This window comes from Miscanthus floridulus, chromosome 10, assembly GCF_019320115.1.
Source record: "Miscanthus floridulus cultivar M001 chromosome 10, ASM1932011v1, whole genome shotgun sequence".
NCBI classification, from domain to species: Eukaryota; Viridiplantae; Streptophyta; class Magnoliopsida; order Poales; family Poaceae; genus Miscanthus; species Miscanthus floridulus.
The window spans coordinates 22291259-22363347 of NC_089589.1; the positions used below are offsets into that span (position 1 = coordinate 22291259).

General features: G+C 43.0%; 2 protein-coding genes and 1 pseudogene across 4 annotated transcripts; 1 reads left to right on the top strand and 2 right to left on the bottom strand.

The window, feature by feature from the left end:
- Positions 1-1891: 1891 nt before the first annotated feature.
- Positions 1892-11733, bottom strand: LOC136487825 (disease resistance protein RGA2-like). 3 transcript variants are annotated; one of them, XM_066484938.1, is made up of 7 exons: positions 11511-11733; positions 11100-11333; positions 10885-10933; positions 9693-10750; positions 3607-5527; positions 3422-3508; positions 1892-3333 (listed from the first exon to the last, which is right to left on the bottom strand). In XM_066484938.1, exons 4-6 carry the CDS (start codon positions 10731-10733, stop codon positions 3462-3464), a joined length of 3009 nt encoding a protein of 1002 aa, XP_066341035.1. In that variant the 5' UTR covers positions 10734-10750; positions 10885-10933; positions 11100-11333; positions 11511-11733; the 3' UTR covers positions 1892-3333; positions 3422-3461. The 3 variants fall into 3 exon arrangements, with proteins under 3 accessions (XP_066341035.1, XP_066341034.1, XP_066341033.1); XM_066484937.1 differs by having other exon boundaries at positions 1892-3346; XM_066484936.1 differs by having other exon boundaries at positions 1892-3508.
- Positions 11734-36018: 24285 nt separating this feature from the next.
- On the top strand, positions 36019-38605 carry LOC136484944 (uncharacterized). The gene is made up of 3 exons (XM_066481909.1): positions 36019-37010; positions 37806-37907; positions 37999-38605. The coding sequence occupies exons 1-3, from the start codon at positions 37002-37004 to the stop codon at positions 38380-38382; spliced, it is 495 nt and encodes a 164-aa protein (XP_066338006.1). The 5' UTR covers positions 36019-37001; the 3' UTR covers positions 38383-38605.
- Positions 38606-63894: 25289 nt separating this feature from the next.
- LOC136488186 (putative disease resistance protein RGA4) overlaps positions 63895-72089 on the bottom strand; it is a 9309-nt pseudogene continuing 1114 nt past the window's right edge.

Below are 72089 nucleotides of genomic sequence, written 5' to 3' on the forward strand. Positions count from 1 at the left end.
CGCTTGATCCGACGACCAATGGCGCCCTAGCCTCGCCGGCTGACCTAGGGCAACCTGGCGACGTCCTTACCCTGATGAGGTCCCTCCCGGGCGAGAGCTTCAACTCGTTCCTTTGCTAATTTGCCTAGAAACTTGTCGTTCTTCGTCATGCAAGTCTGATTGGCTATCCTTTGGTGGTTTGCTCATAAACTTCACTGCTCTTCGCCATAAAAGAGTGTTGGTTATCATTTGCTGGTTTGCTTGTATACTCGCCGCTCCTCACAATGTAAGTATGATCCTCACTGCATTATTTGGTCCGTGGCGACCCGGACGATCTAGCCCTAGCTAGTGTGTGATCCGTTTCGGCGTCCATAGCATCTTTTACCTTTCGGATGCGTGATGTGTCACATCTGATCGTGTTGCATGTTTTCCTTTGACCGACAAGGTAAAATTTTTATTTTTATCCATTTGTTCTCAAAATTATTTTTCATGTTTTCATTCGAGTTTGACGTAAGCCCTAGCACAGAAAGCCATTTTTTTGCCTTCTAAGATTAATTTTTTGCTATTTTTTAATCCAGACTTGTATTTTTTGGAAAAACGGATTTGTAGGAACGCATTTATATCCTGTCACCCCTACAAAACGATTTATAGGGGCGGCTGGCGAACTGCCCCTACAAATCGGCGGTTTGTAGAGTCGGGGCCATAGGGGTGGCTGGCCAAACCACTGCTACAAATAGTGTGGAGCTGCCCCTACAAAGTCTTTCTTTAGTAGTGCATCTAGCTCTGGCGAGAGTGTTGCCTGGACTAATTACCATGATTAGTTGATTCACTTTTTTTTGGATGATGGATTAGTTGATTCACTAGTTCCTATTTTTCCTCTTTAATATAAGCATTCAGGTGGACGCCCTATTATCGACCTCCGTGTGAAATGAGTTATAAACATATCAACAAAATAGAAGTATTTCTTCAATCCTGTATAAACAATATATAAGTGATTTTGTTTTTTTTCTCGTATAAGCATTATAAGTTCGGGCTTCCAACGAAATGTAGTTCCTTTCGCCTTGCCACGTTAGGCAAAAACTCTTCAACTTTCTAGGCAGATCCAAGGCGAAAACTTTTTAGTAGGCAAACAGTACTCCCCATAATTCGGCATTATTCTGTGAACACAAGGTTAATATGTGCCTTTGTGGTTTGAATTTGTGATGAGTGATTGTCAACGTGATTCACGTCTTGGGTTGAGTTTGTGAACTAACCATGGCATAAGTTGGGTTGTGCAACATGTCTCTTCGCTTGTGGTGCGCAGGTGTGGAGCTCGGAGGCGGTGGTCGAGGGCGAGGTGAAGGTCAAGTAGGGACATGCCGTGCCAATGGACTAGAAGCGGTGAAGGACGGACGTGAGGCTTGGACTAAGGGACCAGGAGGTCGGTTGACCAGCCGCGTTGGCTGACATCTGGGGATATCAACAAGCACAAGTGTGCATGGAGGAGTGACCGTGTTGACCGAGTCAAGACGGCGCACGTGCAAGTCGAGCGGAGGCTCTGGAAGGCTTGGCGCCCGGGCGGTCGAGGACGGAGGTGACATGCGTCGAGTTACGGGGGACGCGTATGGAGTATGCTACTCGCGGACGGTTTGGTGGTTTGGGCCTTAAACCATCGGGCGGACGGTTTCCGGGTTTGGGCCTCAAAACCCGGGCAGAGGTTCCGAGGAACGGGGTGGCACGTGGCGGAATTACAGAGGTTACATCGAGGCAAAGCAAATCTGTGCAGGAAGCAAGGCTGTCCGATCGATAGAAATCGGGTTGTACCATAATTTCGCCCTAAAATATTAGGGGCACAAGTGGAATTGTGTAATAAGCCTATAAATAAGATGGGGCTGCCGCCACTCAGTGTCACCTCTTGGACTTTTTCATTTCCTCATTCTAGTCCCCCTCCTAGAGTTTGTTCTTGAGGTCCACAAATTCGAAATTTGTGTAAGCAGAGATTTTAAGTTGGGAATGGAGGCCCGAATCCTCCAGTTGTCCTCCGGAATTCATCACTTGTGCCTGTGATTTTCATTTTGTTGCGTTGTTCGTTTTTCTCCATTTTCGTTCTTGGCTACAATCTGAATTTCTCAGAGTTTCGGTCGATCCCAGGCGATGATTTCTTGTGGATAGATTCGTAGCAAGTTGAATTCCATCTTTGTAAACTTTTGGAACGAATGATGGAGATTTGGGTCGTTTTTCTTTTGATTTTCTGGTGGCTCTTTCTCCCTGTTAGTGCCTAGCAGAGGCACTGCTTTTCCTGTTCGTCTTTTGCGTGTGGGGAGACGAGCAACTGAGCACCAGCACCGTGCTCCCAGAGCCCGAGTGGCGCTCGCCCAGGTGGCCATCCTCTCGTCGGTCTCCTCCCTGTCTCTACTTCCTTCGGTGCTTGCTCTCTGTCTGTCTCAGATTGGCAGCGCAGCATCTGGCCGGCGGCGAGCAGACCCACCGCTGGTTGTTCCTCTCTCCATCTCCGCTCGGTACGTGCAACCCAGTGCCGTGCGGTAGCTGTTTCCCTCCGTTCGTGCGGTTTTTCTCTCGGTTCTGTTCGGCTGTCACCGCTCGGCAGTGTCTGGTGCCCTTCGGTGGTGTCCGGTGCCTGTCAAAAGTGCCGGCCCAATTTCCAGTCTGGCAGGTTCGAATTTCCAGCAATGTTTTTTTTTGTTTCATCCGTGGTTTGCGCGTTTGTGCTCGGATTTAAGTTCCTTCTTTTGCGTTGGTTTTCCATCGATTCAAGGAACTTATCTAAGTATTCTCGTCACCAGTTGGCATGGATATTTTAGATTTGGGAACTTCTTTTGGTTTCCTTGTTTGGCGGTGATTTGGGGACAGCGGCCAAATATTTCGAGAGAAATTTTACGGCTCCCATTCACCCCCCTCTAGTCATCTTTTTCGGTCCTTTATATTGCTACTAATTTAAATATCTGAAAATAAAAGGAGCCTCGTTAGGAAGCTGCATTCTCATGGCACTGGCAGCATATATATGAACATTTAGTTGGCAACCTACGTACATTTTCAGATTCACTATGAATCCGCAAGCCGGAATAAGCTGTATCATAACATTTGTTTTGTAACATGACGACTCACAACTTAATTATATGTACAAGGCTCTGTATTCTCAGGTGGTAACCTGCATCCACAGTAACACAGATTCGAATAAAAAAACTAATTCACATCACATCGCATTCTAGTCACCATGAATTTATTTGCAGTGTCCAACATCTGACTGCCTCACGACGACCCGCAGCTTAGTAATCGGCTCCATTGATTCTTCTTCGGCTGAAGCGATGATAGCTCCAGCCTCCAAGGCTGCTTTTTGTCCATGCGGCACTCCACCTGCCGGCGAGGTCTTTTATGCATTCTATAATCGATAGTGCTAGAGACGTATGTAGTAATAATAATAGTCTTGGAGTAGCATGCATACTTTATTGTTACTCCCTCTGTTGTTCCACGATGAATTCCCTTCAAACTTGCTCCACTTTGTCCAATAACACCTCCTCTGTTTCATCCCCTGAAACGTACCGTCTAGTCAAGTAACCAGATATTCCAATAGCAAGAAAGGTGCTCAGTATATGCAACATATAAAGCAGCAGTGTTGTGTTAATTTACCTGAAGCGTCAGCAGAGGGGCTGATGTTTGTCTTGAAGCTGAATGGATCTCTCGTGTACTTCACGTACCACTTCCTTCGAATGTTGTTGTCGTCATCATTTGCATATGCCCTGACCTGCCTGATATGGCTGAACTTGTCCCACTCAGGGCTAGATTTTCCTTTAGCTATGGAAGCGAGCAGTGAGACATCACAGTCTAGAAGTAAATCCCTTGGGTTTACGTCCTTCAAGTATCCAGGGAGTGTTTTCATGTCGTAGTCCTCCAGTCCGAGTTTCTGAAGTGCAGGCAAACCCTCTAGCACCTTCAACTTTGGGCACGAGCTGATATCAAGGTTCTGCAAATTTGGTAGGTTACTGATCCTCTCCAGGCTAGGACATCCAAGCTGAATTGTCAAACCAGAACCAAAGTTCTCCACAGCGCTTGGGTGCTCATGATGGTGTGGTAGTAACTCTGGCCCAACACGCTTGATGCCTGGGGCGCTTTTAATCTGTAGGAACTCCAAGCTGGGGAGCTGCCACAAGCCATCAGGTAGCTCTGTGCAATAAGGCAAGTCATCCATCACTAGATTCCTCAAGCATCCAAGGGACACAATTGCTGTCGACGTCATCCACTTCGGAAGTCGTTGACTAAAGTACCCTTCGATTGTAAGATTTTCTAAGCAAGGCGGAGGGCAGAGCTCGTCAAACACCTTCTCGATGTGTTGCTGCTCTTCCAGTTTCACCAACCGGTGAGCACCTCCACTACTACTAGTGCACTGTAAGTACAGATAGCTGAGGCACACCTTTTCACCAAGCCTGGCTTTTATAGCAAATGAGGAAGAAGATACATTCTCCAGGCCATGTATACGAAGACGCATGAGCCGGTTAAGAGGTCCTAATTCTTCCAAACTACACCAATCACCCTCCACATGGGCTGGAAACCCCTTTAATATCCTCAAATTAGTTAGGCTGCCCAAACCCCTGGGTATATTGTTTATACCTGAGCCAAGAAGGCTTAGATACCTCAGCTGACGTAACTTTCCAATGCCCACAGGAAGCTTCGTCAGACTTCCACAGTAAGAAAGGTCAATGCACTGCAAGAATTTCATCTTGGCTATTTTTTTTGGCAGCCTAGATGTGTTAGTGCCATCTAGGCACAAATACCTCAAGTGTTTGAGTTGGACCAAAGATTCAGACAATGCATCAAAATTTCCATCTTCTATATGTAGGGTCCGCAAACAAGGAAAAGATGACAGTGAATCACCTGGGTTGATCTTTGTTTCCCCAACTAAAATAAGTGTTCGCAGTGATATATGTGCTTGTAGAGAACTCCACTCTAGCTCATTTGACTCTGATTCTTTGGATTTTAGTGATAACCGAATAACATTTTGTGGGTTAATGTTATTGGTATGGCCAGCCTCAGTTTTGTGAGCTATCAATGCTTCATCTCTAGTCAAATACTGAGCGAACGAGCGAACAACATCATGCATATTGCAAACTGTCTGGTCTATGTACCCTTGAACAGGCTCTAGAAGGTTCCTAGCTATTAACTCGTCATAGTACTCTTTTCCTAACACTTCCAAATCCTGTGAGTTTCCATGAACAAATCCTTCACTAATCCACATGGCAACAATACGGTCATACCTGAACACCGTGTTCTTTGGGAGGAGGGCGTAGTGCAGAAAGCAAGACTTCAACTCAGGGTTCAGATCTTGATAGCTCAGGTATACTGCATAGTTTAGCTCTTCGGGCATTTGAGATACTGACCATGTAGAATCATTAAGGACCTTTGTCCAATCGCTTCGCCTTGTCCTTTTCTGGCGGAGGAGGCCTCCTATTACTTTGACTGCGAGAGGCAAACCATCACATTCTGCTATAATCGACATTCCAATGTCCTTCAATGCATCAACCTTTGGTTCATCATTATTTTCATTTCCGACCACCTGCAAACCAACTTAAGCTTGTTAATTGAATGGAATATGTAGATATAAATACACTTGGTCATAATCGGAAGCAAAATCAAGTGCTAGAAACGATACTGTGTGCAGAGGCAAAATTCACATGCGACGTTCCAAGCGTATGACCGATGTACCAGTCCACTAAAATAGATGAAAAAATCATCGTATATGTATATCACTACGGCGCAATTAGGTGACGTCTGTGACTGTGTACAAGAATAGTGTTCTCATCAGTCACTATCATTACCAACTCTCGTCTACCTGATGTTTATAGTCACTCCAGTATTTATCGTATCTTTTATTTATTTATTTATTTCTTATTTTATTAAAAAAGGTTGTACAGTACGCCAGACTACTTCTCACTGCCAAGTACTGACAGTGATAAGTCATAAAAAAGCACAAAATATACGCCAGATTACTGCATCTTCACTGCCAGTAACCGACAATAACAGTATTTTAACTCAAGATCTCAACATTCTCCTGAGCATCTATACCAGCAGAGCTATACAACACTTGTGACTATACAACTGATGCTATTCTTTTAATTACACAATTTTGAATCTTATATTGCATATTTGATACTCTAAATGCTCTCAAATGAAAAGGTTGTTAACTGCAAAGTTGTAGATCGATCTCATCGACTACTAACTCTACTATTGACTTTGTCTCCATTCGACATCATTAACCATCTCAAATCCCATTGGTGAACTTACATAGAATATTTTGATACGTAAACCATCTTAAATTAAAAAGTTGTTAACTACAAAGTTTTAAATCTTTTTGAACGTATAAAGCTTATCTTATCAAACATCATATGAAAAAGTTATTACTTTTTCGTAAAATAGCCTATCAATGTTGGTTGTAGCCACAAACCGGCCACGACGGGTGGTCCTCACTGCATGTTCGTGGCTATAACCAGCAGTGATAGTACACTGCCTGTCACTATCACTTGTAGCCATGATTCGTTCGTGAAAGTTTGATTCGTTCGTGAAAGTTCATCTATCACTGTCAGTTGTACTATCACTACCGGTTCCAAAGCAACCAGCAATGATGGTCTGACAATGATGGCCTGTGTTTGTGGTAGTGCTAGGTTCTATATATGCTACCCACTTGCCTATTAATAATGGTATGAACTATCATGTCAGCCTGCACTATGGCACTTAAGGCCACGTTTGGATGTTGTAGTACTAAGAGACGTAGTATTAAGAAACAACGATTTTAGAACCTATAGATGTGGTAAACCATGATTTAGCAACAATGAGGTCTAGATATGAGTTTATAAAACTCTAAAGAGACTACAAATTTAGCAAAACTCTGGTTTTCAAAACCATAAAATTTGTTGCATCAAAACACTTCGTACAACTCTAATAAAATCAAAGTATTTCATAAAAGCATGGAATTTTTCTAAAACTCCAAAAATACATCTGCATCCAAACAGGGCCTAAGATTTTGAACTTGCTACATTCAAAAATTGTATATGTAGTAGAAGTATTATTTTTATAAAAATATAGAATAATCAAAATTAAATTACTAGTGTTGATATGACATAGTATTTGAGTCAAATTTTATAAAATTATTTGAAATAAAAACTTATAAACTTTTTTGTCATGCCATAGTAATGTAATTTAAAATAAATTATCAGTGTCATTTTATATGTGGTTTGTTAAGTAACAGTTTAGCACTTGATGATCTATTAACTAAAAATATCTTAATGTATGTATGTTTGATTGGTCGATATATTAACCCATCTTTATGTTAATAACCGAAATGTATAGCATGGATCACGGAGGATGCAAACTATACAGCCATGGTGTGCCAAAGGATGACTAGTCCAGTTGGTACTGAGATATGCTAGTCACTCCGGCGGCACCCTCCAGGTCCTAAGTTTGACTCCAAGTGGGAGCGAATTTCAGGCTGGGGGTTAAAAAAATCCCCTCGCCGGTCCCGCGTGCCAAAGCACTGGTTTAAGGAGACGGCCCATCTCACGGGTACGCCTCCCAGTGTCTGGATGGGGCCGGGGTTTGGGGGTTTTCTCGGCCTGTGTGAGAAGACCTTCTTCTTACGTATAATGCCCGGGGGGCGGCTTGCCCCCCGTAGGTCGAGTTTTTTTTTATACAGCCACGGTGTTGTCAGAAATTGGTCCTGCTATCGGCCAGGTTGAAGGTGAAAGAAGGAACCAGAGAAACCAGAGGATTTATTTTAACGAACATCTGTCCCTGCTGATGGTTCAGTAATTAACTAATCGGTCCCAATACAAGCCAACAAGAAGCTAGTCCTCGTTTGAAACCCAAAGATTGGGTATATGATCCTAGAAAATAAATTCGTCCCTTTGTGACATTTGTTTATTTTTTTATTCCAGTTTGACACTATATGTTCAATTTCGTTGCAACTTATCATGAGATTATTCATAAAAGGACCAAACACCCCTGGTAGAAAAACGAATGGACGGAAGTCAATTATTAGGATCCAAATGGAAAGGTTATTAGAGTCTGCACATCTTGACCTGAAGAAGCTACGTTTTTCTCCCTTATTCATACTCTCTTGGATGCAGGTAAGCCTAATGTGATATCCCTTGTATCCTTAGCTTTTTAACCATTCTAGAGATGAGACAAGTGAGGCAAGTTACGTGGACAATTACTCAAGTGTCTATGGTAAAACCTGTCAATCAGGATATATGCCAAAGGGCCCGTGAGTACTTTTCCTAACTTTTTACGCCATGTTCATAATAGAACTTTAAATCATTGATTTTATTTTAACATGTTTACAGGATCTAGTAAAATTATAATAGTTTGAAAAGGTTGTTAGAGAAAAGGATAAAAGTTACATATGTTATATGTTATTTTAATGTCTAACTCGATGAGATATTTAAAAAGTTCACTCCTATCACCTAATAATAGGACTTCTGAAAATTTAGAACAAAATAAACTAGGCAACAAGAGAAAGCCTAACATTCCCATCATTAAACAGTAATGTCCAGTCCTGATTGGCTTTAAATTGCTGATACAGTAGAGTAAAAGTTTAGAAATCTTAATTTCATGACCATCTAAAGAGTTGAGGCTCTCAAAAAAATCTATAGAGTTGCGACCACAAGTATTAGTAACAATGTAATAATGCTTGTACATGAGCTCTTATGAAACTTCACAAGCACCTACAGTCATTTGTGTAATGTAAGAATTTTTTTTTTAAAAAAATATTACTACATGTTACTAACTTTATTATTGTTTGTAGTTTACGCTTATTCCTTTTAGGCTTTTATTTCGCCTGTTCTTTATCATGCTCTGTGTTCATGATTCTTTAATGACATTTCACTACTATAGAAATGGATTTCGCCAACACTATTTTGATTCTATTAGAAACATCCGTAAAAATATATCACCTCCGGTAATTGAACCGTTGATAAAAATGGCTTTCACCACCATTTGTGGCAGTGAAACCCGGTTTTGAGTATATAGCCGGTCAGAAACCCTAGCCCATTCTCACTCCCTCACCGACACCCCACCTACTGATCACCTCTTTCTCCCTTACTCGAGCACTTCCTTCCGCCCCCTCTCTCCCTCACCGACACCCCACCTACTGATCACCTCTCTCTCCCTTACTCGAGCACTTCCTTCCGCCCCCTCTCTCTCCCTTACTCGAGCCACACATGGCACGTGTATTTTTAATTATTTTTATTCAACTTTCAATATTGGTTTCAATGTGGCGGTGATGAAGGTGAGCATCACCGCCGAATCGCAAAACCGGTGGTGATGGTGGTTTTCAAGCAAGCGGTGATAATGTTTGTGTAGTAGTGTTTTGAAAGTGGTTTATAGACCCTAGATTTCTAATATTAATGCTAAAACAAATAACTATTTTGTACAACCATGCGCATAAGGGCATCTTCAGTGTAGATTTTCTTTATGTGGTTTCTAAGAGTGCGACCTCATTTTATAGGTTTAGGTTGATGAATGAAATGATTCCTCTCAAGACACAATTTTATAAATAGATAGTAAAGCAATGTGAAGAAAATGCGCAAGATTACCGACATCTGAATAGATAGTGTAGCAAATGTGCATGCATGAATGTGTAACAAAATAAAGCTAGATAGATTGTGAAGCAAATGTGCACACATGAATACAAAACATATTAAATCCTTAAATTAACTTATACAAACCTGCTTCTTGAGCAAAGACCAGGCATCTTCTTCTTCTAGTTTGTCGACATGGTGGTAGGGCACCTCCGCTATCATGCCTCGAGCGACCGTGTCATGTCTCGTTGTTACGAGAACACGACTTCCACGAGCAAGTGAGTTTATTAATGGAGGCTCAAGCACCTTCTCCCATGCATGGTGGTCCCAAACATCATCCATAACCAATAAGGTCTTGCACCCCTCCACGGCTTCCTTCAGGGTTTGCTCTAGTGTGTCCTTTGTGTTTCTTAGTGCTTGATGGTTTCCTTCTGCTCCAGTGATTGCTCTCTCTAATAGATCAACATCGCTAAATTCTTGATTGACACTCAACCATATTCTCTTTTGAAACTCTTGTTTGATGGAGTCATGATTAAAGATCTTCTTGGCAAGGGTGGTTTTGCCAATCCCTCCTACTCCCACAATAGCATAAACCATAACATTTTTGTGTTCATGTACATTTTTGTCCTTCTTCATGAGCAAATCCACAAGATTTCTTGTGTCCTCCTCAATCTTCTCACCAACCACACCTAACTCATCCCCCCCTGTTGTCTCACGCCTAGTGCGAAGGGAGGATTCTACCTTTTTTGTGTTGTCCTTATAAGATGCAAGGTTAATGAAGTTGAAGGTTTTGCTACGCTTCTCAATGTCATCTAGCCTCTCATTAAGACTTTTTATGCGATTACCGATGTCATGAGCATGGAGAGGATTCCTCATACAAAAGAGCAAGGGATTGAAGCAGCCCATATCACAGCTTCGACCCCGTTCCATCGCCTTGAGCTGGCACAAATCAAGGATGTTGGTAGCATCATACATGGCATTCCTAAGCTCTCTCACCCATGATTTCACACTCTGGTCGCTGATGTTCCTCTTGTCAGCATCGGCAAGGAACCTCTTAAGGTCCCCAAGCTTCATCCCCATCTTTTTTATCTCATCAGGAACACCTAAGAGCAGATGCACCTCTTCTTTTGCCATCTCCAACAACATGTCTTGGAGGTAGGATGCTAAAGCATCCAGTACCACCGCCATTTTTGCTGCTTCGATATCTACAAAATCGAAATTAGATAAAAAAAATTACGTGTTTCATTTTAAAGGAAAGGTAATCTTGGTGGTAAAAATAATTAAGAAAGAGGATGGAAAGAAAAAACATAGAGAGCTGGGAGAGACTAGGCATATGCACCTTGATTTGCAGCGGCGAGAGAGAATGCTGTGTCCTACAGTTCCTTGATCTGTTGTGGGGTACATTTGTCACAGAGATGCCAAATTGTTAGATTTGTGGTTGATGTATAATAGTGTATATAAACGAGTACACAAGTTTGAAAGTAGATCTTGGACGCAGAGCTAGCTACGCATGAAAAATTGGATGCAGAGAAATAAGGCGTCGAGGAAACGGACCTGTTGAGCGATGGCTGGAACTGGAAGTACGTTGGACCAAGTGCAGGCGTGGTTTGTGGAACGGCACCTGCTGCCTAGCAGTTGCAAAGGTTGGAGATTGGCCGGATCCGCGACTAGGCGTGGAACGGCACCTGCTGCCTAGGCGTGGTTTGCAGCCGGTAGAGGGAGGATAATATGTGTGCTTCAGTTCCTTGGTCTGTTGTAGAGTAACGCAAGAGGACTGGCCAGGCCGCGCTGGGGTTTACAGTCGTCGATCACCATAGAGATGCCGAATTGTTAGATTTGTGGTTGGTGTATATATATAATAGTATATATAAACGAGTACACAAGTTTGTAGTAGATCTCGGACGCAGAGCTAGCTACGCATAAAAAAAAATAATTGCAGAGAAATACAACGTCAAGGAAACGAACCTGTTGAGCGATGCCTGGAAGCCTGGAACAGGAACGAATCCCGGCGTGGTTTGTGGCAACTGCTCTGCTTGACGGACGCTGGCGGAGGTGGTGGCGAATGGGCTGATGGCCAGGGTTGCTGCTAGCCGGCGCCGGAGGGGGCGGACAAGCTGAAATGGACTTAAGCGAAGAACAGAGGAGATGTGAGGTGGTTAGCGACGACTAGAGCTGCGGTTGCTTCTCTCGGCAGCTTGAGATGAGGAACGAAGGCAACTTTATAGTTGGCCATGGTCGCCCAGTTAACTGAGCTGGGCTGGTAGTGGCAGGCAGAGTCTGAACATCTTCAAATACTTCAAATAAGTTATAGTCTTACGGATGGTATCAGGGTCAATAATTTTGATATAAATTTATCTTCATGCAAATTCGTATAAAAAATTATGAATTATTTTTTTGACCACACTTCTTTTCAGAAACGGGCTTGCCACCTCTGTTAATTGTTATGTCTAGATCCTAGTTTTCTCTTTAACCATTCGTATGAACGCCTTCTTTTATTTGTTCATGTTACTAAAAAAGAGTTTAGGTCCTAGTAGTATTGCTTTCCACATGTTGATTAAGTTGAAACACAGCTTGCACGCCAACGCTCAATACGTTGAATTTATTATAACACAGGATTATATTTGTAGTAGTGTTGTTTTATATAACGTAGGATGGTAAAAAATAAGTTACTAATATTGATATTACATAATTTTTTTATTCAAAATGTATAAACTTATTCAGAATTCCAAATTATGAAATCTATTATCATGGAGTGTTAATATAAATTAAAATTAATAATTGGTGATATTGCTATTGATTTGGTAGGTGAACATTTTTCCATGTTTCATAATCTATTAAAATAAATATTTATCCTATGTATACATGCGAAAGATAATATTATGCTTAATTTTAACTTCATGGTTGTTGAATGTTAAATTTTTTTTTGTAATAGCATATATTAGTATTTAATGTAGATTTGAGAATTTTTATTTGTTTCTTTATAATAGCCGTGGTAGAAAAAATATAGAGGTGTTACATTATATGCTGTTTCATAATAGCGTATATGGGTATGTTGAATGCAAACTTAGAGGTTACTTTGCATTATCCTTCATATTGATAGAGGTGGTTAATTTATAAAATTATCAGGGAGTATTTTAAATTATCTTTCATAATGGCAGGTGTAGGTAATTTAGATACAATGTTAGAGAATTATTTCGAATTGTCTTGATAACGACAAAGGTGGATAATTCAGATGTAATGTTAGGGGGTTATTTTGAATTATCTTTAACAATGACAAATGCGGTTTATTTAGATGCAAGTTTAGGGGTTAGCTTGAATTATTTTTTCAAAATAACAGAGGTGGGTAATTTATATACAAGTTTAGGGGGTTATTTTGAATTATCTTTCATAATGGTATATGTGGATAATTTAGGTGCAAGATTCAAAGGTTACTTTATGTATTTTTCATAATAGCAAAGGTAGGTATTTTTATAAATGATAACATATCCAATGGCTATTATCAACGATGACGATTAAAGTTTATCAAATTAATGGTTAGATGTTTCTTATTATTGTGAGAGTTTCTAGGATCTATTTTTTGACTAGCACGTCAAGTGAGAATTAACGTGGTGCCTTTAATTACTTAATAGTAGAATTAGGTCTTGAGTTGGTTTTTGATAAATATTTTTTTACCAAGAGACGTTTGAGGTCATAATAATACACTACTAGAGAACAGACTTTAGAACGATGTCCCAAATTAGCATTAGCCTTGGCATTTTTTGCCCCCGGGACTAAAGAACCCTTTAGTCCCGGTTGGTAATACCAACCGGGACTAAAGGTCCCTGCCCAACGGTCGTCCGCGGGACAGAGATCTTTAGTCCCGGCTGGTATTACCAGCCAGGACTAAAGCTTTTAGTCCCGGTTTGGGTGATGCCCCGGGAATAAAGATTAATCTTTAGTCCCGGTTTGGACCCCTAACCGGGACTAATAATCCCGGCCTATAATTCAGCTCATTTCTTTCTCCCCGAGCCCGAGCCATTCCATTCAAACTCACTGCCTCTGTTCTTCAGCTTGCTGTTGTTCTTACTCTCTCCCCCTCCATTGGTGTTGCTCTTCGATTTTGGAGGTAACAAACTTAATCCTCTTATGTTTTATCAGTAGCTTATCTCATTTTGCGATGTAGATGCATGTGTAACTTTATATGTTGGACTTTATTATGATTGTATATGTCATTTTTAGCTCAAAATCACATGATAATTTGCATATATGTTTGGATAAACAAAAGTTAAATTAGTTCATCAAAATCACGCCTCGCTCGTCCTCGCTGGAGCACGCGCCATCCTCGTCCCCGGTGGCTTACGTGATCTTAGAATTAATTTTTCCATGAAATGAAAAACTTAGAAAATTGTTAGAAAATTGTAGAAAATCCGTACTAGTTGAACTTGCGGACCGTGTTCAGCTCGGCAAGCATGTTCTCTGCCGAGCGGTAACGGACGTCAAGGAGGAGCTTTGATTCTACGAGGGAGAGCGGCAACGGTCGTGGAAGACCGTGTTCCCTTTCTCGTAGAATCGGAGCTCTTCCTTGGCAAGTACGGTGCCGTCCGGTGGAGAAATGCTCGCCGAGATGATCACGTAAGCAAGGTCAACTAGTACGGATGGTTATTTATAGAAACATGTTTTTGAGCTATAATTTGATGGATATTTGATAACTTCAGACCTACAAATATCATCTACAAATGTTACTATCCTCGGCAACCTAAACGCCCACGAGCTCGCCGATATCGAGCAAGTCACTTAGAATTATTTTTTCCATGAAATGAAATACTTAGAAATCATGTCTTTTATTTTTTAGAATTAAATTTTCCATGAAATGAAAAACTTAGAAAATAGTTAGAAAATTGTAGAAAATCCGTACTAGTTGAACTTGCGGACCGTGTTCAGGTCGGCGAGCATGTTCTCTACCGAGCGATAACGGACGTCAAGGAGGAGCTTTGATTCTACGAGGGAGAGCGACAACGGTCGTGGAAGACCGTGTTCCCTTTCTCGTAGAATCGGAGGTCTTCCTTGGCCAAGTACTGTGCCGTCCGGTGGAGAAATGCTTGCCGAGTTGATCACGTAAGCAAGGTCAACTAGTACGGATGGTTATTTATTGAAACATGTTTTTGAGCTATAATTTGATGGATATTTGATAACTTCAGACCTACAAATGTCATCTACAAATGTTACTATCCTCGGCAACCTAAACGTCCGCGAGCTCGCCGATATCGAGCAGGTCACTTAGAATTATTTTTTCCATGAAATGAAATACTTAGAAATCATGCCTTTTTTTTAGAATTAAATTTTCCATGAAATGAAAAACTTAGTAAATAGTTAGAAAATTATAGAAAATCCGTACTAGTTGAACTTGCGGACCGTGTTCAGCTCGGCCAACATGTTCTCTGCCGAGCGGTAACGGACATCAAGGAGGAACTTTGATGCTACGAGGGAGAGCGGCAACGGTCGTGGAAGACCGTGTTCCCTTTCTCGTAGAATCGGAGCTCTTCCTTGGCCAAGTACGGTGCCGTCCGATGGAGAAATGCTGGCCGAGATGATCACGTAAGCAAGGTCAACTAGTACGGATGGTTATTTATTGAAACATGTGAAATCCGTACTAGTTTTGTTTAAATATATCATTTTAGAAAATATGAAATTTACACTAGTTTGCAAAAATAAGTATAGAAAGTAGATGACAACTGGTACCGGATCATCGGCCTCTCGTTCAGTTGCGAAACGACTGAGGCCAGAACTCTCTCTCATTATCTGCGGCAAGTGTAAGCAGAAGATTGTGATGGAGTACCGAGTCAAAAGACAGGGACCCAACAAGGGTCGTGTTTTCTACAAGTGCCCGGATCGCGATGTGAGTTTCTTACGCATTTTATAATTATGGCTAATTGACCTGCTTTTCTTGAATATTTTTGACTAAATATTTTTTGGCTTTAATTTCAGTGGGAGGGCAATGGATGCGATGGTTGGTACTGGGAGGAAGATTATGCTACATATGTGCAGAATTTGGGTGCACTTGAGGTAGCGGCTGCTGCTGATGAGGCAGTGAGCCAGCAGGAGAAGCTTATTGATATTCAACAGAAGAATGATTTGTCTGTTTTAGTTGCGTACGATCACGAAATAATTATGTTACTGAAGTGCATTGTAGTTTTAGTTTGTTTAGTGATAGTTGGGATTGCTTACGTTGTAGCCAGACTTAGTTAATTAATCAACCGTGTGTATGTCATTTATGTTGTGTAATAAAATACTTAATTATGTTCAAGGTTTTCATAATTTGTCGTGTAATACAGATTATGTCACGCCATTGGATATACAATGCCAATCGCCGCTCCCAAGACTTTATTGAGGGCTTGCACTATTTCTTAGGTGTGGCCGAGGCAAATAAGCGGGATGGTTTCATGTGCTGTCCATGTGCCCTATGTAAGAATTTAAAGGAATATTCAAGCTCAATGAGTCTTCATTCACATTTGCTTAAGTCAGGTTTCATGTCAAACTATATATGTTGGACTAAGCATGGAGAAAGCAGGGTCATGATGGAAGAAGGTGAAGGAGAAGATTTAGACATTGATGACATTATTGCTCAGTATGGTGCCTTTGATGATACTACAATGGGGGGAGATGAAGAAGAGGTAGCGGTAGAAGATGATCTCGGTGATGCTCTTGGCGATGCCATTCATGATGCACAACAAGAATGGGAAAGTGAAAAAGAGAAAGTTAAGTTCGAGCGCATGCTTGAGGATCATAGGAAGTTGCTATACCCGACGGCCGAAGAGGGGCAAAAAAAGCTGGGTACAACACTGGAATTGCTACAGTGGAAGGCAAAGAATGGTATATCCGACAAGGCATTTGGGAATTTATTGAACCTCATAAAGAAGATGCTTCCGAAGCCAAATGAATTGCCCACCACTACGTACGAAGCAAAAAAGGTTGTCTGCCCATTGGGATTAAAAATCTAGAAGATACATGCATGTCCTAATGACTGCATCCTCTACCATGGCAATGAATACGAGAATTTGGATGAATGCCCGGTATGTAAAGCATCGCGGTATAAGATCAGGCGCGATGATCCTGGTGACGTCGAGGGTGAACAATGTCCTAGAAAGAAAATCCCTGCCAAGGTTATGTGGTATGCTCCTATAATACCACGCTTAAAACGTTTGTTCAGAAATAAAGACCATGCAAAGTTATTGCGGTGGTATAAAGAAGACCGTAAGGTAGACAATATGCTGAGACACCCAGCTGATGGGTCCTAGTGGAGAGCGATAGACAGAGAATTTCCAGAGTTTGCAAATGAGGCTAGAAACTTAAGGTTCGCCTTAAGTACAGATGGTATGAATCCTTTTGGAGAGCAGAGCACTAGTCATAGCACTTGGCCAGTTACTCTATGTATCTACAACCTTCCTCCATGGTTATGAATGAAGCGGAAGTTCATTATGATGCCGATCCTCATCCAAGGTCCGAGGCAACCTGGCAACGATATTGATGTCTATCTGAAGCCATTAGTTGAAGAACTTCTAGTTTTATGGAACAAACCAGGTGTATGTTTCTGGGATGAGTACAAACAAGAACACTTTGACCTACGAGCAATGTTGTTCGTAACAATCAATGATTGGCCTGCTTTAAGTAATCTTTCAGGTCAGACAAACAAAGGATATAATGCATGCACACATTGTTTTGATGACCTTGACAGTATATATTTGAAAAGATGTCGAAAGGTCGTGTACCTTGGCCATCGTCGATTCCTTCCTTTGAATCACCAAGTAAGAAAGAAAGGGAAGCATTTTAAAGGTAAGCCAGACCACCGGAAGAAGCCTCATAACCGAACCGGGGAAGATGTACTCGCAATGGCCAAGGATGTGAAAGTAGTATTTGGAAAGGGACATGGCAGTGAATCTGTTCCCAAAGATGCTAAGGGACACGCACCCATGTGGAAGAAGAAGTCCATCTTTTGGGAGCTACCCTATTGGCAAGTCCTAGAGGTCCGCAACGCAATCGACGTGATGCACCTGACAAAGAATCTTTGTGTGAACCTGTTAGGATTCATGGGTGTGTATGGGAAGCCAAAGGATTCACTTGAAGCACGCCAGGACTTGCAGGGCATGAAAGAACGAGACAACCTTCATCCAGAGAAGACAGATGATGGACGTCATTACTTAAGTCCTGCTAGCTACACGCTTAGCAAAGAAGAGAGGGATAGCATGTTCGAATGTCTAAGCAACATCAAGGTCCCATCGGGATTCTCCTCCAATATAAAGGGTATAATAAATGTGCCAGATAAGAAATTCCTAAACTTAAAGTCCCACGACTGCCACGTGCTTATGACGCAATTGCTTCCAGTTGGTTTAAGAGGAATTCTACCTCCACATGTACGTCTAGCCACCGTGAAGCTATGTACATTCCTCAATGTAATTTCTCAGAAGGCAATCAATCCAGTGGAACTAGCTACTCTACAGAATGATGTGGTTCAATGTCTTGTCAGCTTTGAGTTGGTGTTCTCTCCATCCTTCTTTAATATCATGACACACATCCTAGTTCATTTGGTGAAGGAGATTAGTATTCTTGGACCTGTGTTCTTACATAACATGTTCCCCTTCGAGAGGTTTATGGGAGCCTTGAAGAAATATGTGAAAGTCCATTCTAAGCCTGAAGGAAGCATCGCCCAGGGCTATGGAATAGAGGAGGTCATTGAGTTTTGTATTGACTTTATTCCTGACCTTACCCCGATTGGCGTTCCCGAATCACGACACGAGGGGCGACTTAGTGGTAATGGAACTTTAGGGAAGAAAACATATATCGGCATGGAAGATGATTATTTCAATAAAGCACACTACACAGTTCTTCAGAACTCGTTATTGGTGCATCCGTACATCGAGATACATAAGGAGTTCTTACGATCCAAGTTTCCAGGGAAGACTGAAGCTTGGATTAGGCGTCAGCACATGGAAAGTTTTAGTGGTTGGTTGCGAAAAGAATGTCAAGGCGATGACAATATTGATGAGCAACTGTATTTGTTGGCTAGACAGCCATCGTGACATATCCTCACATATCAATGGTACGAGATAAATGGGAATACATTTTACACAGTTGCCCAAGATAAAAGGAGCACCAATCAAAATAGTGGTGTTCGCATAGATGGCACAGATCCAAATGGGAATATACAAACATATTATGGCCGCATAGAAGAGATATGGGAACTAGACTACGCACCTAATTTTAAAGTCCCTTTGTTCCGGTGCCAATGGGTGAAGCTGACCGGAGGAGGGGTAACAATCGACAAAGAGTATGGAATGACAACAGTGGACCTCAACAATATTGGGTACAAAGAGGAACCATTCATCCTTGCTGCCGATGTGAGTCAGGTGTTCTATGTGAAAGACATGTCTACAAAATCAAAGAGAGGAAAAAACAAAGACATCAACTCAATGATCAATGAGCCAAAGCGCCACATAATTGAAGACAAGTCAGACATGTCAGAAGATTACGAAAGAAATGTCCAAATTCCACCCTTCATAGTGAAGAAAGATCCAAGCATCATGTTAAATGATGAAGACACTCCATGGTTACGACAAGATCATAACCAAGGGTCATATGTCAAGAAGAAATTCACTGTTGTGCCCGCATGATACAACGATGCATGTTTAATATATTATGTTTTAGAGATGGATATTATGTAATATGTTATGACTTCACAATTGTAGATCTTGCTGAGATGATCAAACTTGGTATTCAGAGTTTTTTCATCTGAGGTCATTTAGTGTCTCATTTGAGCAAGTTTGACCAAGTCAAATTTGGTTAAATAAAAAAACAACACTTTGACTCTAGTATTATGAACTCTAAATGACTTCAAATTGAAAAGTTTTGAATACCAAGTTTGTTAAACTCAAAAATATCTACAATTGTTGTTTTGGTCAACTTTCCATTTGAGAAAGTTTGGACAGTTCAAATTTGTGATTTTTAAATTTCGACGCCTACAAACTAGTTTTCGGGACCCTAGATTGTCTCAAATTGAAAAGTTTTGAATACCAAGTTTGTTAAGCTCATCAATATCTACAATCCTTATATAGGCCATTTTTTCATTTGAGAAAGCTTGAACAAAATGTAGTTCAAATTTCACAAGTGTGTGACATAGTTTTAGAAAGTATATATGAGATTCAAGAAGTTGTGACTAGTGTTTGATAAAAATTTCTCAAATGGGAAAATGAGCTATGTAAAAATTGTAGATGTTGCTGAGATGATCAAACTTGGTATTCAGAGTTTTTTCATCTGAGGTCATTTAGTGTCTCATTTGAGCAAGTTTGACCAAGTCAAATTTGGTCAAATAAAAAAACAACACTTTGACTCTAGTATTATGAACTCTAAATGACTTCAAATTGAAAAGTTTTGAATACCAAGTTTGTTAAACTAAAAAAGATCTACAATTGTTGTTTTGGTCAACTTTCCATTTGAGAAAGTTTGGATGGTTCAAATTTGTGATTTTTAAATTTCGACGCCTACAAACTAGTTTTTGGGACCCTAGATTGTCTCAAATTGAAAAGTTTTGAATACCGAGGTTGTTAAGCTCATCAATATATACAATCCTTATATAGGCCATTTTTTCATTTGAAAAAGTTGTAGAACAAAAAATACTATATTTTCTTTATTTTTATAGGTTCAACAAAAAATTCCTATCAATTTTGGTCAAAAAAGGAGAAAAAATTAAAACATTGACGTTACAATAATGTGATAATAAATTTCCTATCGAATAATATTAGTTTTATTAATTTTAAGTTACAAATATATTTTTGCATTAACAAAATACTTAGTATTAGTAACATTTATATTCTATAATCATAAAAGAAATTAAAAACTTTAGGTTACAAAATTTTCCTATTTACAATAAATAATTAGTTAATCAATAGTATTTTTTAAAATAAATATTGCAAAGTATTGAAGTTGCTATGGAATTAATTGATTAACCTAGTATTAAACAAAATCAAAATCCCAGGCCTTTCCAATTACGCTGGCGGGTTGCCAAAATTTTCAGGCCTTCAGTCCCGGCCCAGATCAAGAACCGGGACTAAAGGGTGGGCGGTAATTTCGGTGCCCGCCAAAAAATACCTTTAGTCCCGGCTGGTAACACCAGCCGGGACTAAAGGACATTTAGTCCCGGCTGGTAAGACCAACCGGGACTAAAGGGTTGGACCTTTAGTCCCGGTTGGTCTTACCAGCCGGGACTAAATGTCCTTTAGTTCCGGCTGGTGTTATCAGCCGGGACTAAAGGGTCCCGGCCTATATATATCGAACGTCTGTTCTGTTCATCTTCGATCTCGCCTCCGTCGCTCAGCCCTGCCCGGCCGCGCCATCCGCCGTCGTCGAGCTCGTCTCTACCGCGCCGCCGTCGTCGTCTACCCCCGCCCGGCCGCGCCATTCTCCCGGCCCGCATCGCCGCATCCCGTCTCCGCTGCCGCACCCGACCCCACCCTCCGTCGCCGACGCTTCCCGCGCGCCCACCGTACGGCCTCCGTCGAACTCTTGATCTGCTGCTCTCGATCGGCCATGTTTTTTAGATTTTTTTTACAAAGTCTCGGCTGTATGTTAGATTAAAATGTATTAAATTTTAATTAGTAGTTTATTGTTAGTTTTTTAGTAATTTTTTAGATAGTTTTTGATATATTAGATTTAAATGTATTAAAATTTAATTAGTATTTTATTTAGATAGTTTTTTAGATAGTTTTTTTATTATAGTTTTTGATATATGTTAGATTAAAATGTATTATCTATTACTAGTTTATCTAATTTCATGTTAGATTTATTTAATTGGATTTAGTAATTATATATTCTATCTCTCTATATATATTATATCTAGAGAGAGATTCTATATGTATACATATGTACTTAATTATTTCTATATGTATATATACATGTACTTATTTTCATGTGTTGAGAGAGAGAGAAAATTGTATCTAGAGAGACATTCTATGTGTATCACATGCATATCTAGAGATATAGACATATGCACTTATTTCTATGTGTTGAGAGAGAGAGAAAATATATTGTATCATTCTATGTGTATATATATACATGTACTTATTTCCATGTTTTTGGATCGAAAGTGTTTTTGATTCGATTCCAAAGCCTATACCTTATTATTGTTTATCCTTATGAAATATTATGTGTTATTATATTTAATTGGATTTAGTAATTCTATATATGTTATCACATGTACTTATGTTATGTACCATAGTAATTCTATCTATGTGTTATCTTGAAGATACAAATGGCTGCTCCGGATGATAACTTGAGTGATGACATAATGGCGGATATTATTAACGCCGGCACCAATGTGGATGTAGATGACACGAGTCAGTACTTTGCTGATTATGAGGATATCCTGAATATGCCGGTGGTTAAAGATCAACAAATTGTCGCGCAAGAAAATACTGGCGAGGTATATTCGATTATCTATCATCTCTTATAGATGCATGCGTACGTATATTTGTTGTTAATCGTTGTGTTTCTACTCATGTAGCCGGTCTCTGGATCTACATCAACCACCGACAAAAGTAGGAAAGTCTGAGGGCCAAAAAAGCCATTAGAGGGCCGTTTCATAATATCAGAATTCGACACCGAAACCGGCAAACCATTGGGACCACATGCTCAGACATATATCAATCAATATGGGTTCATTGTAAGGGATAGGATCCCAGTTAGTGCTCGTGAATGGAAGCAGAAGATATCCGCTCCTAATGTTAGTTTTGTATCTGATCGTGACAAGAACCTAGCTTGGAGAGATATCACTCAGCATTTCACATTACAAGCAGATGATGCTTTGAAGGAGCTAGTGAGGGATTGGACAATGAAGAAGATGGCAACATTGTTCCAGAGTTGGAAGAAGACATTGTATAAAAAGTTTATCTTGAAGAATGCTACGCCGAATTTGAATGCTAAGGCGTTTGTCAAGTTGGAGTCCCATTGGGATGCCTTCGTAGAATACAAGACATCTCAAGACAGTGAGGAACGTGTGATGAGGAATCGGCAGAATGCCCGACAGAAGCAATACCATCATCGCATGGGATCAGGTGGTTATAAGAGTGCTATTCCCAAGTGGCAGAACCTAGAAGCAGAGATTACTGCCAAGGGAATCATACCTGAAACAATAGAGAAGAACTGGCCTCAACGCGCGAAGAATTGATTCTACGCTCATGGGGGAAGCCTAGACCCAGACACTGGCAATCTAATTTTCGGCCAAAAAATTGAGAGAGCAACACAGAGACTAGCTTGTGCTAGGGAAGAAGCTGATAGTGGTGTTTTCAAGCCCAACAGAGAGAACGATAAATTGACATATGCCCTAGAGAATCCCGAACACGGTGGTCGAACAAGAGGCTATGGGGTGGTTCTGTGGCTACACGCATTCCCAGCAGACAAGGATACCTACAGAAGCCGCCAGAGAAAGAAGGATGAGGAGGCAGAACGAATCCATGCATTGGAGCAATTTGTTGATGAGTCACGACAAGCATTGCTTGAATCACGTGAACGAGAAAAATCTCTTGAGGTAAGAATACAGGAGGAGATCAAGAGGCAAGTGTAGCTAGCAATGAGTCAAATGCAATCGCAATCAACGCCGGGAGTCACCATTAGCCCCGTTGGTCAGATGAAAAGCAGTTGTGCTTCTACGGAGCTACCAGTTATTCAAGACGACGCTGGGTTGCGCTTCCCTGTTGATGACATTACCGAGCCTCTAACAACATGTGAGCTGCACATTCTAGATGGTAATAATGCATCAATCATGGTGGCTGTCGGGGTCGTATCTCCAATAGACCGAACGAAGACACCAAGAATCCATGGGTCAATTATTCAACCTGGATATGCTAGTGTCTCGGACGATAGAGTGCTCAAAGGTTACGGCAATGTTCCTCTTGACATTGAAGGCGGTGATGGGGAGAAGACACTAGGAGAAGCAGAGAAGACATTTATTCAATGGCGCAAACACTTCATCATCATTCCTGGGGCACCACCGCTTCCCCTACCTCACCCTAGGTACGAATGAAAGTGAATGAAATATTATTTTCCATTAATTTTCTATTGGCTTCAAAAATAATTGACACACAACTTGTTTTTGTAGCAGGGTCTCCCCCCAGCCTAGCCTAATCATTCATTCCCCATCTCATCACAGCGTCGCGGGGGGCGAGACGACTTCATCCCCATGGCGATCGCCAACTCCTACACCGGCCCCATCGCCTCCACAACGATCTCCAACTCCTACACCGGCCCCACCGCCTCCACAACGATCTCCAACGCCTCCACGCCGGTCTCCACCAACACCGGCCACATCGCCTCCACGCCGGTCTCCAACACCGCCCCCACCCCCTCCACAGCGACGCACTACAAAGACGTCTAAGGTCCCGGCGGCAAAGAAGACCCCGAGAAAAAGAGTTATTTCTCAAAAAATACTTCTTGAAAAGACTGATGAGCAAATAGCAGTTGAAGAAGATAAAAAAGTGAAAGATTTTTTTATAGATACCAAAAACAAGAGTCAAGCAAAGCTTAAGGAGAAGCCGTACTTTTACCTACCACGAGAGGTGCTGAGGCAGAAGGTCGATGCTCACAAGAAAAAGATGATTGAACTTCGTAAGCCTTCGCCACTATCAGACTATGACCGCTCCCTCGTGAAGTCACACGATGCAGATAAGAAAAGGAAAAGAGCATCAGGGAAGGATGTCCCACAGCTCGGACAACAGAAGCAACCAATGTAAAATCTTGTTGTTGCTAATGAATATGGTTCGAACATAGAAGTCTATCGACCAGACAACTCTGGAGAAGTGTCGGTTCAAGCCCTTAATGCTTTTTTTGAAGATACTGGTTTAACCTTGGATCAATTGACGGGCAAAGCTCCAATCCAGAACCTGGAAGTTGATACCTGGAAGACTTAGAAATATGGCAAAAGTCTGTACAACCCTGCGGATCTGAATGAATTGGGTACGCAAATGTACTTGCTCAATAAGTGGTACATGCAGGCATGTGGCAGGGGTGAGCAGTGGATCTTTGTCAGATTTAGAGACCATCATTACTTCCGTGGCGATGACATCTTACATATTAGTTTCGAAGAATTGCATCAACTATACCACATGGACGCTCTGGACAAATCATTCATTAGCTCCTTTTGTTTGTAAGTGATTCTTACTTTTATTTAATAAATTCACTTCCATGCGTACGTGTATATAATTATCCTCACATGTAACTTATATTTATATACAGATTCCAGATGTCAGAGCTCCAAAGAATACAAGACACCAGCGTTGGCTTCATTGATCCTTATATCGTATTCAAAACCGGTATTATTGTCAAGGAGCGGTGGGTATCTGAAGCACAGGAGAATATCATGATGTTCTTCGTGAAGCAGCACGACAAGACAACAATACTTTTCCCGTACAACTTTGAGTAAGTGTTAATAATAATGTAGTCTACACATTTTATGTAATATCAATACAACTTATATGCATGTACGTGTGTGTATAAACCAATGCAGGTTTCACTGGATACTCATTGTCATTGAGTTAAACTCAAGTCGGTTAGTAATCTTTGACTCGTTGAGAAAAGAGTGGGCACTATACCAAGATATGATAGACATTATCCAGGGGTAATTTCGATCTCTCGCGCACAACTATTATTGAATAGACTTTGCCATAATTTATTAACGATCGTATATTATTGGTCGCACAGGGTTTGGAAAGAGTTTATTCGGCAACATCGCAAGGATTGCAAGGCACCACTTAATGTAGTTGAAATACCAGTAAGTTGTACTATATACACTTCCCCATGTGTTTAATTACTATATCGTACTTCAATTTACGTGTGAGATGATGAGAATAATCTTCTTCTCGTACAGTGGTGTTTGCGGCAGGAACCAGGTAATAACTTGTGTGGATACTACGTTTGTGAATTTATCACTGCGCACATAAGAAGAACTCCTAAAGATGTCCTCAGAGTACGTATATATCAATTTTTTATTTATTTTTAAATGAATATATATATATATATGTATTAATACTTTTCCTTTTATTTCAAATGCAAGACTGAATGGTTGAAACGAAGGGTCATGCAAAAAGACCATCTGAAAGCAGTTCAAGAGTCAATAGCAGGATATCTTCTAGAAAAAGTGCTAAATCCCAACGGCGAGTTCTACTTTGATCCTAAGGAATAAATGATGTAAATTAAATGTTTATTGATATCGTTATTTTCGAGAACAAGATTATGAAAGTGTTGTATATATACATATATATATCTATAATATATATAGGTTCATACTTTATTCGAATATAATAATGCTCGAGATGAGAATTAGATGTAATTATATGCGTACGTGTATTTATATTAGCAGCGTAGAATATGTACATAAAAACATATTATATATTAAACAAATACGTGTAACTGAACTGAAAACAAATTAAACAAAAAGAAAAAGAAAAAGAAAAGGAACCTTTAGTCCCGGTTGGGGTTACCAACCGGGACTAAAGGGTGCGGCCACGTTTTGCTCGGCTGGAGGGCCTTTAGTCCCGGTTGGTAACATCAACCGGGACTAAAGGTCCCTCTTTAGTCCCGGCTCGATGACCCGGGACTAAAGGTGGCACCTTTAGTCCCGGGATCGTTGTCCCGGCGTGGTAACCGGGACTAAAGGCCGTTACCGCCTGGGACAACAAGTCCATTCTGTAGTAGTGATAATAAATAAATTGGTCTGTTACTCCTCAAAACTCTTCTTTCCATTGTCTTAAAAAACAGATGAGAGACCCACACACACACGGGAGACTCTCGATCTGGTCATGCCCCTGTCGCGCGCCATGCGCAGAGAATGCAATGCCGATGGGGTTGTTGGAGGGAGAAAGAAGGCACGCAACTTTTACTTTTGTAGAGAAAGCGCCACATGCAGATGGGATTAGTCGATTACCCTTTTCCTTCATAATTCTGGTAGTTTGATCATGCGCGTCCATGGCTAGGTGCCTAGGTGTGAAAGAGAATGATGCCGCCCATGCTGGCTTTAACTTTTCAGTACATTCACTTCCTTATATAACCAAAAGTATGGTCGGAGATTAGCTTTTAGATAATTTTTTGTGGAACGGCGCCTGCTGCCTAGCAGTTGCAAAGGTTGGAGATTGGCCGGATCCGGCCGGCCTCGGTGCAGTCGTCGGCAGCTTGCCGTGGCTACTGCTTTGCTCGACGGAGGCTGGCAGAGATGGTGTGTACGTTAAACGGGGATTGCGGCTAGCCGGCGCCGGAGGAGACGTGAGTGTGGCTGCGGTGGGTACGGTTGGCTGCTTCAGTTGGGGAACCAAGGCTACTTTATTGTTGGGCATGGCCGCCTAGTTCACTGAGCTGGTAGTGAACTAGTGGCAGACAGACTATTTTTTTACTCTGAACAGCTTCATCTAATACAAAATTTGTCGACTATAAAGTTAGATCGCATCAAGCTCAATAATTTTGTTATAAAACATCTTGATCTAACTTTATATGAAAAAAATATGGAGTTTTCAAGACAAGTATTCTAAAAAACGAGCTTTGTGTACTGCACACCTCCACCGGCGGAGCTACATTGGGGCCATAGAGGGCAATGATCCCCCTTGCATGCATCAAGTTCTAAGGATTGTCATATGCAAGTGCATGTATATTTCCACACAGTCTGCTCGCATGGCTGCAGGATCGTCATGTGCAAGTGCATGCATGTTTCCACACACTCTACTCAGCATGGCTGCAGGCATAGCTATTCTATTATCTATTACTCCCATTCGCATATTAGAGGCGTATTGGTTCCAAAAAAGTTTTCGGATATCGCGGCGTCTAAGGACAGCTCCAACAATCGATTTTTAAACTAGCTCTAAGTATTTTTATATTTTAAAGAGGAGAGAGACAAGCTAGCTCTTGATCATGACATGTAGGGATCTTTTTTATTTCTTTATCGGAAATATTTCCCACCAACTCCCCGCCACACGTCCTTTTTCAACCCTACTCTTTCCCGTGCCACCACCTTCGGCGAAGCCAGCGAGGTCCATTCAGTGCGCCTCCTTTACTCCTGGTGAGTCACTCAACCCCGTCGTTCAGTCTCCGGTGGTCCTCGCCCTCTCGCCCCTAGACCCCATCGTTGGGTCTTCCAGTGGCCTCTCCCTCACGCCCCCATACCTCCTCGCACTTATGCCCCCAAAGCTCAATTGGTTGGAACAACGATGGATATGGCTGAATGACGAGTGGATTCCATATACCGGTGTCTACTGTAATGGTTTTGAGGCCCTGATTTGAGGGATTCTATTAGAGTAGACGCATAAAAAAAAGATCCTCAAAAGTAAGCGGACCCTTCAAATCAAAAGTAAGGGTCTTGATTTTAGCTACACTCCATTCAATCCCAACCGAAGTGGGTTGGGAGAGACTGAGGTGGAAAATCCATTTCATCTAAAGTGTGGTGAATTGAGTGCGTTCAAACAAATATTTAGTGTTGTTTTGGTAGAGGCGCTTGGAACTGTAGGTATCGTGTGGTGTTTACAAAAACGATCTCCGATCCAGTAAGAGAAACAAGATGAATAGAAAGACAGGACTGTATATATATGTGTATGTATCTGTAACGTGATTCGCAGGAAAAAGGTGACATCTGTTTTTTCTTATTACCATGCAATACAGATCTACCTTTTTCTACAACATATATATTTTTCCTTAAAAAGAAAGGAGATGTATGTATTTCGGCGACGTCCCTGTTTGGCCTTCGGGAACGAGGGGCTTCCACTCTCGGACCTCCGAACACTCACGAGTCATGAAACGGCAAAACAATTACATGGTATTAACTTGTGGGAAAATGAATACGATAGGGTGCACTAGAGATGACATAAGAAAACCTATTTTTCGAATACTAACTTCGCTCTGAATTATAAATTATTTTAGTTTTTGTAGATATTATTTTTATACACTTATATATACACTATGTTTATATATTATAAAATAAAAGCTATTATAGATTAGAAAAGATAAAATCTTACTATTACTAATTGGAGGCCCCAACGGAGCCTCCATGTTAATTCTCACCAGACGTGCTAGAAAGAAAGATAAATCATAGAAATTCTCACAATAATTACTAATTAGAGGCCCCAACGGAACCTCCACGTTAATTCACCAGACATGCTAGAAAAAAAGATAAATCATAGAAATTCTCATGATAATAAGAAAGATCTAGCCATCAATTTGATCGTTGTTATTTTTAATAGCCACTAGATCTATTCAGTTTTTCTAAAAAAACTACCTACCTGCCATTATGAAAATCACGCATAATAATAGATCTAATTGAAAAGGAAAACATAAACTATATTGTCATCCTATCTCACGTGGTATTAGGCAAGCCCCGCCGTCGCCCATCGCAGCCGCCGGCCATAGTCACGTAGCTTCAATCAATGAGAGATTGACCTTCCAATCCTACGCTACATCAGTCTTCCCTCAGGCTGCCGTTTCTTGGAAGCCCCTGTGATCGGCCTCGGAAGGGAGCCTGTGGAAGTGCTTCTACGCGTGCACCAGGGTGCTGCTGGCGTTCCTGCTCTGAGTTCCTGGCACAACCTTCTACAGATGCATGCACGTAAACTAATAATCATCTATTATCTGTTACTCTGTTAGGTAGATGACTATCTGAATGGCCTTTGATCTGTTACTCTGTTAGGTAGATGAGTATAGGGACGCAGGAGGGTCATGAAGATGCTAAAGGAACAGCTCGGTACGTGCAGGAACAGGCCAGAGCGCAAGGCAGTAGATTTCTTGGATCTTGTGATCCACGAGCATTATGAAGATTGCATAAAGTAACTCTAATTTTTCTTCTAAACTACCCACATCTATGATTACAAAAAATAATTTAAAATTAATCAACTAAAGTTGTATCTAAATTACCCACTTCCTCGATTATGAAAGATAATTCAAAATAACTCCCTAACATTGCATCTCAACTATACAGCTCTGTCATCACAAAAGATAATTTAAAATAACCAATGAATATTTTATTTGAAAAATTATCCACATGCCGCATTAGGATAGATAATTCAAAGTAACTGAGACGTTTGCATCCAAACTACCTATATATGAAATTATGAAGTAAAAATGTAAAATATAAATTATCACACTTAATTTGTATCTAAATTACCCACATCAGCCATCCTACAAAAAATAAAAATACAAAATATGTCTCTGATCTAATAAAATAAGCTGTCAAGAAAAATAATTTAATATCCTTAAAGAATGTGGTATATACTCTAAATAACACACTTCTACAATTGTTAAATTAAAAGTAAGCATGACTATATGTTGCACCATGTCAACTACGTAAACAGATACCATTAGGATAAATATTTATATTAATAGTTTATCATGTGTGTAAAAATGTTTATAAAAAAGGTGTGTAGAAATGTTCCCTTAACAAACCACATAGCAAAGCCACTAATAATAAACTTTAAGTTATATTAATATTAATACTCTTTTATATTTAATAAATTCCACAAATTGTTATTCTCAGTACCTCTATAAATTTTGGCTAAAATATATATGTGTTATCAATATTGGTAATTTAGTTTTAAGAACTCTGTATTTTATAAAACAATGCTACTACAAATAAAATTATGTGATAGTGCCATGGTGCAAGGTGAAACAACTATTTATACAATAAGAACCGAGAGAGTAACCTAGGACCTATAATATTTTTCAATAAAATAAAAGATGAAAATTGTTAATAAAGTATAAAATAAGCACTAGAAAGTCAACTTAACATGTGGATAAAAAAAATCGCAATACATGGAATAAAAGTTGAATTAAAAATATAGGTTCATGATGGAACACAAAGGCACGGAACAATAGCACATATAACAAAATCTTAGGTTTCCACTAAATAACAATTCCTGCAAATTGTAAATAGAGGTGTCCAATGAAGCCTCCATGTTAATCTTTATGAGGCCCAATAGAAAAAAGATAATATCTAGAAATTCTCACAAAAAATTAGAAGCATCCGGCCACCAATTGTGTAATAATAACAATGGGATCTATGGTATTTTACAAATAATTACCCACCTCTATGAATGTGTAAATCAATGTAAGGTAACCCAAGAATCTTTATTTAAATTATGCACTTATGGCATTAGATACATTATATATGCAACCCCTTAAATTTACATATAAATTACCACTTCTAACATTATTAAATCTACATCAAAATTATTAATATATTTTATTGCAAAAAAAAGACTGAATAACCATAAAGCATATATATGTTCTACATTATGCACATCTATAAATGGCAATATAATATAATTTGATTAAAGTACATGCACGTCAAATACTTATGCATACGTGAGACAAATATATATGTTACATTTCAGCAATCATGGAAAAAGATTTCTTACACTAATGATGCTAACAAGTTATTTAATTATTATTAACCATGACATATAATTTATATAAATTATTATTTAGATAGATTATACACTTTAACTAAAACATTTTACATATATTTATTAATAGTATAACCACTACTGCATAAATAACTCTTTGTCAATAAAATTCAAACATCTTGACAAGTGGAGAGGATAGTGCAGACTACAAGTTGCTATATATTCCTATTCATTGAGATTTCTTAGCTGCAAATAGTCATTATAAGGCTTAAACATTAATATCCTCTTGAGGTTAGCACATCTATCCATCCTAGATCTCCCGTCAAGCTCAAAACTAGTCTTAAGCAATGTGGTGTAGGTTTAAAGTGACTGTTTAGGCTATCATTGTACTTAAGAGTGTAGTCTATGACCTAAAATCCTTATGTAGCAATCAATAAGGCTAATCATTGCAAATCAAAACTTAGATTCATGATATCGTAATATATAGACGGAAAATATGTCGATCAATAATTTGTAAGTTCACCACAATTAATAGACACTATAAAGTATCTGGTGTGCCTATTGTGGTAGAAAAGGAACAAAGAGAAAAAAAATATAATTTAATATAAGTACTATGTATCATCCAGAGACATTAAACAATAACTAATTCCTATATCTCTTATCTCTTATAAGATTCTAGCCCGTGCAAGAGCATAGGTTGATGGACTGGTGATTTATAATTTAGAATGGAGAGAGTAGTATTTTGTGGTTCAAACTACTATCTGCTTCTTCCGGTTCTGATAAGAGAAATGATACGGTAAGAATCCTCATCTTTTTTTTTGATGCCTCAACTCTTTAAGTACAAGTTATAGTATCTGAACTCACGCACCAACTCACACCACCACACGCACACAAACTCACACACACCCTAGTGCGCAAGCTAGACCTACACCTAGACGAAGAGGTTGCACATGGCTGAGAGATATCCGAAGTTTTCCAGGCTTCGCACGTTCACTTTAGCCGTTGTGGCGCATCCACGGACACTACTACACAAATGATTTTGCGCGACACCCCCCCGGAGGCCACCGAGGCGGGCACCTATTTTTACCCGTCACGGTAAATGCCACGGTTTACCTAGGCGGGCATTTTTTATTTACCACGGCGGGCTTTTTTGCCCGCCACGGTAAATCGATTTACCGTGGCGGACGTCTTAAGACGTCCGCCACGAAAAATACCCTATTTTCCGCGGCGGACATCTTAAGACGTCCGCCACGGTAAATCGATTTACCGTGGCGGACGTCTTAAGATGCCCGCCGCGGAAAATGTGCAGGCCCAATAGCCATCTCCAATATAAACCGAGGCCCTCGCACCATCGTCGCCGCCTCCCCCACTCTCTCTCTCTCAGCTCCCCGCCTCCCCCACTCTCTCTCTCAGCTCTCCGCCTCCCCCACTCTCCCTCTGCCTCCCTCTACTCTCCCTCTACTCTCCCTCGATGCAGGCAGCGGCGCGCGGCGCAGCTCTCCTCCATAGCGCCGCCCCCTACAGCAGCGCGCGCGGGACGACGGCGACGGCTGCGCCCTCCTCCTCCCCCATGGATCCTCCATGAACGACGACGGCGCGGGGCTAGGGTTTCAAATCCAGTGAGTTCATCTCCCTCTTCCTCTCCATCTCCCTCTTCCTCTCTCCATCTCCCTCACTCCTCCCTCTTCCTCTCTCCAGATCCGGCGACGGCGACCTCTTCCTCCACGGATCCGGCGGCGGCGACCTCCTCCCCCACGGATCTGGCGGCTGCACCCTCCTCCTCCGTGGATCTGGCGGTGGAGCGACCGGATCCAGCGGTGGATCTCCACCACGGCCACGACGCTGGGACCTCCACCACGGCGGGCGAGGACGCGTCGGCCTCCCTCCACCACGGCGCGGCGGGATCCGCGAGGAGGCGTCGGCGTGGTCCCCTGCGAGCGACTGGCGAGGTGGTGGCGGCCATGGGAAGCCCGGATCCGTCGCCGATGGGCTCGCCAGTGGGCTCGAGAATGGGCTCACCGGCGGGCTCCTGGTTTTTTCTTGTTTTTTTTAAAATGATTAACCGCAGCGGGCATCCTAACGTGCCCGCCGTGGTAAAAGTATACTTACCGCGGTGGGTACGTTACACCGCCCGCCGCGGTAAATCGATTAACCGCGGCGGGCAAGGCCGCCCGCCGCGGTTAAGCCACGATTTACTGTGGCCTCTAGGCCGCGGCGGATGGCTTTGTCCGCCGCGGAAAACCGAAAATGCCCGCCTCCAGTAAAGTTTGTGTAGTAGGTGGATGAGACTACAGTTATCGGGGAAAAACTCCAGTGAGCCACGCGAGTGTCGACCCAGGGATCAAACTCACGCCCGGCCGCTGGCACACCTGGCGAGGGAGCCAACCGAGCTACGCTCGGTCCTCAGAATCGTCATCTCTGGCGGCTTATGATTAAAAAAATATATATATGCTTGGGATTCTGAAACGGTCACGTGAATCCGATAGCATTTGTTGGACGGAGGCGACCCAATGTGCTAGCCACGTTGCTAGTCTTGGTAAATGTGCTAACCACAAGTTGTGCGATGCCAATTGAGCATAAACTATGACGTTGCACGGAGCCGGGCTCTATAGGGCAGGTTTTTTTTTTTTTACCTGTAGGCTTTTTTATGCAGTTCATTCATGATCGGCTGGTGTGTGTCCTCTGTTTAGAGGTCCGAGAAAGGTCAGTTTTGTGAACGTCTTTTAACTTCCTCATTTTTTTTTTGTCTCCTCTCAACTATAAAATTTGTTTTTGGAGCCCCTCAGCTTTCAAAACGGTTTGAACTCACCTTGGAAAGTTTTAGACGTAGTTTTTCTGACGTGGCCCCATTTCCACCATTTTCAATATGATGCCAGGTTAGCTATGTGGGGGTAAGTCAGACTACACTAACAGTTAAGAGGTAAATCAAACCATAATTTATTTTTAAAAAGTTAACAAAAACTCAGAAAGAATAACTTTTACAAAAATGTTATCCAAATATTTTTAAATGAAAAATAGAATTAAAAATCCAAAAATCTGGTTTCATCTTATAAAAACCATAGAAAATTTGTTTTAGCTGAAACAATTATGAATTTTGTAAAGCCAAGCTCTATCTTATGGTGCCTGGCTCTAAATTGTTTAAACTTTGATGGACTCATATCGGTGTTTATATGCTAGTAAAAGCTCTCAATGTCTATTATAATTAAATATATTAGCTCAAAAAATATGAAACTATAGTTTCATATATTTTCTAAAATCGTACTCTATCTTATGGTGCCTAAATTAGAATTAATTGAATCTTATATAAACTTTTTCGTGTTTATTTGTTAGTAGATGCCCTCGTTATCTATTATAATTAGTCTATGTTTATGATCAAGTGACTTTGATGATAAGACGAATGTCATGTAAACACATCATACTTAATAATTTTTTTATAATAGTATGAATATAAGTGTCGCTCAACCATGTTCACATCAGTTGATCTTATCTAAAAAATAATCATGTCCCGTGTATATCATTTAGATTTTTCTACCACACTACCCTTCATAATTTGTGGTCTTGTGGAACGGCGCTTGCTGGCTGTCAGTTGCAAAGTTGGAGATGGCCGGATCCGGCCTCGGTGCAGTCGTCGGAAGCTTTGGCGTGGCTACCGCTCTGCTTGACGGAGGCTGGCGGAGGTGGTGTGTGAATGGCTGAAGGCTAATGGGCTGATGGCGAGGATTGCGGCTAGCCGGCGCTGGAGGGGGCGGATGAGCTTGAATCGACTTAGACCAAGAAGGGAGCTAGGAGACGTGAGGTGGTTAGCGTCGAGTACAACCGCCGTGGCTGGCCATGAATCGGGTGAGCTGTGGCTGGGGTGGCCACGCTTGGCTGCTTCAGTTGGGGAACGAAGGCGACTTTATTGCTGGGCAGGGCCGCCTATTCAACTAAGCTGGTAGTGGCAGACAGATTTTTTTACTCTGAACAGCTTCAAATATAAAACTTATCGACTACAAAGTTGTAGATCGCAATAATTTATAGTTATAAATTTTATCTTTGTTTGACATCATAAAAGTTATGAATTGTTTTAAAGACAACCATTACTAATCAGGCCTGTACCGATGCCTCTGTTAATTGATTTGCGGGGACAACACTCCTCTAAGAGGTCCACTTCTAAAATAGCTAATTATAGAGACATCGCCAACAGTATAATTAGAGAGACGATCATACAGATGCCTGGACCTGGATGCCTTTACAAATTGGATTATCTGGCAGTGTAAATTGAAAAGACGGTGTTAGAGCTTCAACTACTGAGCGATCGCTAGTTTAATCTACCCGTGCCTTGCGCGTCTTTGAGGGCAATAATAAAGAAAAAAAGATTCCTCCATGCCAGTTCATCTCTCTTCATGCCATGCCGGTTGCCGAAGTACAACAAAGCTAGTCTTTTGGAGGAATCTTAGCTCAATCAGTAAATTTGCCTAGTCTTTTTGGGCAATCTCTTGGAAATGTTCTTAGAGACGGCTATACGTAGAGTTGTTTCTAAAAAATAGTTGCGGTACAGTAAAATTTATATTTTTTTTAATAAGTTAGATGAAGACAAACATTATATCAAGATATATAACTCGAAGAGATCTACAACTTGGTCGTTGGCAAATTTTTTATTTGAAATCATTAAATATCACAAATTCTTTTTAAAGTTATCAAATTTTCACTACAAGAAATTTGGCTTTACGTGACGATTTAATTGTGACCTTCTAACAAATCATCACAGAATATAGTCATCTGTGACGGTCCAAATCCAAGGTGATGGATGTATGACGATTGGTTAAATTAACGTCATAACTGGACGTCACGGATCATTTTAGTCATCCATGACGGACTTATTGGAAGGTCACAGATACAACATCCAACGTGTCATTGTGATGTGAGCGTCCACATCGTTCCTACATGTCATGCTGAGTGGCAGGGGGGCTGGTGGGACTGATAGGAATTGAACCTTGGACCTGTCGATCACAACAGCAGGACCTAACCACTTGGATACTGATTCATGTGTGTATACTCATGATATGTTTATTCTTTTGGCCGGTGGCAAACAAATTAGGATAGTTCTGAAACAAATTAGAGACCGTGTCCAGGTCTCCAGACCACGCGACCGTGTCCAGACCACGACCCTGTCCTCGCCGGCCGCCGGGTGCGCGTCGCCCCTATCCACGCCGGCCACCGGGCGCGCACCGCCCGCCGCCCCAGTCCTCGCCGGCCATCCCTCTCCGCGCGGGCTGCCCCTGTCCTCGCCAGCCGCCGCTGTCAGTGCCAGCCTTGTGGTCCCTGTCCACGCTGGCTGCCCCTATCCACGCCGGTCGTCCCAGTTGCTGTCAGCGGTGGCGCGGTGGCCGCGGTGAAGGCGATATCGAGAAGCAGCCACGGCAGCGGCTCCGTCAAGCCCCCCTGCAGGGGATCCATCGCCGCGCACCTCCAGAGATCTTGCCTCAACTGATTTCGATTGGTACGGATCTGGCACTATTTTATTATTTCGATAGCTAAGAAAAAAATAACAGAAGAAAAAAGAGGCATCCTGAACAGAGACGCGCGCCCTGAAAAAATTACGCGCGCACTCTGAAAATTTCGCGGCGAACGGCCTTCCCACCTCCAATATTTGGCTACGAATTTACCATTATGCCCCGCCATCCGTGCATCCCACAAATGAAACAATGGGGATATTTTGGTAATATTGCAGCGCCATATATAATCTGGCTCCACCGTCTCGCAGGCAACGGCACCACCAAATCCCCCCAAATCCTCCAATTCGCCCAGCCAACGCCGCCACCATCCCCCCAATCCATCCTGCAGCCTCCACCATCCCGCAGCTCCGGCGTCCATCAGCCCCGCTCCACCATCCCGCAGCCTCCAGATCCACCGATTCCTCCACCGCCGCTTCGCCATCCCGCTCCGCCGTCCAGCAGCCTACAAGCGCGGCCTCGATGGTGAAGGTGACGAGCGCGTCGAGCGCGACCGCCACCATCCCGCAGGCACCACCGATGTCGCCGAAGAAGAGGGGCAGGAAACCAGGGGCCACGGCGGGGAGAGCATGTTGAAGGTGAATGTCTCTCCTGCACCTTCTATTTTGGGCGATCTAATTTTGGCGGAGGGGGATGTGGTCGCATGTGCCCCATGAGATGGAGCTGTCCCTCCTCTTCTCCGTGTTTCGGTGACGTACATTGTTGTAGAGTCAGTGTGCTATTGGGGCAGGTGATGGACATATAGGAAATGGTTCACCACTGGCTAAACTCTTTCTGTACATTAGCGAAAATTGGGGGAAATCAGGGGAGGGATGTTTGCTGGGTTACCTCACTAGTATTTTCTCCTCTTGGTTTATTATGTAGAATTGTGGATGTGCTTGAAAAGCTTGGGATTGATGCCCTGAACTAAATTGCCACAAGATCCTCGTCAATTTCTGCTGCTACTACTAGCAGTGCCTTCTCAGATGGAGCGGTTTCACCTTTCTCCACATCATTCCCAATCCCATTGTTGGCTTCCTCACCAGAGTGGTCTTCATCCTCATCATCTGAAGAATCAGAGTCCTCAAACTTTATCTTTTTGTTCAGTGGCTTGTCTGGAATGTTTTTAGGCTTCTCATCCGATCCTTTCCCATCAACCAGGTCTTCGTAGAACTTTAGAAACAACAATGCAACAAAAATCTGCTGCTGGTTGCTTGGTTTTCAAAATTATATCACTGCATACTAAACTTGGGGCTGCAAAATTAGTTATGCCACTAACACTAGAAAATCTAGAAAATGTTCTAACTTAGTTTGTTTAATGCCTTTTATCTGTGTTAGTAATACATAGAATCAGCAATAGTTTTTTAGAGTGTCCTTTTCTATTTTTTTTTCAGGCGGACAAGTACAAAAACGAACCACCAAATGCACTGGAACTATTAAAAGAGATGCACTACAGCAAAAAGAAAGGATTTGCTCCTGCAGTTCAATCTCTTATTGTAAGTAAAATCATACTTAGTTCACAATCTGATGATACATTAGGTTCATATATCATGATCATTGACCTATCTATGTCTCTTATGCTGCTAGGCTGAAATAGAGGAGAAGCTGAATGAACCTGTAGATGATGGTCTTCAACCAAAGGATGTGACTGATGTGATCTCTAAGGCTCTTGTTCAGAAAACTAAGAAGAGCAGGTTTCTTGTAAATGTGGGGCTCCAAAGCAATGCCACACGTGTTAGTGCTGAGCATGACCTAGAAGAGGAACTGGTGGTGGAGAAACAAACATCAAGTGATCTTAGGGAGGTTGTCAAGGCTCAACAACAGCAAATGGAAGAAATGATGAAGAAATTCCAGGAGGCAGAAGCAGCTAGGGCTAAGCAAGAAGAGGAGTCGAAGAAAAGGCAAGCTGACATTGATGCACTGATCAAGACTTTGATGTCCATGGTTCTAGGATGCCAAGCAACACAGTAAGTTTGTCTTGGGTTATCGGCTGGTGCACTTTGTTGTTGGTTGCTTATTTTGGTGATGGATGCTGCGCTGTGAACAAGTGGCTGCGTCTTTTGGTTGAATTGATGCATGGCTGTGAACTTATGTGCCTATGAACGACTGCAGCATGGTCTTTGACCTGTGCATGCACGGCTTTTGGTGATGGATGTATGTTCTGTGAACTATATTCAGATGTATGTGTGAACTGCAGCTGTTCTGTGAACTACAGCATGGTCTTTGACCTGATGCATGCTTTGTTGTGCCAAACTTCATATGTAACTATATTTAGATGTATGTGTGATGATGGGACCTTGGCATATTTATGTTTATCTGTGATGATCTGTGGTCATCTATGGCGATGTGAATCATGTGAATTTAAATTTGAATGTGTCGTCAATTTAAATGTGAAATTAATGTCCATTTAAATTTGAATTTGGTGTAATTTAAATATGAATTTTTGCTGATATGTTATGGGCCACAATGGGCCAATTCTACTATGCAATTGGGCTAGCCCAATAGTGTGTACTAAAATATGGGCCCAACTAAATCTAAAAAAAAATACACAAAACATGGGCCTAATTGAAGAAAATAGGCCATAAAAAGCCTACTGATGATGTGGCAAGGTGGCAGCCTAATGACATGGCAACAGCTGAAGTGGCAGCAAAACCATGACGGTTCAAATCATCACCATAGCCTCTTCCTATAGTTGCCCTCCGGTTTATCCATGACGATCCAAAAAACCAACATGTGACGTTCTATTTCGGTCCAAAAAATGTATGACGCGGGATAGGTGACGTTTCACTGGACCGTCATCGATAGTTAACTGTGACGCGTTTTCGCTTGTCCGTGACTAAATCAAAACGTCACGTAAAGCCAAAATTCTTGTAGTGTTTGAATTCAAATTTTTTGAATTTTCAAACGATCTCGGACGGAGAAATGACCAAAACCGAAATATAGATCCCAAAAAGATCTAAAACATTACAGTTGAGAACTATTTTATTTGACATAATCTGTGGTCCCAAAATTCAGTTTGAAGTCCTCACATATTAAAATTCTAAATTTTCAAATGATCTTGGACGGAGAAACGACAAAAACCAAACTTGTAAAACCAAACTTGTAGATCTGAGGTATACAAACTTCTCACCTTATAATGATTATATTTATTAATAGAGACAATCACCTTATAATGGTTGTCTTTGTTAGTCAATTAATAAAGGCGGATGTCCCGCTTTAATTGCTCACCTCCATAAATTATGAACAAACAGATATGGGAATTTGTTTGGAGCCTGTCTCGTTATTTTCGGAGGCAGTGCCTAGGAAAACGATACTGTGAGAATCCTCATCTTTGGTGGCATCAATTGCTCGGGATTCCGAAACGGTCACAGCGAGCTGACTCAGCGTTTGTTGGACGAAAGCGACCCCAATGTGCTAGCCCTTTAGCTAAGTTGCTAGTCTTGGTGGATGTATGTGTAAATATATGCTGATGTTTGGGTAGTTTATACAACGTCAGACAGAACGCTAAGGAAACAAGCATATAGAAAACTTATAGGGTCGTCATCTAACAGTGGAAGGCAGTAGCAAGTGGCACTATGTAAAAAACGATTTTTAGCATCAGGACGAATTTTTTGTAGGAGCGGCTGGTGATGGAGCCGCCCCTACAGTGGCGTGCTCGGGAGCCCAGACACCAGCCGCCCCTACAAATAGAACAGCAGGGGCGACTGGTGATACGAGCCGCCCCTACAAATGGGTCTGATTTGTAGGGGCGGCTCACTCACCCGCCGCCCCCGGCGTTGCTATTTGTAGGGGCGGCTGGTGATTGAGCCGCCCCTACAAATGCCCCTGTATAAATACCTCCGATTTGTAGGGGCAGTTCAATCACCAGCCGCCCCTACAAATGACCCACATATAAAACAACTGCAGCATCTTCTTCCTCCACGTGTCACTCACTTCAACCCGTGAAAGAAAGGTGGGGAGGGCCTTGGGCACTACCCAAAAATTGATCTACTAAGGGGAGAAGGTTTTGGTCTCAAATCCTTTGGTGGAGAGGTTGTAGAAGGTAAGAAAATGCTATTCCACACTTTTTTTTGAAGTTTTAATGGTTGGTTAGTGAGCAATTAAAGTTTTATTTTTCTCTCTCTTCTATGGTGCTTGAGCTACTTATGAAGCAAATTAGACCCAAGTTTTAAATGTACTAGGGTAAATTAGGGAGGGGAACAAGATCATACCCTTATTTGGTCCATGTTTCTTTATTTTAGTGAACAATTAGTTAGTTTTATGCATGTTTCATGTGCATGTAGATCTAGATCTAGGGTTTGGTTTTTTTATTAATTTCGTTTTTGTAAATTTATGTTTGATAAAATTGGACTAGGGTTTGTATGAAAGATATTGGGTAAAGTATAATTGATGCTAATTGTTGTTTTTAAAATTGTTTATTGTAATCAATAAATATGTATTTTAATTATTTATGGATAAATGGACCATTAATTAATTTTCCTCTACCATGGTGTGTTTGTATGCTTCATGTAATTATATTAGATTTATATTCATATATATCTGAAGTATATATAATTATTCTCAAGTAATTATTAATTTGATTCATTTTTATATATATCTGAATAAGTAGTCCTTTAATGTTTGTTTTGTTGTTGTTGTAAAAGATGGAGTACAGGAACTCTGGGATGTATGGTTCGTTAAGGTTCAAGGCAGGTTTCCGTAAAGAGGTGGATAAATTTATTGAAGCCGCAAAGAAGCATGCAACGACATTGAAAGAGAATAAGGATACAATTATTTGTCCCTATAAAGATTGCAAGAACCGTATGGCATGGACAGATGTGACTATCATCAGATCACATTTGATTATGCGAGGATTTGTTGAGGACTACACAGTATGGATTCATCATGGTGAAACGGTTATTGTTAAAGACGAGGATGAGAAGGAATACGACGACAAAACCATAGAATCCCTGTCCCAATATTCAGCAGAGCTTGATGCACGAATGGATTTTGAGTTTAGCAATGAACAAGGTGGTGATGCTGGTGGTTGGGATGGTAACGACGAAGGTGGTGCCAATAATGATGGTGGAGCACGGGCCGGGGATGAAGATGATTTGGAGGACATGATTCGAGCCCTTGGACTAGAGATTTTACTAAATAGCCCGAAAGGTCTAGAAAATTTAGAAAGGGTGATAAAAGCATCGAAGGAGACTGTGTATGGTGTTGAAAAGGGTTGTCCGACACATTGGACATTGCTACATTTTGTGCTTGAGCTGCTCAAACTGAAGGCTAAGTATGGCTGGTCAGACTGTAGTTTCAATGATCTATTGTGTAACACCCTAAAAATTTGCATATTTTGAAATAGGAGAAAAGTGATTAATTTTTCATTTTGTGGGAATTTGAATTTAGGAAATAACAATTTTATTAAAAATAAAATTCAATATAAGGTCAACAACGATGAGTGTGCATTCATGCTGCCGCATAATATTTTGTATTGATTGGTTTGTAGTCGGATTTCAAATCGATGAGTGTGCATTCATGCTATTGCATAATATTTTGTATTGATTGGTTTGTAGTCGGATTTCAAATTGAGTTGAAATTCATTTTGAAAATTCTTTGGAAAAATTAGAAAAAAAGAAGAAGAATAAAATTTCTTCTCCTTCCTCTATTTTGGCCCGTAGGCCTGTTTTCCGTTGTGGCCTTTTCTTCCCCCGTCGGCCTGCTACGTTTCTTTCCCGCTGAGGCCCGCTCAGCCTTGCTCTGGTGCTGGCCCACTCTTTCCAGCGCTGCAAGCCGCGCCCCGCTCCAGCCCTTCTTTTCCTTCTCGGGCCGCTGCTCTCCCTCTCCTCTCCGCTTGGGCCGAAGCCAAGTTCACCGGCCCAGCCGCGCGCCCAGCTGCCTCCGTGGACCCGCGCGCCTCCCTCCACCCACTGACAGCCTTGGCCCATAGGTCAGAGGCTTCCCCTTCCTTTCGCCGTGGCCGGGACAGACTCCACCTCCGCGCCGACGCCGCCGAGTCCGGAGCGGTCACGACCCGTGGTGCCGTGACGCCCAAGTATCTCGGCTCCATAAATAGCCGGCCACGCCGCCTTCCCCGTCTCATCTGTTGCTCGGTTCTTCGCACCGCCTTATCACCGCCGCGTTAGATGCTGACCGCCGCCGTCCAATGAGCACCGCGTCGCCTCCGTGCTTCCTCCGCCGCCGTAATCTCCCTGGGTGAGTTCGCCTCGACACCCTCTTCTCTCCCGTGCCCTCCGTTTATTTTTTCCGTGGTCGGTAGCTCCTTTTCGAGGTTCGCCGCCGAGCTCTCTTTGCTCCGGCCATGGCGCCGCCGTGCTCACTGCCGCTGGCAGTGTCCTGGTTTTGGTCTTCTCTCTCTCCCCATCAAATTGATTCTCGGCCGTCGATTTCTAATCCAATGGATCAGATGGAAGGATACCCTTTCGCTGCCGACTTTGCAGATACACCCTTACAATTATTCCCGGCTTAACCCGCAGTCCAAAGCGCATTTACAGATTTCGTTTTCTCTTTTTAAAAGCGTATTTTGGATCGGCTATATTGAAATACGTTTTCAGTTATTTACAGTTTTGCCATTCAACTTGTTTTGGCCATAACATCTCCGTTCTAACTCCGATTTGATCCGTTCAAGTTGCGTTAGGTTCATAATTATGCGATCTACATGTTTATGCTACTGTAAAGTAGATTTCCAACTTTTAAAATTTGAGCTTAGATTTAATCTATTATTTTCCTATAGGAAATCTTGTTTAAATCATAACTTTTTTGTTTTAGATTCGATTTCCGTGATCTTCGTGTCTGTGTGTTCTTAGCGAGACGTAGATTCGTTTTCCAAACTTTTCATCTTGATTCTTTGCTGTTGGTGTACTGTTCTAATCTATAGACTTGTTTGCTTTGCATGACTGTTCCTGTATGATTGTATGTTGCTGTGGTTATCGAGTATAGACAGTGAGCAGTTCGTGGGAGATCAAGGGTACGACTTTGACGAGCAGGACCAGCAGGAGTACTTTGCTCAAGGCAAGTATAGCATGGGATCATCCTTGTTTCCTATTCACTTTAATTCATTAAATTCATGTTGCATGTGTCATCTTGATAGGGATTTCCTAGAATTGGACTATTGCCTTGTCACCTATGGGATTGTGCATTTGGGTAGCTTTGCTAGAGCTCAATCAAACTATGATCTTGTAACTTGACTAATGGTATATGCAACAAACATTAAAATATGATTTTTAGCAACATGGAAATAGGGGGATGGAGTGTTTAGCTACTTTCTAAATGCTTCAGATTCCTCTCCCTAAGGACTTATCTGTAAGTGATCATTCGGGACTTATAGTACAGCTGTGAGGGCTACATGGCTCTGGCTTTAGCTCAGTATGAGGACCTTTTCTAGCTTGTTAGTGGTTACCTTTATGGCGCAAGAGGGGTGTGTTCCGGGTTGGATATAGTGCGGCCTCTGTCCGTCAGTGTATAGGCTGCGCGTCATTGTGTCTGTCGAAAGGGGAGCTCTACATTTGTAGGCCACAGAAACCTAGCGGCCCTAACTTGTTAGACGAACCTTTGAAAGGCTTTATAGTGACCCATGCCTGCTCACCTTGGAAGTGTTTTGGGAGTTATAAACCCGGGCATATGGGTATCACGACTCACGGTGAAAGTGTACAACCTCTGCAGAGTGTAAAACTGGTATATCAGCCGTGCTCACGGTCACAAGCGGCCTTGGAACCCTTATGGAATAGATGATCACTAAGTAATATCTATTTATGCTATTCATTACTCATGTTTACATTTGATCATGTGTTATGCAATGGGAATTGAAACAACTTGATGCTACTCATAAGCTAAAATTGTGACAACTAAAAGCTGAACGCTGTGAAACCTGTGGCTAGCCTTTTGAGCCTCATGAACCCCGCATTACACTTGTTGAGTATGACATGTACTTATGCTTGTTTAATTTCATTATTTGGATAAAAATCCCGGATGGGTAACAGATGACTTTGGGTGTGATGATTTTCCTGAGGACTTCTAGACTTGTGGTCAACCAGTCGATGTCCCTGTGAAATGGAGCTTCCGCGAGAGATCTTTTTATTATTTCCGCTATACTTATGTAATAACTCTGTCTTATCCATGATGTAATAAACATTGGTGATGATACTATTCATAATTTGTCGGCTTATGTGTGTGACTGATCTCTGGGCGCACATAAGGTTTTGCACCCCATTTTATCCTTAAAAATTGGGTGTGACAGATTGGTATCAAAGCCGTGTTGACGGTAGGACGCAAGCCTAGCTAGCAATGGTCGTTTTAGCTTCTTTTGCTTCACTCATTTCATGCTTTCTATCTCACCCTTGGTATTTGCTAAAGTTTTATGCTTCTTTTGTCTTATTCTATTATGAAAATTATTGCTTCTAACCTAATCTAACTAAGTCTAATTCTGTAGATGTCTCGTGCCCACAAGACTGCCCGCATCAGCACTGGAGGGTACTACCCGCCTCAAAGTTTGTCCATGGAGCCTGAGGAGGAAGAACCCCAGGAACAGGAATTTGATCCGCCAACACCAGTATCTACGCCTGAGCCCGCTCAGGAGGAACCTCAAGAAGTCGAGGTCGTCGACTTGTCCGAAAATGAAGAGGAAGACATTATTGAAGAGGATGAGCCGATCCCACCACTGGGGTGGACAATAAAGGTGTGGTATAAGCCGGGTGTGAATCCTCCATTTCACATCACCGACTCATGAGCCTGCTTCAGACCTACTACAGTGACTGGGATGCAGCTGTAGAATACGCCTGCGAGGAGCATACGCACCCTCTTAAAGACACCTACTGGAAGATCAGGGTGTGCATCACCATCAAGGATGAGCAGAAAGGCGTGTATCAGTTGGATTCAAACTATGCACACCATGGTCACCGTGCTACCATGGAGGATGGCATAGAAGATGCAGCCGCTGAAGCTTGCATAGGTCTCCATGGTCGCCGATTCGAGGACATGAAGGATGATCAATATTGATTCCTTCCTCATCAACACCCAGAATTGGGATGGGCGATGATGGACCCGCAGGGCACGGATCCAACTACCGAAGCGATGGTACACTTTGGTTATGAGTCTATGTCAAAGATTCGCCGATTGGAGAATCAATTGAAGGCGCAGCAGGAAGCTATCAAGAGGCACCAGCAGGTGATAGACGAACAAAGGGTGTGCCTTAATTTGCCAAAGATGTATGAGGAGCTTCCCCATAAGTATCGCCCATAGATGTTGGAGTCCCTCTTTATTATGTAATAACACGATAGTAGTACGAGTTGAGTTGAGTCTAGTCGAGTCTATTAGTGCGGTGTGAACATTGGTGTGTTTAGTTGATTTGTTATTATATTTATGTGTGAGTTGGATCTTTGTAATGTGTGCTGGAACTTTGTGGGCATGTCTGCAAGTTCCATATTTAAGAATATTAAAGATTGGGTCAATAAATGAATAGTTGGGTATGTCACATCTTGTTCTCTCGGAATCTGTTTTTTGGAGCAGTCTGCCTTTATCTTAATGCCAATTAAAATCTACATGACCAAAGATTATGAATTTTTTATGGGAACAACTAGACTTAAGCATATTTCTAATGCCTCTGTAATGACCCCCATATCTGATCTGGTTTGTGAGATATCTCTGTTTCAAGTTAAAATTTCTGCGCAGTCTGGAATCTGGAAACAGTTTTGGTTGTATCCTGTTTTTCAGTAACCTAACGACAGAATCTGGGAATGTGGTCTGAATATAAGTTGTAGATAATTTCTTCACCTTTACAACCATATAAAGTACGCCTTATTTGGAATTCGGGAACTCGAGATATGACTGTTTTACAGAGCTGCTGATGTTGAGACTCGTCCAGAAAATTTTCAGAATGTATTCTAACTTGGAGACTTCTGAATTTTGAATGTTTGATAACAGATGTCTGGAAGAGGAAGAGGTTGAGGTCGTGGAGGTGTTCCCCCACATCCACCACCACCACCACCGACTATTGAACAACTCTTGGCAGTACAGACGCAGCTCATGCAAACGCTGGTGCAGAATCAGCAGAACCAACAAGGTGGTGGAGCACCACGTGATAAGCGTGGTGAATTCTTGAAGGGCCGTCCCCCGGTGTTCTCTCGTGCCACTGAGCCACTGGAAGCAGATGATTGGCTTCGTGCAGTGGAGAGGCAGCTCAACATAGCTCAATGTGATAATCAGCAGAAAGTGTTGTACGCTTCAGGACAGCTCCAGGGAGAAGCTCAGGACTGGTGGGAATCATTTGAGTATGGACGTCCCGCCAACGCTCCTCCTGTCACCTGGCAGGAGTTCAAGGAGAATTTCAGATCTTATCACATACCAGAGGGACTAATAGATCTCAAGCAGGAGGAGTTCAGAGCTCTGAAGCAGGGATCCATGTCTGTCGCTGAGTACCATGACAAGTTTGCTCAGTTGTCACGCTATGCTCCAAATGAAGTGGCTAATGATGCTGACAAGCAACACCGCTTTCTCAAAGGTTTGTATGATGGTGTGTAGCTCCAGCTTATGTCCAATACCTATTCCAATTTTCAGACACTGGTAAATCGCACTATTGTTATTGACAACAAGCGCAAGGAGATGGAAGCCAAGAAGAGGAGGCTTCAGGGACAGGCCTCTGGGACCAATACTCGTCCACGTACCAACCCTCAGCAAGGTTTTCAGCAGAGGTTTCAAGGACCACCCAGTCAGTGGAATCGTGGTCAGTATCCTCAGCGCAACCCAAACCAGCAACAGATTGGTAATCAACGTCCTCAGCAACAGAGTGGTCAGCAGACGCCACGACAAGGAGCGCCCAATAACACCCCTATGAAGACTAGTGCCCCTAGCACCCCTAGCAAGTGCTTCCGTTGTGGCAAAGGTCACTTGTCTTATAATTGCCCTAAGAAGCCCAACCCGCAAACCCCCTAGAAGCAGAACAGCAACCAGAAGCCAACACAGTATGGGAAGGTGAATCATGTGTCCACCGAGACGGCACTTGCGGAACCAAAAGTCATGCTCGGTACGTTCAATGTCAACTCAACCCCCGCTACTGTTCTTTTTTATTCTGGAGCTTCGTATTCGTTCATATCACAAGCATTTGTTAGAAATCATAGCGTACCATTATGTGCCATGCAAAATCCCATATTAGTAAACTCATCAGGTGGAAGTATGCAAGTTTCATATCGTTGTCTTTCGACTAGTCTATCCTTAAGGGGGGTAGAGTTTAAAGTGAGCCCTATTGTGTTGAGAGCATCTGGTATAGATGTGATTCTGGGTATGGACTGGATGAAGCAACAACAAGCAGTGATCTAGTGTAAAGAGAAGGTAGTTGTTGTGACCGCACCCAGTGGAGAAAGAATCAGTGTTAATGTTGTAATACAAGCACAGCCGACAGCCACAGTGAACCAGCTTGATGAAAGCGGCAACAAGGAGGACCCAGTGGTGGATGAATTTCCAGATGTGTTCCCCGATGATTTGCCAGGTATGCCACCTAACCGTGATATTGAGTTTATTATTGAATTATTACCTGGAACTGCACCTATAGCTAAGCGTCCATATAGGATGGGGGTTAAAGAATTAGAAGAACTTAAGAAACAAATTACGGAGTTACAGGAGAAGGGTTTTATTCGTCCTAGTTCGTCACCTTGGGGAGCACCAGTTATATTTGTTGACAAGAAGGATGGTACTCAGAGGATGTATGTTGACTATCGATCGCTCAATGAGGTTACTATCAAGAATAAGTATCCGTTGCCAAGAATTGATGACTTGTTTGATCAGTTGAGAGGTGCTTGTGTTTTCTCTAAGATTGATCTTCATTCCGGCTACCATCAATTGAGGATTCGTGCAACGGACATACCCAAGACAGCTTTTACTATGAGGTATGGTTTGTATGAGTACACTATTATGTCATTTGGTTTGACCAATGCACCTGCCTACTTTATGTACATGATGAACAAGGTGTTCATGGAGTTTTTGGATAAGTTTGTGGTGGTATTCATCGATGATATATTGATATTCTCCAAAACAGAAGAAGAGCGTGATGTACATCTGAGGTTGGTCTTGCAGAAGCTCAGAGAACACAAGTTGTATGCTAAGCGAAGCAAGTGTGAATTCTAGTTGAAGGAAGTTTCTTTCCTTGGCCATGTTGTCTCTAATGGTGGAATTGCAGTAGATCCAGGTAAGGTGAAAGATGTATTGAATTGGAAGCCACCAACAGATGTGGGACAGATTCGTAGCTTCTTGGGATTAGCTAGATACTACAGAAGGTTCATTGAAGGTTTCTCTAAGCTTGCCAAGCCAATGACAGCCTTGTTGGAGAAAAATGCTAAGTTTGTGTGGTCCGAGAAGTGCCAGGCTAACTTTGAAGAGTTGAAGAAGAGGTTGACTACAGCCCCAGTATTGGTTTTGCTAGATCTGAATAAGAGCTTCTCGATCTATTGTGATGCATCTCGTCAAGGACTTGGATGTGTTCTTATGCAAGAAGGCAGAGTAGTGGCTTATGCATCCCGACAGTTGAGAAAGCATGAGTTAAATTATCCTACTCATGACTTTGAGTTAGCAGCAGTGGTTCATGCTTTGAAGATATGGAGGCACTATCTTATTGGGCATAAGAGTGACATCTACACTGATCACAAGAGTCTGAAGTACATTTTCACTCAGACAGATTTGAACATGAGACAACGTCGATGGTTAGAGTTGATAAAAGATTATGATTTGGAGGTACACTATCATCCTAGAAAGGCGAACGTTGTTGCCGATGCCCTTAGTAGGAAGAGTTATGCCAATGAGGTGCAAGTGACATCGATGTCAAGTGAGTTGTGTGCTGAGTTTGAGCGACTAAATTTAGGCTTTGTCACTAATGCAGTGGAGTTGGTGTTGGAGCCTAAATTAGAGCAAGAAATACGTAAGGGTCAGTTACAGGATGCGAAGTTGAAAGAGATAGCGGAAAACATAGTGATTGGTAAGGCACCAGGATTCCGTATGGATGACAATGGAACTCTATGGTTTGGGAAAAGACTATGTGTGCCTGAGGATAAGGCTATATGAGAGGCAATTCTTCGTGAGGCACATGAGTCCGCTTATTCTATTCATCCTGGAAGTACTAAGATGTATTTAGATCTAAAAGAGAAGTATTGGTGGTACGGACTGAAGAGAGATGTTGCTGATTATGTTGCTTTGTGTGATACCTGTCAGAGAGTCAAGGCTGAACATCAAAGACCTGCAGGATTGCTACAACCAATGAAGATACCTGAGTGGAAGTGGGAAGAAGTTGGTATGGATTTTATAGTTGGGTTACCACATACTCAGAGAGGTTATGATTCAATCTGGGTAATAGTGGATCGGTTAACTAAAGTTACTCACTTTATACCGGTCAAGACTACTTATAATGGACCGAGGTTAGCTCAGTTATATATGGAGAGAATAGTGTGTCTACATGGAGTTCCCAAGAAAATTGTGTCTGATCGAGGTACCCAATTTACATCTCATTTTTGGCAGCAAGTACATAGTTCATTGGGAACCAAGTTGAATTTTAGTACAGCATATCATCCTCAGACAGACGGGCAAACCGAGAGAATTAATCAGATACTGGAGGATATGTGGAGGGCTTGTGCGTTGCAATATGGTACAAGTTGGGATAAGAGTTTGCTTTATGCAGAGTTATCGTACAACAACAGTTATCAAAAAAGTCTAAATATGGCACCTTTCGAAGCTTTGTATGGACAAAAGTGTAGAACCCCGTTGTTTTGGAACCAAACAGGGGAAACTCAAGTGTTCGGACCAGATGTCTTGAGAGACGCAGAAGAGCAAGTAAGGTTGATCAGGGATAACTTGAGAGTGGCCCAGTCTCGACAGAAGAGCTATGCCGATACTAGAAGAAGAGAATTAGTTTTCAAAGTAGGGGATTATGTGTACTTGAAGGTGTCACCTATGAGAAGTGTGAGAAGGTTTAACATGAAAGGGAAGTTAGCACCAAGGTATATTGGACCTTTCAAGGTTTTAGAGAGACGTGGAGAGGTAGCTTATCAGTTGGAATTGCCCGAGAGTTTGTCAGGTGTACATGATGTGTTCCATGTATCTCAGCTAAAGAAGTGTTTGCGTATACCTGAGGAGCAGATACCGTTAGAGGAGCTTACCGTTAAGGAAGATCTCACATATGAGGAGTTTCCGGTAAGGATTTTGGAGACGGCAGAAAGAGTTACAAGGAGCCGAGTTATAAAGATGTGTAAGGTTCAGTGGAATCGGTACACAGAAGATGAGGCTACTTGAGAAATGGAAGAGGATCTGAGGCAAACATACCCACAGTTATTTGAGTTAGCATCGTCCGAATCTCGAGGACGAGATTCATTTTAAGGGGGGTAGAATTGTAACACCCTAAAAATTTGCATATTTTGAAATAGGAGAAAAGTGATTAAATTTTCATTTTGTGGGAATTTGAATTTAGGAAATAACAATTTTATTAAAAATAAAATTCAATATAAGGTCAACAACGATGAGTGTGCATTCATGCTGTTGCATAATATTTTGTATTGATTGGTTTGTAGTCGGATTTCAAATCGATGAGTGTGCATTCATGCTGTTGCATAATATTTTGTATTGATTGGTTTGTAGTCGGATTTCAAATTGAGTCGAAATTCATTTTGAAAATTCTTTGGAAAAATTAGAAAAAAAAGAAGAAGAATAAAATTTCTTCTCCTTCCTCTGTTTTGGCCCGTAGGCCTGTTTTCCGCTGTGGCCTTATCTTCCCCCGCCGGCTTGCTACGTTTCTTTCCCGCTGAGGCCCGCTCGGCCTTGCTCTGGTGTCGGCCCACTCTTTCCAGCGCTGCAAGCCGCGCCCCGCGCCAGCCCTTCTTTTCCATCCTGGGCCGCTGCTCTCCCTCTCCTCTCCGCTTGGGCCGAAGCCAAGTTCACCGGCCCAGCCGCGCGCCCAGCTGCTCCCGTAGACCCGCGCGCCTCCCTCCACCCGCTGACAGCCCTGGCCCGCAGGTCAGAGGCTTCCCTTTCCTTTCGCCGTGGCCGGGACGGACTCCACCTCCGCGCCGACGCCGCCGAGTCCGGAGCGGTCACGACCCGTGGTGCCGTGACGCCCAAGTATCTTGGCTCCATAAATAGCCGGCCACGCTGCCTTCCCCGTCTCATCTGTTGCTCGGTTCTTCGCACTGCCTTAGCACCGCCGCGTTAGACGCTGACCGCCGCCGTCCAACTAGCACCGCGTCGCCTCCGTGCTTCCTCCGCCAACAGGCGTCAAAACTTTGAACTGACCTAATAAAAGACCCTATTTGGATATGGCCTTTTGGATTCTAATCCAAACTTTTCCAGACTCATAGGAAACATGAAAAAACATGTTGGAAGGTTTCCCACTAGGATAAGACCTCCCCTCTCTATATATATTAGAGGATCATGGCCGATTGAGTCCATCCAACAACCAATCAATCTTTTTTACATCTATTACTCCTTTCACCCTAATCTCTTCCAACCCATGCTGCTATTCATCGCTTGATCCGACGACCAATGGCGCCCTAGCCTCGCCGGCTGACCTAGGGCAACCTGGCGACATCCTTACCCTAATGGGGTCCCTCCCGGGCGAGAGCTTCAACTCGTTCCTTTGCTAATTTGCCTACAAACTTGTCGTTCTTCATCACGCAAGTCTGATTGGCTATCCTTTGGTGGTTTGCTCATAAACTTCACTGTTCTTCGCCATAAAAGAGTGTTGGTTATCCTTTGCCGGTTTGCTTGTATACTCGCTGCTCCTCATAATGTAAGTATGATCCTCACTGCATTCTTTGGTCCGTGGTGACCTGGACGATCTAGCCCTAGCTAGTGTGTGATCCGTTTCGGTGTCCATAGCATCTTTTACCTTTCGGATGCGTGATGTGTCACATCTGATCGTGTTGCATGTTTTCCTTTGACCGACAAGGTAAAATTTTTATTTTTATCCATTTGTTCTCAAAATTATTTTTCATGTTTTCAATCAAGTTTGATGTAAGCCCTAGCACATAAAGCCATTTTTTGCCTTCTAAGATTAATTTTTTTTGCTATTTTTTAATCTAGATTTGCATTTTTTGGAAAAACGGATTTGTAGGGACGCATCTATATCCAGTCACCCCTAAAAATGACCAGTCGTCCCTACAAAACGATTTGTAGGGGCGTCTGGCGAACTGCCCCTACAAATCGGCGGTTTGTAGAGTCAGGGCCGTAGGGGTGGCTGGCCAAACCGCTGCAACAAATAGTGTGGAGCTGCCCCTACAAAGTCTTTCTTTAGTAGTGCATCTAGCTCTAGCGAGAGTGTTGCCTGGACTAATTACCATGATTAGTTGATTCACTTTTTTTGGATGATGGATTAGTTGATTCACTAGTTCCTATTTTTCCTCTTTAATATAACCATTCAGGTGGACGCCCTATTATCGACCTCCGTGTGAAATGAGTTATAAACATATCAACAAAATAGAAGTAATTCCTCAATCCTGTATAAACAATATATAAATGATTTTGTTTTTTTTTCTCGTATAAGCATTCTAAGTTGGGGCTTCCAACGAAATGTTGTTCCTTTCGCCTTGCCACACGTTAGGCAAAAACTCTTCAACTTTCTAGGCATATCCAAGGCGAAAACTTTTTAGTAGGCAAACAGTACTCCCCATAATTCGGCATTATTCTGTGAACACAAGGTTAATATGTGCCTTTGTGGTTTGGATTTGTGATGAGTGATTGTCATCATGATTCGCGTCTTGGGTTGAGTTTGTGAACTAACCATGGCATAAGTTGGGCTGTGCAACATGTCTCTTCGCTTGTGGTGCGTAGGTGTGGAGCTCGGAGGCGGTGGTCGATGGCGAGGTGAAGGTCAAGTAGGGACGTGTCATGCTAATGGACTAGAAGCGGTGAAGGACGGACGTGAGGCTTGGACTAAGGGCCCAGGAGGCCGGGTGATCAGCCGCGGTGGCTGACATCTGCGGATATCGACAAGCGCAAGTGTACATGGAGGAGTGACCGTGTTGACCGAGTCAAGACGGCGCACGTGCAAGTCGAGCGGGGGCTCTGGAAGATTTGGCGCCCGGGCGGTCGAGGACGGAGGTGACATGCGTTGAGTTGCGGGGGACGTGTATGGAGTATGCTACTCGCGGACGGTTTCGTGGTTTGGGCCTCAAACCATCGGGCGGACGGTTTCCGGGTTTGGGCCTCAAAACCCGGACGGAGGTTACAAGGAGGAACGGGGTGGCACGTGACGGAATTATAGAGGTTACGTCGAGGCGAAGCAAATCTGTGCAGGAAGCGAGGCTGTCCGATCGATAGAAATCGGGTTGTACCATAATTTCGCCCTAAAATATCTAGGGCACAAGTGAAATTGTGTAATAAGCCTATAAATAAGATTTGGCTGCCGCCACTCATTGTCACCTCTTGGACTTTTTCATTTGCTCGCTCTAGTCCCCTTCCTAGAGTTTGTTCTTGAGGTCCACAAATTCGAAATTTGTGTAAACAGATATTTTGAGTTGGGAATGGAGGCCCGAATCCTCCACTTCCTCCGGAATTCATCACTCGTGTCTGTGATTTCCATTTTGTTGCGTTGTTCGTTTTTCTCCATTTTCGTTCTTGGCTACAATCTGAATTTCTCAGAGTTTGGGTCGATCCCAGGCGATGATTTCTTGAGGATAGATTCGTAGCAAGTTGAATTCCATCTTTGTAAATTTTTGGAACGAATGATGGAGATTTGGGTCGTTTTTCTTTTGATTTTCTGGTCGCTCTTTCTCCCTGTTCGTGCCTAGCAGAGGCACTGCTTTTCCTGTTCGTCTTTTGCGTGTGGGGAGACGAGCAACTGAGCACCAGCACCGTGCTCACCAGGCCCGAGCCGGTGCTCGCCCAGAGAGGCCGAAGGCCTGCGCCAAGCAGCAGGAGCCGCGTGCTCCCAGAGCCCGAGCGGCGCTCGCCCAGGTGGCCATCCTCTCGTCGGTCTCCTCCCTGTCTCTACTTTCTTCGGTGCTTGCCCTCCGTTCGTGCGGTTTTTCTCTCGGTTCTGTTCGGCTGTCGGTGTACACCGCCTCCTGATCGTGCGGTGCACCGCTCGGCAGTGTATGGTGCCCTTCGGTGGTGTCCGGTGCCTGTCAAAAGTGCCGGCCCAATTTCCAGTCTGGCAGGTTCGAATTTCCAGCCCTGTTTTTTTTTTGTTTCATCCGTGGTTTGTGCGTTTGTGCTCGGATTTAAGTTCCATCTTTTGCATTGGTTTTCCATCCATTCAAGGAACTTATCTAAGTATTCTCCTCACCAGTTGGCGTGGATATTTTAGATTTTGGAACTTTTTTTGGTTTTCTTGTTTGGCGGTGATTTAGTGACAGCGGTCAAATATTTCGAGAGAAATTTTAGGGCTCCCATTCACCCCCCTCTGGTCACCGTTTTCGGTCATTTATATTGCTACTAATTTAAATATCTGAAAAATAAAAGGAGCCTTGTTAGGAAGCTGCATTCTCATGGCACTGGCAGCATACACTACAGGAAACGGCTGATTTGCCGGGAGCAAAAAAATTTGCCGGGTGCTTTTTATCGGACACCCGGCAAAGGAATTCTTTGCCGGGTGCCAGGCCTGGAGACACCCGGCAAAGAAAGGCCTCCGGCAAATCAGCCTTTGCCGGGAGCCGGGCACTCGGCAAATTCCAGCCGTCGGCAAAAATTAGTCTTCTCGAAACATTGTCTGGGTTTTAGGCAGCCGACGTCGCAACTTACTCGAAACTTTCTCAATTTTTAACCAGGGCCTCCACATGTGATAACAAGACACATCGACAAGTTTCGTGATTTTCGGACATCGTTTTGATTTTATATAATTTAAATAAACTTCCCCCGCGAGTACATCGTCATGTTACGACAACATGATGCGCGACATTTCATGCCACTTCCTGCATACGGCCTCAACATAGCCTAAATATCATGAATACTATTTTTTGAATGACGAAATTCCATTATTTCATGTACCTGCAGTTCAAATTTGGAATAGTCGGAAAAATTCAATGCAACGGAAAAAATTAAGGAAATATTGTTAAAGAACTCATAATTGTCCCAAATTTTGAAACAGGGAAATATTTACTGTATCAAGTCCCCACAAAAAAAATGGGGTCAAAAAAACAAAAAACAAAAAATAATTTGCCGGGTGCCACCCAGGGCACCCGGCAAAGAATCCTTTGCCGGGTGCCAGGTCATGGGGCACCCGGCAAAGAAATTTAAAAAAAAATTAAAAATTTTTTTTGCCGGGTGCCGAACGGCGTGGCACCCGGCAAAGAAATTTAAAAAAAAAATTAAAAAAATTCTTTGCCGGGTGCCGTCGTCACCTGGCACCCGGCAAAGGCGCATGCCTAAAAAGGCCGACCCGTCCCAACCCCCAGCAGACCGACCCGCGCCTGCTGTCCGCAGCCGCCGCCGCCGCCCTCGCGCTCCGCCGCGCCCGCCGCGCCCGCGCCTCGCCGCGCCCACGCCTCGCCGCGCCCGCGCCTCGCTGCTCTGCGCCCAGTCCCCGGCGACCACGCGGCTCCGGCACCGGCGGCCCAGCACCCGCGCGAGCCGCGCCCACGCCGGCGGCGCTCGCCCAGTGGCCGGCCGGCGCCCCAGCCCGGATCCGGCGGCCCCGCGGCCGTGGCCCCGCGCCCGACGACCCCGGTGGCGCTCGGCCCGGCCGGCGCTCGGCCGGCGCTCCTGCCTGGCCCCGGCGCACCAGCTTCGCCGGCAGCGGCTGGCCACGCGGCCCCACCTCGCTGGCCGTCCCCGACGAGGCCGGCTGCCCGTTGTCTGGCCGCCGGGCTCCTCCCGCCGCCGGCCAGCAGTAGAGGAGGTAGGTGGAAGAAGGGAGGAGGAAGGAAGAAGAAGAAAAAAAGGGGAGGAGGAAGAGGAAAAAAGAGAAGGGGAGGAGGAAGAAGAGGAAGAAAGAGAAGGGGGAGGAGGAAGAAGAGGAAGGTGTCGACCCGACCGCCCGTCGATCCCCGCGCCGTTCGGACCGGCCGTTGATCCTCGCGCTGCTGCGGTCATCCCCGCCGTCGTCGCCGGCCCTCGCTCTTGCCGTTCTTGCCGCCAAGGTAAGCCCTACCCTTATAGTGTTAGTAGTAGTAGTAGTTAGTAGTGTTAGTAGTAGTTAGTTGTAGTGTTAGTAGTAGTAGTTAGTAGTTTTAGTTGTAGTGTTAGTTGTAGTAGTTAGTAGTGTTAGTTGTAGGGTTAGTAAATAGTAGTAGTTAGTAAGTAGTAGTGGTTAGTAGTAGTAGTTGTTAATAGTTAAGTAGTTCTTACTATTAGCATTGTTAGTAGTTAAGTAGTTGTTAGTAGTAGTGTTAGTAGTAGTTGTAGGGTTAGTAGTAATTGTTGTTGTACTACTTCAATACTTTTATGTGTATGGAAAGAGAACTAAAGTACATGGCTCCTCTTGATATATTGGTGGTTGTTGGCCTTTGTATCCATGTTTGGTATATATGTGGTTGTTGGCCTTCGTGCCATGTTTGGTATATATGTGGTTGGTGGCCTTCGTGTCATGTTTTTTGCAGGTTTTGGGAACCTCCCCGTGCAGGGGAGGTGCTGCCGAAATTTTGAGTCGACACTAACCATTTTTGCCCTTTTTTGCAGGAGGACCTGTGGGAGGGACTCGGCGACCCCGATCGTCTTCGTCGGCGCTGTGGGTCTTCCTGCACCGCGTCGACTCGCCACTGCACCGACTCTCCACCGCCCCGCTACCCGGACCTCGCCGCCACCCTAGGTATAACCCCTCTATCCGTATGTGGTTTTTGGTCACGTAACCTAGTTAGGTGTCTCCCGTTCGAAAGAGATACGGTCGGAGATATGCGGACCTTTGCATATCTGCGACCGTATCTATTTCGGATTGTCCACGCTTTTTGGACAGCCCGCGAATGCGTAGTTGAGGTTAGTTTTCATGCTCCGCTCCGGTTCGAGACGGTGTTTCGGCATCACCTCTCCGTTGTTCTCCGGATACACACTCTCCCTTGCAGGACGTGTATCAGGAGAACGGCGGGGAGGTGCTGCCGAAATTCCGTCTCGGAAAGGAGCGGAGCATGGAAACTAACCTCATCTATGCATCCGCGGATGGGATTAGGACCTATCCTCACCTATTAGAGAGTAGGGACACCGCGTAGATGCAATTGATGGTCACCTGTGGTGATGTTATATATGCTAGAGGATGGAGGATCGTCAGTGGATGTACACGGGCCGGACAAGTCAGGGTGATGCCAGCTATGAATGGATGCAGAAGACCGATCGTTTCTTGAATCGTGCATTTGGCAAGGCCGCAAAATTCCCAAAAATGGCTTTGTGTCCCTGCAACAAGTGTGGTAACAGGAGAATGCTAGACAAGGAACTCATGGGTACACATCTGCACAAGAATGGGTTTATGCCGAACTACACCCGGTGGGTCCACCATGGTGAAGCCGATCGTATGAGAGAGGAGGTGGTGAGACAACGCGTCGAGGCTTTCGATGCTGATGCTGGGGTAGCAGACATGGTAGATGACGTTCACCAAGCACAGTTTGCTGAAGGACGTGAGGAGGCGGAGATGCAGGCAGCCGTAGATGCGTTCAAGTACATGATGGACTCGGCACAGAAACCCCTTCACGCTCATTCTGAGGTCTCCCAGCTGGATGCCATAAGTCGCTTGATGGGGTTGAAGTCCGATTTAAACTGGAGTCGAGAAGGCTTCGATAAGGTGTTGGCCGTGGTTGGCACCCTGCTTCCAAAAAACCACATGTTGCCGAAGACCATGTACGAGGCACACAAGCTCCTTAAAGCACTAAAGATGCCATATGAGCAGATACATGCTTGTCCGAACGGGTGTGTCCTATTTCGGGAAGAACTCAAGGAGGCAAAGTACTGTCCGAAGTGTAAAGCCTCCAGGTTCCTAGAGGTAGAGTCTGGTGACAGTGGTGGCCAGAAGACCCAGCTTAAGATACCCGCCCGAGTCCTACGACACCTTCCCTTCGTGCCGAGGATTCAAAGGCTATTCATGACCGAGGAAACCGCGAAACAGATGACGTGGCACAAGAATGGCAAACGCTACCATCCTGACAAGATGGTGCATCCATCTGATGGTGAAGCATGGACCAGCTTTAATGAGAAGCATCGTTTGAAATCCGATGAGGCTCGTAATGTACGTGTCGCGCTGGCAACAGATGGGTTCAATCCTTATGGCATGATGTCTGCCCCTTACACATGTTGGCCCGTGTTTGTTATCCCCCTCAATCTCCCCCCTAGCGTCGCCTTTCAACGACATAACGTGATCTTGACGTTGATAATTCCCGGGCACCCAGGGAGTAAGATGGGTGTGTTCATGGAGCCTGTGATTGATGAGTTGATCAAAGCTTGGAATGAAGGGGTATGGACATACGACCGAGCTACAAAGGAAAGCTTCAAAATGTACGTCTGGTACCAGTACTCCATGCATGACTTTCTGGCGTATGGGTTATTCAGTGCCTGGTGTGTTCACGGGAAGTTCCCGTGCCCAATATGCCAGGAAGCTGTGAGGTTCATTTGGTTGAAGAAGGGTGGTAAGTATTCGTCGTTCGATCAACATCGTCAATTCCTAGATTCCAACCATCCATTCCGACAGGACACCAAGAACTTCAGGAAAGGTGTCGCAGTCACGGACCCTAGACCGCACTTGAAGACTGGTGTCGAGGTTCATGCTCAGATAGATGCTCTCGTTCGCACAACTTTGATCAATACATCTCATTCATTTGGCACTTTTTGACATAATGAATTGATACATTGTGTCTGTCTGCAGACTTTTTTCAGGTGTGAAGAGGGACAGGAGGAGAGGGCGGAGAAGAACTTGGTGAAAAGTGTCAGGAAACGCATCAGCGACATGCACTACGAGGAGCGCCTCACTTGCATCATCAAGTACTACGCCACGCGACTTGGTCAGAAAGTCAGCAAGACACAGGCAAGACAGATGCCTCTGACCCGGGAACAGTACATTGAGGTAAATGAAGAAGAATAATACTAATTCGTTTTGAGATTAAGTAGCTTTCATTTGGTCGTCTTACATCTCAAATTCTTTATGACATGTAGATGATTCCATGGTGGTGCGAGTCCTTTGCCGACTGCTGGGAGATGATCGTGGACAGGTGGTTCACAGAGGGTTATATCCAGGAACACGAAGCCCACCGGGAGCGGGCTTTGCAGGCGACAGGCCCCACACACCACCAAGGCAGCCGCAGCCTCGGCGCGTACAAGCAAGCTTGGGTACGTGAATTCATTTTTAGTATTCTGACGCTCCATTCTGCATGTTACTTCTAATCATCTTGTTGTCTTTCTCGCAGTCGGCGTCGCATGGTGGCCAGCCTTTGTCCACGTTCATGGCGTATGGACTGGCCCGCAAGGGAAAGGCGACTTCCGCTGTCACCTTCAGCCCGGATGACCCACCCGAGTCGTACAGCAACCCGAGCGCCCACACCCGCATCAGCTCCTACGCGTCGGACGCAAGGTCGGTCCAGGGGCCAGACTGGGATCCGAGCACCGACGACATTGATGGCACGACTGTCATGAGGATCGGACAGGGCAAGAAGCATGGGCGGTACTGGCTTGGCGATGGCACCCTCGAGTCCGGCTCTGTTCCCTCCCTCTCCTAGATCCGAGCAAGTACCCCGAGCGGAGGCCCGGCCATACGCCAACGGCCGTCCCCTTCACAGCAGCGGGTCGACGCACTCCAGGTTAGTCCAGTTTAACTCTTCGTACATTGATCTTTACATAACTTAGTTACCTTTACATTACTAAAACATTCGATTGAAATGTTGCAGGCCGATAACGAAAGGATGGCTCAGGAGCTACGGGACCTGGCGGCGAGGACCGAGGTGGCCGAGCGGGAAAGACAAGCCGAGCGGGCCGAGCGGGAGAGACAGGCCAAGCAGCTGGCGGAGATTACGATGTTCCTACAGAACTTTGGGCAAGTGAACGGTGTACCTGTGCCGATGTTCGCTCCAGCGCCGCCGCCAGTTGTAGCTAGTCCAGTGAGTATGAATCCATATTGCTTCGACTAGTGCTTTCATTAGATGACCCACTCTAAGCGCCTGAATATCTTGTCCTTTATGCAGCCTCCGTCGGCGGGTTCGAATGACCCATCTCAGGCGCAAGCAGGCGGTGCCGAGTTTCCTTCACCAGGCACTCAGTTTCCTCCCCACCTTTAGTTTGTATCTCTTTTTCACCGCTTGATGGACATGTGATGCACTGTGATCCACTATCGACTTGTTTCGATGGTAATTGGACCTATTATGTTTGTGATGTCGTGTATGTGAGGTATTGTATTCGCGATGTGATATATATGTGTGGTATTGAGTTTGTGATGAGATGGATGTGATATATATATGCTATATTGTCTTTGTGATGCTTCAGATGTGATATATATCTTTTATATGCTGTGTTTGTGATTATAGAATCAAAAAACAAAATAAAAAAAATTAATTTTTGAGGCTTTGCCGGGTGCCCTGGCCCTGGCACTCGGCAAAGCTGGGAATTCTCTGAAAGGAATTCCTAGCTTTGCCGAGTGCCAGGGCCAGGGCACCCGGCAAAGTTTTTTCAAAAAAAAAAAAAATTCTTTGCCGGGTGCCCCATGATCTGGCACCCGGCAAAGAAATTACGAAAAAAATAAAAAACTCTTTGCCGGGTGCCCACGCGGTGCGACACCCGGCAAAGAAATTATTAAAAAAAAATAAAAAATGGTTTGCCGGGTGCCTCCCGGCACGGCACCCGGCAAAGAAAATTTGAAAAAAAAATTAAAAAAATCTTTGCCGGGTGCCTCTGACATGGCACCCGGCAAAGCAAGGGATGACGGAGCCGGCGCCGTAACGACCACTTTTCTTTGCCGGTGCCGGGTTTGCACTCGGTAAAGTCTTTGCCGAGTGCCCGATAAAAAGCACCCGGCAAAGAAATCTTTGTCGACTAATTTTTTGCCGGAGGCTCTTTGCCGAGTGCTGCACCCGGCAAAGGCTTTGCCGAGTGCAAAGTAGCCTTTGCCGGGTGCATTCGGCACCCGGCAAAGCGCCTGAATCCAGTAGTGATATATATGAACATTTAGTTGGCAACCTACGTACATTTTCAGGCTCACAATGAATCCGCAAGTCGGAATAAGCTGTATCATAGCATTTGTTTTGTAACATGACGAGTCACAACTTAATTATATGTACAAGGCTCTGTATTCTCAGGTGGTAATCTGCATCCACAGTAACACAGATTCGAATAAAAAAACTAATTCACATCACATCGCATTCTAGTCACCATGAATTTATTTGCAGTGTCCAACATCTGACTGCCTCACGACGACCCGCAGCGTAGTAATCGGCTCCATTGCTTCTTCTTCGGCCGAAGCGATGATAGCTCCAGCCTCCAAGGCTGCTTTTTGTCCATGCGGCACTCCACCTGCAGGCGAGGTCTTTTATGCATTCTATAATCGATAGTGCTAGAGACGTATGTAGTAATAATAATAGTCTTGGAGTAGCATGCATACTTTATTGTTACTCCCTCTGTTGTTCCACGATGAATTCCCTTCAAACTTGCTCCACTTTGTCCAATAACACCTCCTCTGTTTCATCCCCTGAGACAGACCGTCTAGTCAAGTAACCAGATATTCCAATAGCAAGAAAGATGCTCAGTATATGCAACGTATAAAGCAGCAGTGTTGTGTTAATTTACTTGAAGCGTCTGCAGAGGGGCTGATGTTTGTCTTGAAGCTGAATGGATCGCCTGTGTACTTCACGTACCACTTCCTTTCAATGTTGTTGTCATCATCATCTGCATATGCATTGACCTGCTTGATATGGCTAAACTTGTCCCACTCAGGGCTTGATTCCCCTTCGGCTATGGAAGCGAGCAACAGGACATCACAGTCTAGATCCAAATGCCTTGGGTTTACGTCCTGCAAATATCCAGGGAGTGTTTTCATGTCGTAGTCCTCCAGCCAGAGTTTCTGAAGTGCAGGCAAACCCTCTAGCACCTTCAACTTTGGGCACGAGCTGATTTCAAGGTTCTGCAAATTTGGTAGGTTACTGATCCTCTCTAGTCCATGACATCTACTCACCACAATTTTCAAACCAGAACCAAAGTTCTCCACAGCGCTTGGGTGCTCATGCTGGTGTGGTAGTAAGAACTCTGGCCCAACACGCTTGATGCCTGGGGCGCTTTTAATCTGTAGGAACTCCAAGCTGGGGAGCTGCCACAAGCCATCAGGTAGCTGTATGCAATGAGGCAAGTCTTCCATCAATAGAATCCTCAAGCATCCAAGGGACACAATTGCTGTCGACGTCATCCACTTCGGAAGTCGTTGACCAAAGTACCCTTCGATGTCTAGAGTTTCTAAGCAAGGTGGAGGGCAGAGCTCATCAAACACCTTCTCGATGTGTTGCTGCTCTTCCTGTTTCACCAACCGGTGAGCACCTCCACTACTACTAGTGCACTGTAAGGACAGATAGCTGAGGCACACCTTTTCACCAAGCCTGGCTTTTATAGCAAATGAGGAAGAAGATACATTCTCCAGGCCATGTATGCGAAGACGCATGAGCTGGTTAAGAGGTCCTAATTCTTCCAAACTACACCAATCACCCTCCACATGGGCTGGAAACCCCATTAATATCCTCAAATTAGTTAGGCTGCCAAAACCCCTGGGTATATTGTTTATACCTGAGCCAAGAAGGCTTAGATACCTCAGCTGACGTAACTTTCCAATGCCCACAGGAAGCTTCGTCAGACTTCCACAGTTAGTAAGGTCAATGAACTGCAAGAATTGCATCATGTCTATTTTTTCTGGCAGCCTAGATGTGTCAGTGCCATCTAGGCACAAATACCTCAAGTGTTTGAGTTGGACCAAAGATTCAGACAATGCATCAAAATTTCCATCTTCTATATGTAGGGTCCGCAAACAAGGAAAAGATGACAGTGAATCACCTGGGTTGATCTTTGTTTCCCCAACTAATATAAGTGTTCGCAGTGATATATGTGCTTGTAGAGAACTCCACTCTAGCTCATTTGACTCTGATTCTTTGGATTTTAGTGATAACCGAATAACATTTTGTGGGTTAATGTTATTGGTATGGCCAGCCTCACTTTTGTTTGCTATCAGTACTTCATCTCTAGTCAAATACTGAGCGAATGAGCGAACAACATCATGCATACTTGCAAACCATGTCTGGTCTATGTACCCTTGAAGCAGGCTCTAGAAGGTTCCTAGCTATTAACTGGTCATAGTACTCTTTTCCTAACACTTCCAAATCCTGTGAGTTTCCATGAATAAATCCTTCACTAATCCACATGGCAACAATACGGTCATACCAGAACACCGTGTTCTTTGGGAGGAGGGCGTAGTGACAGAAAGCAAGACTTCAACTCAGGGTTCAGATCTTGATAGCTCAGGTATACTGCATAGTTTAGCTCTTCAGGCATTTGAGATACTGACCATGTAGAATCATTAAGGACCTTTGTCCAATCGCTTCGCCTTCCTTTCTGGCGGAGGAGGCCTCCTATACTTTGACTGCGAGAGGCAAACCATCACATTCTGCTATAATCGACATTCCAATGTCCTTCAGTGTATCAACCTTTTGTTCATCATTATTTTCATTTCCGACCACCTGCAAGCAGCTAATTAAGCCAGTTAATTATGTGGAATATGGAGATATATATACATTTCGTCCTAATCGGAGGCAAAATCGAGTGCTCGTAAATGATTCTGTGTGCAGAGGCAAAATCACGTACGACGTTCTGAGCATATGACCGATGTACCACTTCCGTGCACCTATAGCACTACGGTGCAAGTAGGTGACGTCTGTGAACGAAATAGTTCTCTCAGCAGTCACTCTATAATTACTAGCTCTTGTATTTTATAGTCCACTGTATTATGTACCATAGTCACTCCAGTATTTATTGTAGCTTTCAATAATTATAATTTTATTTTACTAAAATGGAATGAACTGTCCTCTAAGCCCTGCACTGTGGCACTAAAGATATTGAATTTTCTATATCAAAATTTTTTGCAGTAATATTATTTTGTATAAATATAGAATAATTAAAATTAAATTACTAGCATCGATATGACATAATATTTTTTGTCAAAATTTATAAACTTATTTAAATTAAAGGGTGTACCTAGTGCAGAGATAAATGTAATTAACAAAAAATTGTTAGTATCATTATTTATTTGTGGTTTGTTATGGAAGATTTTTAGCTCTTGATTAATTATTAAATAAAGATTAAATTTCACTAGTGGCCCTCGAGCTTGTCCTAAGTTCTCATCCAGGTTCTAGTAGTTTTAAATTGCACACTCAACTCCCTAAATTTGTCATGAGTTCTAATCCCGGTCCTAGTATATGCAAATTGCACATTTAGCTCTCTAAACTTGTTCTGAATTCTCATCTCAGTCTTGGTACTTGCAAATTCCACACTCAAGGTTCCTGAAATTGTATTATTATACCATTATGGTCCATTCACCCTATAACATTGTCCCCACCTTCGGTAATAAAAACTACTGAAAATGCATAGATGTTATAAATTATAAATATTACATAGGGGCACTTTGTTCTTGAGCCAATTTAAGCTCAGTCAGTAATAACAAATGGTGATGATAACGATTATAATTGTTAGAACATTCTAGATGGCCAAAGAATTCCTTGCATGCATATATTTGTTTCCATAAAAAAACTACCCTCAACTAACGTTTACAATTAAATGGAAGTTACAACAAATATTAAAGGTTTTGTAGATAACTTACTAGCCCAAATGTGCATCGGGCAGTAGTGTCGTGCTAAACAAATTTGTTTCTGAAGAAAAGCTACCACAATAGAAGGTGAAGCTTAGGGGCATGGCATGTAGCAGACCGACTAGCTAGATAGACTATGAAGCAAATGTACAAGACTACCAACTATCTTGATAGATTGTGAAGCAAATGTGCACACATGAATACATAACATATTAAATCCTTAAATTAACTTATACGAACCTGCTTCTTGAGCAAAGACCAGGCATCTTCTTGCTCTAGTTTGTTGATACGGTGGTAGGGAACCTCTGCCCTCATGCCTCGAGCAACTGCATCTTGTCTCGTTGTAACTGAGAACACGGCTTCCTCGAGCAAGTGATTTTATCAATGGAGGCTTGAGTACCTTCTCCCATGCATGGTGGTCCCAGACATCATCCATCACCAATAAAGTCTTGCAGTCCTTCAAGGCATCCTTAAGGGTTCGCTCTAGTGCGGCCTTTGTGTTTCTTGGTGCTTGATGGTTTCCTTGTGCTTCAGTGATAGCTCTCTCTAATAGATCAGCATCGCTAAATTCTTGATTGACACTCAACCATATTCTCTTTTGAAACTCTTGTTTGATGAAGTCATGATTAAAGATCTTCTTGGCAAGGGTGGTTTTGCCAATCCCTCCTACTCCCACAATAGCATAAACCATAACATTTTTGTGTCCATGTACATTTTTGTCCTTCTTCATGAGCAAATCCACAAGATTTCTTGTGTCCTCCTCAATCTTCTCCCCAACCACACCTAACTCATCCTCCCCTGTTGTCTCACGCCTAGCGCGAAGGGAGGATTCTACCTTTTTTGTGTTGTCCTCATAAGATGCAAGGTTAAGGAAGTTGAAGGTTTTGCTACCCTTCTCAATGTCATCTAGTCTCTCATTAAGACTTTTTAATGCGATTACCGATGTCATGAGCATGGAGAGGATTCCTCATACAAAAGAGCAAGGGATTGAAGCAGCCCATATCACAGCTTCGATCCCCGTTCCATCGCCTTGAGCTGGCACAAATCAAGGATGTTGGTAGCATCATACATGGCATTCCTAAGCTCTCTCACCCATGATTTCACACTCTCGTCGCTGATGTTCCTCTTGTCAGCATCGGCGAGGAACCTCTTAAGGTCCCCAAGCTTCATCCCCATCTTTTTTATCTCATCGGGAACACCTAAGAGCAGATGCACCTCTTCTTTAGCCATCTCCAACAACATGTCTTGGAGGTAGGATGCTAAAGCATCCAGTACCACCACCATTTTTGCTGCTTCGGTATCTACAAAATCGAAATTAGATAAAAAATTACGTGTTTCGTTTTAAAGGAAAGGTAATCTTGATGGTAAAAGTACCGAGGCCCCTATAACCTTGGCACTATTATTCAAAAGGGAACACTGCAACAAGTAGATAGGTACTAGAATAATCACATTTAAATGATAACTGAGTACTTTTGGTACCAGATCTGGCGCATAGTAGCAAGCTAACGGAGTTAACAAATTAATGAGTAGCTAGCAGAAGAGAATATGATGAAGTTTGATCTATGGATGATGTTGAAATATTATATACTTGGGCACCTAAAAATCGAAAGCAGCTACACCAATCTCAAGCCGTCACCCTTGTGTGAGTATGTTTGTGAGTGGAAGAAGAGAGTATAATATCTCCAACAAAAACTAGAAAGAAAGAAAGAAAGGAAGCGGATGGAAATAAAAATAGAGAGGGCCGGGAAAGACTAGGCATATGCACCTTGATTTGCAGCGGGGAAAAGAGAATTAATGTTGTGTGTGTCCTTCGGTTCCGGCATCAAGGAAACGGACCTGTTGAGCGATGGCTGGAACTGGAAGTACATAACGTTTGACCAAGTGCCGGCGTGGTTTGCCTAGCAGTTGCACGGTTGGAGATGCCTGGATCTGGCCTCCGGCTTGGTGTGGTGTGGGCTACTGGTCTACTTGACGGACGCTGGCGGAGGTGGGAGTAGGTGGTGTCTGAAGGGCTGAAGGGCCGATAGCGAGGATTGCGGCTAGCCGGCAACGGAGGCGTGAGCTAGGAGACGTGAGGTGTGCCTGCGGTGGCTACGTTGGGGCTGCTTTAGTCGGTGAACGAAGGCGACTTTATTTATTGTTGGGCATGGCCACCTAGTTAACTGAGCTGGTAGTGGCAGATAATTTTTTTTGTTTTACTCTGAACAACTTCAAATAAAACACACACACACACAACCACAAGGTAGAGGAGAATGTTTATATATAGGGATTTTTGTCCACAATAAAAGGAAGTTTGTAGCACACCATGATTTTGTGTTTTGTGTATCCAGCACACCCAAGCAAATAAAATGACTAGCTAGCCCACGGGCCCACTCTCCATTCCCTTTGCATGCTGTTTTATCTCTCCGTCCCTAATCTCCTTTTCCCCCTCTGGTGGCCAACAATCGTGTTGTTGGCTTCGACCAGGCACACTAGATCTCTCCTTTGCCGCTGAGCAGTAATACAGATGCCACCGCCCAGCAACAACAAGGGGCCACCCAGGCTCATCAGCGAAGTGCAATGAGATTTTTTTTGTTTGTACCAAAGAGAGACTCTAGAAGTTTCTAGCTCCATCGCTGGCTACTGCAATTTGTCCATCATCAACTTCTAGCGCTCGAAATCCCTACCTCTGGCTTCGCGTATTTTTCCCCTAACCACTCCACCTATAAGATGTTTGTGTTTTTTGAGACCATAAGACGTTTGTGTTCTTTTGGGATATTCGTCCTCTCCATTTTATGTCATATGGTTTTGAAATGAGTATTTGAAATATGAAATGAATTCAAATGAAAAATTGTCAACTATAAAGTTTTATAACTTTCCGAGTTCTACAACTTTCGTTTTGGTCGTTTCTCCATTCGAGGTCATTTAAAGAATTTCATTTTCAGATGTGAGGAAATTCAACCGTAATTTTTTGCCTTGGACAGATGATTTCAAATGAAAAAGTTGTCAACTACAAAGGTGCACAACTTTTCAAGATCTACAACTTTTGTTCTGGGTTTTTCTCCATCCGAGGCCATTTAAAAAGTTCGAATTTTGAATTTGAGAAATTAAACATAATTTTTGTTGAATAGATTATTTCAAATGAAAACGTTGTCAACTACAAAGCTGCATAGCTCTTCGAGATCTACAACTTTTGTTTTGGTCGCTTCTCCATCTGATATCCTTAACTACAACTACACACCCACTTGTGACTTATAGAACATATGGATTGCTTTGGTATTAACTTCTATGAAATCTTGAAAACCAAATAGAGAGACATCATAACGACTTTAAATAAAAAAGTTTTGATCTATAAAGTTGTATAACTTTTCAAGGTCTACAACTTTTGTTTTGGTCGTTTCTTCATCCGAAATCCTTAACTACCACTATACACTCACTTGTGACTATAGAGAATATTGACTCCTTTGATATTAACTCTATAAGATCTTGTGGTGTATATTTAGACATTCAAATGATCTTAAATCAAAAACTGAAAAGTTGTAGATCTTGTCGAGTACTACAACTTTGGTATAGTCTTCATCAGACATCATTTGAGAAAGTTACTAAGTTCATATCACAGCCGAATCAAGCCTTGAACCGGTAGTGATAGTATCACTGGTGCTTTTAGTCAAAAATAGCAGTGATGACCCAATATCATTGCCGGTTCATGGCTCAAACTAGTAGTGATATTATTGCCGGTTTTAGCCACAAACATGGTCCAATGTGGAAATGAGTCGAAGGGAAGAGAGTGTCAAGGGCAATATGGTCCTTTGACTGGGCATGGTGTGTCGTGGACAAAACTAATGTTTTTCATTGAGTACAATGCGCTGTGCGCAAATCCACTCTTTCTGAGTGTCCTGGGGACAAAAATCCCTATAAAAATCAACAGATGAAGCAACCACACCCGAATGGAACAGAGATGGGGACAACATGGAACTTTTGTATAACTGGAAACCATACAACAGATGGTTGCAATCAACTCTGAAATTACGAATAGCTTATGATCGGCCCTTTATATCTCAAAAAATGATCGGTGGCTGGTCCAATGCGACCTCTAGGGACTAGTTAAGATTATTTATTTATTTTTTTAAAAGAAACAGATCGACAAGTGCTGAATATGGAGTGCTTACAATTACAGAACAAGACGATCGACGAGCTCGCTCGCTGGCAGCTGTCACCTGGCACCGATCGGACCTGTGCCCCCTGAGAATAGATCGACAGAGGGGATGATTGGATCAACAGATGAAGCAGATGAATGAAGCAAACCAGAACGGAAGAGAGGAAGGGGGCGACATACAATTTTTGGATAACTGGAAACCACGATGATGGGTATCTTCGCCGAACAAATACGGAAGAAGTTAAAGATGGGGTTTGAATCAAAACGAATGGCTGCAATCAGCTCTGCAAATAAGAATGGCTTATTCGTCAGTGGTTCGTTCAATGCGATCCCTAGGGAGGGTCAATATTTGAAATAAAAGAAAAAGAAACAGCTCGAGGAGAAGTGCTGAATCAATATTGGGTGCTTACTGCTTACACAGTTACCGATCAAGACCACGATGATGGGTATCTTCGCCAAACAAAAAATCAAAGTTGGGGTTGAATCACAACGAATGGATGCAATCAACTCTGCAAAAACGAATGGCTTATTATTCGTCAGTGGTTGGTTGGCTGAATACGACCTCTAAGGGAGGGTCATTCTTTCTCATTATTTCAAATAAAAGAAAAACAGACAGATCCAGCAGAAGTGCTTACAGTTACCGAGCAGGACTGCAAGACGATCGACGAGTTCGCAAGCTCGCAGCTGGCTCCTTCCGATCCGAGGCTCTCGCGCCCGGAGACGAGAGTGGACGGATCGATCAGCAGAACAGTGATGTGTGTGACATGAATGAATGAAAGCGAGATGATGGGGATAGAGAGACGCGTAGAAGCAGAGGAGGCCCGCATGTTTTATACACACACTGCCTACGACGGAGGGGAGAGGACAGCTGGGCCTCGTTTAGATTGCAAGTTTTTTCACTCTCTCTTCATCTCATCAAATCTTTGGACACATACATGAAGTATTAAATGTAAATAAAAAAAATAACTAATTACACAGTTTGATTGTAAATTACGAGACGAATCTTTTGAGCCTAGTTAGGCCATGATTGGACAATAATTGTTAAATACAAACGAAAATGCTACAGTGCCAAATACTGATTCCTAACCTCAATCTAAACAAGACCCTGTTCTACTACTACCTCTGAACGATTAAAAAAAGGCAAACGCAAAAGAAGCAGAGGTGATTAAGGGCCGTTTGGTAGGGCTCTGGCTTCTCTAAAAATGGCTTCGGGTTTAGCTTCTCTGAAGAAGCAGCTTCTCTGGACGAGCTAAAGCCGCGCGAAGCTCATTTTTGAGACTTCTCCTGCGCAGACAAAAAATAGCTCCGGCTCTTAACCGGCTCCCCATGCGGAGTCCTTTTCAAAACAGGCGTTTGGCACAACTTCTGTAGGAGCCGGAGCTGAAGCCCCTGTAGGAGCCCTGCCAACGAGGCTCTAAAAACGGGCCTCGCCTAATTAATCCTCAGTAATCCACTAGACGAATTTATTAAGCCTAATTAATCCGTTATTAGCACATGTTTACTATAGCACAACGTTATTAAATCATAGACTAATTAGGTTTAATAAATTTATTTTGTAAATTAGTCTCAATAAAATTAATTATTTTTAGTCTATATTTAATACTCTGTCTAAACGTACGAAACTTTAGCCGGTGAAAATAAAAGTCTGCATGAATTTGAACTGTGTGCCGACCGCACCACGTCACGGGGACGCGTTGATACCAGCACACATCACAAACGACAACAGGCTCCTCTCAAGGTTCCTTTCGCCAGATTGGTGGTTCAATTTAAATAAAGGAACTTTGAAAACAGTACGTTGATTCTGAGTGCCATTTTACAACAGTAATTTAAAAGGTGAATAACACAATTTACTTTGAGGATTTTGTGGAGTACTCTTAATAAATTAACTGTAAGCAGGTTGAATGCTGAGGTGGTGGAGAGAGGAGAGAGGGCTCTAAGCTTACTATGTCTTATTAAGATGGTTTCTATCCCAAAGATTGGGTATTTTTGTTTTTTACCTTTGGTTTCAATGCAGTGTCCTATTAATTCCTCGCGTCTTTAATTGATGCGCAGGTTGCAGCTTCGACTCTTCGAATTCTGATGCATCACGTTTGTACTGGGAAATATACTAATAGCTAGAACATTTGTTTGTGAATTTGTGTTTCTTTCATAAGTTGATTTATTTTAGTTTTGTGATTTATTTTCTAGACACCACCGTAGCGTTAACACGGGCGCTGTACCATGTCTTGCTATGCATGAGTGTTTTTCAGAGTATATACATAGTCGTATACAATTCCGTAAAAATATTGTCATTTCGTTGTTTTCATGTGTATCCCTAAAATGAAACCGTAGCGTTAGCACGGGCACTATACTAGTTATTATGAATACGTACATCGCACATCAAGTTTCTTCACTCCGCTTTCCATCTAACTTCCATCGTCTTTGCGTGACTTTCCAACTTCGAGTGCTTGATTTTGACGACGAACATGGACATTGGTTCGGCATTCGTCAGTGGTTCGTTCAATGCGATCTCTAGGGAGGGTCAATATTTGAAATAAAAGAAAAAGAAACAGCTCGAGGAGAAGTGCTGAATCAATATTGGGTGGTTACTGCTTACACAGTTACCGATCAAGACCACGATGATGGGTATCTTCGCCAAACAAAAAAATGAAAGTTGGGTTTGAATCACAACGAATGGATGCAATCAACTCTGCAAAAACGAATGGCTTATTATTCGTCAGTGGTTGGTTGGCTGAATACGACCTCTAAGGGAGGGTCATTCTTTTTCATTATTTCAAATAAAAGAAAAACAGACAGATGGAGCAGAAGTGCTTACAGTTACCGAGCAGGACTGCAAAACGATCG

Bases quoted from the DNA above. Each gene is read 5' to 3' on its own strand.
- LOC136487825 (XM_066484938.1), bottom strand. From the start codon at position 10,733: ATGGCGGTGGTACTGGATGCTTTAGCATCCTACCTCCAAGACATGTTG. The intron at 5,528-9,692 runs GTTTGTATAAGT...GTTGGTTTGCAG, and splicing joins GGTCTTTGCTCAAGAAGCAG to GTGGTCGGAAATGAAAATAA. The intron at 3,509-3,606 runs GTAAATTAACAC...GGTACGTTTCAG, and splicing joins CCCCTCTGCTGACGCTTCAG to GGGATGAAACAGAGGAGGTG.
- LOC136484944 (XM_066481909.1), top strand. The intron at 37,908-37,998 runs GTAAGTAAAATC...TTATGCTGCTAG, and splicing joins CTGCAGTTCAATCTCTTATT to GCTGAAATAGAGGAGAAGCT.